Genomic DNA, 72,089 nt, shown 5'->3' with positions numbered 1-72,089 from the left:
CCATTATTGATTTTCTTGGTTATTCTTACTCTCCCATTATAATGTTTTCTTTTCACGAATCTTTCAAATTTTATGATTTTCACGAATGAATTATGTTCTTCCATTTCATCATTGTATTCCTGAACACATTGTTTGTGATGGACTTTTTTTTATTGTAGACTAGGAATATTCTCCCGCATTATGTTTTGCTTGAATCTTTCCAATTTCCCGATGAACGAGGATGCTTTGGTGTTATAACATAGCATATAAATGATACAACACTTCTTCTATATCGAACCTGGTATCAAAATACAAAAACATTAACCTAGAAATCATTGCAGTTTAGGTATGATCAAACTCTTTTCGAGGATGAACAAAAAAATTGAATGGTGGAGACAAAAAAATTTTTTGATTGGGTCTTAAAGCAGCCATGCTTGAGGTTTTCCTTATGCTATATTATGCTCTTTGTGTGTCTATAAGATAAACGATTTTGGTTATAGCTCGAATTTAACATAATGTAAAAACTTGGTTTTTTCTTATAAAAAACATCCTTCATGTTGTTCCTCAACAAATTCGACATATTTGAAAACAAGGTTCTAAAGGTAAAAGCCAGTATAATGGGTATAAAATTACAACATTTATGTGTTTGCATGAGTGTGATCTTTGACATTCGACATTCCATAGGTTCTGTTAAATGTATGAAAGTGGTTCAAAGATTACTAGCCAATTTCAACCGGAAAATAAGAGATCGAGCATGCAGATGAGTAAGCAATTCATCTCCCCTCTTTGCGAAGAAGGAATTTTTCAACCTACACTAATTTATGAACTCTCTTTCTATTCAAGTTTGTAAAGAAGAAATTCGAGGAGTTGTATTTTCAAAGCACAACCCCTGATAGAGTTGATCGAGTCTTTAAGATATATAGAACCATTTCCACTTGACCAGAAGCTTATGAAGAAAACTTTCAAGATTGTTGATGTCATGGGAAACAGGTTGACAACATGTTGGCAATGCATTCACTGAATGCAATTACCAAGTGATGTAATAGACAACAAGCTGACAACATGTTGCCAACGTGTTGACTACTTCTATTAAGATTTTGTATATAAACTAATAACTACATATTTAGTGGTAATTTTGTACTAATATGACCAGGTTATGGTAATTAAATATTTAATTAATATTGTCTCAAACTTTTCCAAACTCAACATATACAAAGTTTCTTCTATTTCGCCAAAATAGGCTCTTCAAAAGTCGGGAAAAAAGTTATAAAAAAAACATGGGACCTGAGCCAACTATGTAAGGTGTCGCGTAGACAAGGTCTATCCCAAACTTTTTAAGGTTCTCATAGGATGGTCTATCCCAAACTTTTTTGAGTCAATTTTGATTGCGTTTAGTACAACCTTAATAAAGGTCACCTATTTCCTCTTATCTGAACCTGTTTTGAAGGTAGACCATGACTAGGTATTTGCCAACCTTTTAATAAAGGTTGGCCTAGGTTGAATTATACCAACATTTTTTCCAAAGCAACACAGTGCTTATGCCAACGGTGCTAACAATGACGTCTTCAAAAGCATCAAGAGAATCATCGGGGGGCATATGACAACCTTTTTTGCGTCGTCTTAAGTAAAAAAAGTGTCGCCATCGGCCATTTTTATTGTAGTCATCTAAAATCTTCTCCAACTTAATTTAACTTCAATTAAATTACTTAAAAAATTTTAAATAATTATTATTCTTTTTTAGAAATCTACAAATTAAAAATCCAAACAACTTATAATAATGATCTAAATCTAAATTTATCTTCTAAAATTGCCCCAGTGGATTTCCATTGAAAAGGTTGCTATCAAAGGAACAACCACTAAACTAATGCAACTTTTTTGTTCTTACTCAACCAGTAATCATTGTTTTTTTGGTAGTTTTACCGGGTATCGAGATTTTGGCTTTGGAAGAACTTAAGTAGCTTGTTAAACATGTGCTGAAACTTTGGAAGAAATGAAGAAAATTTGTAAAAGGAACTGAACCTTGTTTAAGTCTAGAACTTTAAATCACAAAATTGAATTTATTGTTGTACTGTGTTAAAACTATTGACAAAATACATGAATCCAATGAGAAACATGATAAATTTAATTCTGAAGAGCAATCTGGGTGTTGTGAGAGAGTTATTAGAAGTGCTACAACCCATTGATGGTCGTTAATGAAGATATTGGTGATGGTAGTTAAAATTTTCTTCTGTTATTTTTGTCTAAATTTTTCACCACCTATGACTAAAAAAAGGGATAATGAAAGCCTCAGAACCATAAGGATTTTCAGGTACTTTCTTTCAACACTATTGAACCTCATCTGTAATGGAAATTATACCTTGGTGCATGATATTTTAGAGTTGGACACCAAAATGAAGATCTCGATCTCACAAACATTGTCTTCATCTTGAAACAAGGAAACATGAAATCTATCTTACACTTCTGACCCATAGGATGTTGCAATTTCTTGTGCAAAATTATTTCAAGATTTCTAGTTGATCGAATAAAGCCTTTTCTTCCTAGACTTATTTCCTCGACACATCGTTAGATGACAAATTCAGGACAATGTTGTTATGGTGCATGAAGCTTCCACTTTGAAAATTTAAATAGAGGCAAGAAGGGTGTTATGGCAATAAAACTTGATCTCGCCAAACCTTATGATAAAGTGTCACGATTTTTCTTGAAAAAATGCTTCTAAATATGGGAGTTTTCAGTTTCTAGGTTAAGTGAATTATGTTTTATGACACAACCACATGATTCAATTTTCTTCTTAAGAAAGACATGATTGGTGAATGTAAGCGAAAAAAAGGGCCTTAAGCAAGGGGATCCATTATCCCTTTACCATATATCTTATGTTTATTAATGATTGTACACTTTTTGCACCAACAAATCAAAGCAATATAGTTGTTTTAGCTACTCGCTTATTTCAGTTTGAACAAGTAACCAGACGTACAATCAACCAAGCAAAGTCAGCAATTACTTTCTCCCCAAACATGTGCATGGTCAACAAGCATATCAATAGATCATGGAAATGTTTTTCATGGATGATGCCAACAAATACCTTAGTCTCCCATTTGTTTGGGGCCGTGGAAAAAGAGAAGCTTTCGATTCCATCATGAAAAGAGTGAAAGCTTGGATTAAAAGTTGGAAGGGTAGGCTATTATCACAAGCAAACCGAGAAACATTTATAAAAGTCATTGCACCCACCATCCTTGTGTATTTCATGTTGATAATGCAAAGAAAATCATGAATGTTTGATTGTTGAAGATTTAGTGGGGGTAGCTACTGAGGATTTAGTGAAGATATTGTTATGGGTTTTTTTACAAAATTACCTATACCTTTTTACTATTTTTCCCTTTTGTTACTGGGATAAATAGAGGACTGATTTCCTCATTTTTCACACTAAACAGAAACACAACCCTCTCTGAAAACATTTTTCTCCTCTTTTTTCTATTCACAATTTATTTATAAAATTTTTCAATTTTCCCCAAATCACTATTAGAGAAAATTCTGTCTAGCAATTTGGCTTTTAAGCAGGACCGGCAATGACCCCTCCAAACCTTCGTAAGAATTGTTCCTATTGTTATTTCCTGAGGAAAGCAACACCAATCGAGTTACATCTTCCATATTTGAGTGTACGAATATCAAAGGATTGTGTTAACCTTGGGGGACAACATCCACTACACGATTACACCGATCAGGGAAAATTCATTTCTAAGGCAGTGGATTTACCACGACAGTAATTTTTGATTTCATATGTAATTTTTTATTTTTCCCAATCAGTAGATTATATTTTCAACTATTTAGAAATGAATTCCTACTGCTTAAACATGTCTACCTCGATCAATAAATACATCCAATATGAGGTTAGAGCTATTGTGGTTTCTGAAGTAAACCTTGTAAAAAATAACGCCGAGTGGATTATAGACAGGCACCGTTAAACATTTCTGCGCCAATAGAGAAATGTTTACCAAATTTGAAACAAAATTTGAAAAGGTAACTGAAGGTGAGCAAGTCTAGATGGGTAATTCAAGCACGTCAAAAGTACTCAATAAATTTTTTTTTTACTCAAACTCATTTATGGTAAAACGTTAGCTTTTATTAATGTTCTATATGTTCCTGCCCTTCGTAGAAATTTGATTAGTAGTGGTTTGTTAAATAAGGCATGCATTAAATTAGTCTTTGGATTTGGAAAACTTGTACTTTCTCGAAACGAGGATTATGTGGGGAAAGGTTTTTTAAGTGGGGGTTTATTCGTGATTGAGACTATGTTTAATAATAATAAAGACACCACTTTTTCTTATATTATTGAATCGTTTGACATGAGGCATTCTAGATTAGGACATGTGATCATTCATTCTTTAAAGAAACTCATAAAATTGAATCTACTTTCTAATCTAGATAATAGTAGCTTTAATAAATGTGAAATTTGTGTTGAAGCCAAACATGCTACACATCCCTTAAAATCTATCACGTATAGGAAAACTGAACTTTTGGAATTAATTCCATACTAATCTAGCAGATTTTAGAAACACAGAAGGTAAAAATGAGAAACGCTACTATATTACCTTTGTAGATGAATACTCTAAGTATACAAAGGTCTATCTTTTAAGAAAAAAAGATGAAGCTAATCAAACCTTTCTCCTTTATATAGCAGAAGTAGAAAACCAACTTGATAGGAAAATAAAACGTCTTAGATCCAATAGAGGTTTGTGAGAAAGACGAAATGATACATGAATTTTTTGCTCCCTATTTTCCACAACAAAATAGCGTAGCTGAAACGAAAAAAGGCCTAAAAAAATTATGAATGCTTTACTACTTAGTTTTGGTTTGTCTGATCATATGTGGGGGGAGGCCGTACTCTCTGTGAATCACATTATTAATAGAGTGCCTCATAAAAAAATAGATTATATCCCATTCAAATTGTGGAAAGGTTAGGCCCCTAATTTGAAATACCTGAAAGTGTGGTGTGGGGGTGCCTAGCAAATGTAGGCATACCTGTTTTTAGACAGAACACTATTAGGTATAAAATTGTTGATACTGCTTTTATTGGTTATGCTCTGAACAGTGTTGTATCTAGATTTATGTGTTTGGATGATTCTTCCATATGTGAATCTAGAGATGTAGTCTTCTTTGAAAATATTTTTCCTCTAAAGAAATCTATTGTAAATCTTGATACAGAATTAGATGAGCATGTTTCTTTTTCTAGTACACATAATATAGATATTCTTAATGATGATGTGGAACCTAAGAGAAGTAAAAGACAAATAACTGCCACTAGTTTCGAACCTAATTTTCTTACTTCTTTTATAACTAAGGTTAATGATTTAGACTTAATAAATGATTCTATTGCTCATGTTTTTTGACTGATGAGTATCTAAAAACTTATAATGAACCCATAAATTCTATAGATGCTAGTTTTTGGAGAGATGCTATTAATAATGAGCTTGAATCTATTATGTCTAATCACACTTGGGAATTAGTACATTTGCCTAAAAAATTTAAACCTATTAGTAATAAATATATATTTAGAAATAAGCTTAGACCAGATGGGTCAATACAAAATCATAATGTAAGACTAGTGGTTAAAGGGTTTACTCAGAAATTTAGAGTAGATTATTTTTATACTTACTTTCCTGTAACTAAAATCTCTATCATTCATGTGTTGTTTGCGTTAGCTTCCATTCATAATCTACTGGTACATCAAATGGATGTAAAGACAGCTTTCTTGAATGGTAACTTTGTTGGGAATTATGCCTATATTGTCGTAGTAAACATGTATTTTTTTCTATTTATTTGAATGCTGAGTAAATAAATAAAGTTAATTTTACATTTCACTATTATGTCTTTTATATTTCTGTCTTTCATATTTTGCATGCATTGTGAAATTGTAACAAGTAAATATTAGCTCGTTGATTGTCTAAGTTCAAATTGATGATAAGCAACACTATAAGAACGTTTACATTGCTAGAAAGATAACTTGCTTCAGTAGATAATCTAAACGAATTTGTAATCCAGTAAACGAATCAAAATGAAAATTTGATTCAAATACTGAGAAGGATTATTATGTCGTCTACAATTCCAATTGAGGAGACTGCTAGTCTTGGCTATCGGAGCAGTTGACTCCTTGGGTAAAGACATTGATATATTCATTGGCAGAATTATAGATTGGACTGGACCCAAGATGAATTAATTCTAAATCCGTTTGTGAATTAATTCACTTGTGACATTCATGGTGTGATTTACCTAAATCCTAAGTCAGTCACTGACCATACGTATGTAACTCATGTGCTTTGATATAAGTCGAGGCTTACGCTCTAAAGATGATCGAGTCTATATCCTGTATGTCGGGTACATGACTTGTGTATAGCATGATTTTACTAACAATAGTGGAATTCATAGCTCAATTAAAGATTTAACGATATCCTCTCATTGACATTGTGTGGATTGATAAATATGGAATATGACCATAGGTTGAACAAGCACTTTATCACAGCCATTTATTGATAGTGGTCATTTTAATAATTAAAAAGATATAATGAAGACAATGAGATAAAATAGGACTGTATTAAGTGAATAGATTTAAGTCAAAGGAATCAAGGATATCATATGAGGGTAACACACACATAACGAGGTCATTGGACAAAGTAGTTGGATGAATTGCTTTCGTAAAAAGTATACAATAAGGAGTTTACAATCATAGTACTTCTTGTGGACTGACTCCATGATTAAGTAATTGCAAATTATAGGAACAATGTTGTTGGACATAATTGCAATTGCTATAGCCTAATTGCATATATCTGATTGCTCCCTCCACTAGCTCAACAAAAGCTCAATCGGGCTATATTTGAATTAGAAGGAAATTCTATGACTTTAGAAATAATTTAATTGAGTCAATTTATTCGATGTGGAATTAAATTGGGCGGTCGTAAGAATTGTTCAACTAGAGAATTTGATTAAGGAAATTTCTTGAAAAATTAATTTAGAAAATCTAAGTGATTTTTGGAAAAATTAATTTTTATAAAGTAAAATTAAATTTATTAAATTTATTAAAACTAATATGATATTTTTGGAAATTAATTTTCAAGTCAGATAATTGGCCCAATGGGTAATTGAACTTGAAAATTGGACCTGAGATTGTAAATTGGGCCCGAGAGCCCAAAATTGAGACCAAGACCCAAAAACTGGATGAACCAAGTCTGGTATGTGAAACCGGGCCGACAGTCCAACAGATGGCTAGATTAGATCGTTCAGGCCGTCACTGGCCTGGACCGAACCAACAGAAACCAAACCAGCTTGGTGTAACACCCATAACCCGTTTCTGTCAGATAATTCATATCGGAGTAGAACCTACTCTTATTGGCCTTAAATCGAGCCTACGAGGCCTTTAAAATAGTTTAGGAACAATCGGGGACCAATTCGGGACAAAACAGAAGATTTTGGAAAAAAAGTGAAAATTTTCAAATCAGGGGTCACACGACCGTGTGACAGAGCCCAGACCTTGTGGCTCAAAGATGGTCGTGTGGCCATTCCACATGCCCGTCTGGCTACTCCACACGCTTGTGTACTTTAGGTCATAGAGCTCACTAACTTGGCTTAAAGGCCCGTATCCTAGCCCATGTGTCTGCCCATGTTAGCTACTGACTTGGGTCACACGACTGTGTTGCGGCCCGTGTGTCAGCCCTTATGAACCCTACACCTAGCACAATAGGGGAATGCTTCCGTGTGTGGCAAACGACCATGTGGTAGCTCGTGCCCCAAGTTGTGTGCATAAAAAAAATAGCCTAAATCATGTCATTTTCACTCCCGAATGCTTAGGTGGCTATAAATACTAAATGTACATGCATACCACCCTTCAAACCATGTCATAACAATCAACCTATGTGCCTAACCAATGTGTCACCATTGGCACCATAATTCAAATAGAAAACATTAAACTAATTAAGCTAGAATCTCAATTCATAAGTATAAGTCTTAGTGATTAGCAATCACTCGAGTACTATACCATAGACAATGTCAAGACTTACCATTTCCTATTCTCATTCAACCACAACCTTGCATCATGCAAACATACACCAAATGACCATTTAACACAACAACCTTACAAGCACACCAACTATATAGGATGAGTACATAAGGATTAATACAAAACATATTCCAAATTTCCTATTACATGCCATATAAGCCAATGTTTGTATTCAAAATCTACCAAAGGTTCTTGGATAGTGTGATTTCTTCAAGTTGATCTGATCTCTCGATTTCCACAAATCGTATCTACAAGAAATAAGACAAATAACACAAGTAAGCTTTCATAAAGCTTAGTAAGTTTGTCGATTAAATGATAAAGCTTACCAAACTAAAAAAATAATTCAAATAACAAGGTTACTAACAGAGTTCCTATCAATCACAACTCACAACAGGTGAGTACTGCTCAAACAATAGTACAAATCAATTTCTCACATTTCAATAACATTCAATGATCAATAAAACATTGTTCGATGAACAATATACAAATACAAGTACATGGTTAACCATCCAAAACACAACAGATGCTCATATGAGCCAATCTAACCGATAACACACTTCAAAGCTAAGTGCCTAGCCCGTAGGCTAACATCCACCCCCATAACACAATAGTTCGTAACATATGCAAGACTTCAATATATTAAATGACCAGAGGATATAGAGAAATAATCATCACATCTGATACCAATCTCGTACGCATTCAAATAACCTATTGGCATGCCAATCGTACTTTATCCTACGTTCATCAGCTTAGAATATTCCAATCAGTAATCGATACCATATTAATTCATTATTTCCATTCCAAAATACATGCATAAATATTATCCATCATTCTACAACTAGGATCATATAATATACATTTAAAATGTATTAAAATCAAACCGAACGAACTTACCAGACTAAACTGCAGTAATAAAAAAGGTAGAGGGATTATTTAGCAACTTCTCTATGCCTCAATTTTCAACCCATTCTTGATCTAGAATAACAATTTCATTCAATTAACAAATTCCGATAGTAAAATTAACTCATTTGATGCAATTAAGTTCTTTTAAACATTTTTACAAAATTACCCTCGACATTTTACTTTTATGCAATTTAGTCTCTAAGTTCAAAACTTGCAATTTAACCAATTTTAACTAAAACCAAGTTCAGCTGAATTGTATAGCAATCCACTACAGCCCATATTTTCTATTATTTCACATCAAGTCCTTGTAACTTTATCACTTGAACATTTTAGTCCTTAAACATTAAAATTACTAAAACTACTTTACAAAATACTCTTATTTAATAACCAAGCCTAATAATCTAACATAAAACTTTAAGAACAACTCAAACTCACCAATGGCATAATCCATAACATTTGAAAATTTTACAAATTAGACCTCGAGTTAGATAAATTAAGCTAATACGAGCTCAAAAACATAAAAATTACTAAAAACGGGTGAGGTTTACTCACCAAATCGAAGGACCAAAGTTGACCGAAGAGCTCTCTAGTTTCTTCTAGGTATTTCCACTCTTTGCACATGAAGAAGAGAAGAAAATGTTGATATTATCTTTTAATTTTCCTTAATTTAACTTACATTTTAACTTTTTACTAAATTTCCCTTTTAATATAACTTATAAAATTACTAAATCATGTGCATAAATGTCCATAATATAAGTATATGGTATAATTACCATCTAATTAGGGTTTAATTACACAATTGGTCCTCCAATTATTTTAAATTTTAACTAAACAAGCTTAATTTCACTTTAACCCTAAACCAATTAGGACTTAATAAGGAAATAACCCAAAATTTAGTGGATTAATCATATCCACCACAGCTTGGACTTTTTTACCATGGTTTAATCACCATTTTGGTCCCTTTACTATTTTAAATTTATAGCAATTAAATTTTACATGTTTTACAATTTAATCCTTTTACCTTAATTAAACAATCAATCGCCAAAATTACCGGACCAAACTTCAATTCACCTATAAATATTTAATAAAATATTTACATTATTAAATTACGAAAATGAGATCCCAATACCTCATTTTCAAAAATCACATGACTTTTGGAATGAACCACTTATTATTCGTTCAATTTATAAAAAAAGTATTAAACCAAAATTTAATATAATATTGTAATTGACTCATAAATATTAAATAACAATATTGACTTACTCATCTAATTTGTGGACCTAAAACCATTGTTTCTGAAACCATTGAAAAACCAGTTTTTACACTCAGTGTGCTGGCAACTGCAATGGCAGCATTCCGAGTGTCGGCAAATGGTCGGCAATGGTAGGTCTTCAGTGATTGAGCAATGGAAGAATTACACTCCTACTGGTATACTACGAGAGAATTTGATTTCAGATTAACTATTCTAAAAATAATATTAATATATTTAACATTAAATTTAATTTAATACTTATCTTAATAGTATTTTATTAATTTAATATTAAAGTGATTATCTTAATATTAAATTTAATTTAATGTTTATCTTGTAGATAAATATTCTATTAATTTAATAAGATTTAATATTAAACTTAATCTAATATTATATTAATTTAATATTAAAGTGATTAAGTTTAATCATGTTGAACTCTCTAAACTTTCTTTATATAAAGAGAGCCTTGGGTCATTTTTTTTCACACGCTTGAATTCAAGAGAAAGTTGTAGAGAGAAAATTTTCTAAAGAAATTATTTCAAAAAATTTCTAGAGATATTTTTCTTATTTACAACGTGGCCCAAAAGTTTAAAGAAATTGCAAAATTACCTCATTGGTAATTTTTGTGAAAATTTTCTGATTTGAAACGAGCCCACACTCGACAAATGTGAGCTTGAGGATTGCGGAGAAGACTACTCAGTCTAAGTGTTCATCCTAGACGAATTGAAATGGTACAATTTTGATTAAGTGTTTATTACTCTAGATATCACAACCAAGTTCTAGTTTTGGAAAATTTTTAAAACTCTGGTTTTTCCCTAAGTTTTTTTTTCACTGTGTTTTTTAAACCTGACTTTCCAAAAGACTTAGATAAGGAGTTCTACATGGAGTAACCTCCAGGATTTGTGGTAATTGGCATGGGAGATAAAGTTTGTAGACTCAAAAAATCTCTGTATGATCTCAAACAAGCTTCAAAACAATCGTACGAGAAATTTCATAAGACTTTCTCAGTTTCAATTTTATAGTTAATGGTTTAGATGGATGTGTATAGTCCACAATGTTTGGATTTGATTGTGTCATCATAAGTCTATATGTAGATGACATGTTAATTTCCAGTTCTAATATAGAAGCCATTAATAAAACCAAGAATTTCTTATCTACCAGATTTGAAATGACTGATTTAGGAGAACTAGATGTAATCTTAAGAGTTAAAGTAACAAAATTAGAAAGGGGGTTTTCATGAAACCAATCTCACTATATAGAGAAAGTGTTAAAAATGTTTAATAGTTTTGATATAATCCCTGTGAGAACTCCTTATGATTCTAGCATACAACAGCTAAAGAATAGAGGAAACAATATTTCTCAATTAAAGTATGCAAAGATTGTTAGAAGTTTTATGTTCGTGATGAACTACACTCGACCAGACATTGCTTATGCGATTAGTAGACTAAGTAGGTTAAATACCCATAATCCAAGCAATGAGCATTGTAACGCTCTAAAGCGTTTGCTTAAATACCTTAAAGGTACTTTAACTTGAGAGTTAGAATTTGTCGGTTACCTTGCAATCATTGAAGGCTATTGTGATACAAACTGGGTAACTGATAATGATGTTCTAAGCTCTACAAGTAGGTATGTCTTTACTTTGGCTGGAGTAGCCATTTCGTGGAAGTCTACTAAACAGACTTGTATTGCTTACTCCTCGATGGAGTTAAAGCTTATAGCTCTTGACTTAGCTAAGCAAGAGGTTAAGTGGCTTAAGAATCTACTTGCAAAGATTCCTATATGGGAAAAACCAGTACCTCTCGTCTCTTTATTATGTGACTCGCAAGCCGCAATTTGTGTTGCTAATAATCAATCTTACAATGGTAAGAAGAGATATATTTGAATAAGATATGAATATGTAAGACATTCAATGAATACTGAAGTACTCGCTTTAGAGTACGTGAGGTCTAAAAGGAACATAGTTGATCCATTAACCAAAGGGTTAAGTGGGAAAATGGTTCTTCATTTGTCGAAGGGGATGGTGGATGAGGAGTTCATAGTGGATACCCAACTTAGTTTCTAAGTTCAATGTGGTCAAACGAAACCATGGAAAGACTAATAGTGTACATTTATAGTAAATGATGTACATGCATAAGGATGAGTTTTTTACTCTTAAGGAGTTCATATCCCATAGTTTGAGTGGTCCTATTGAGATGGACTTGATGAATTCACCGAATTTAAATTTGAGAGGATAAGCTTAATGAAAGCTCTTAATGATTTCATAGCCCTAATACGAGTGGTCTATATTGAGATAGACCTAATGAAATCACTTACGTAAGTGTGAAGGACAAGCTACCTTCTATGAAAAACATTTTGGGTAGTTTTTCTGGAGCACTTACTAGCATCCAGAGGTACGTTGGCTAAAACTTGTTGAGTTATCGCGGAACTTTAATGGGATCCGAGATTATTTGTGTGTCATGAGTTAACTCCTATATTAACAAGTTCAAGATTCGTTCACTTGTTAGAGAGAATAATCAATTATTACACTATGTACCAGTCCAAATCCACAATATACTAGTGCTTAAGCAACTAATTTCACTGTTTCTCTTCTTACATATTTTAACTAAAATAAAACTCTATTTTTTTCTCGTGTTTTCAAAAATCTCAAAATCACTTTGCATTTGTGGGGGATTGTTGATAATGCAAAGAAAATCATGCATGTTTGATTGTTGAGAATTCAGTGGGGGATTGTTGAGGATTTGGTGGAGATATTGTTCTGGGTTTTTTACAAAATTTCCCATGCCTTTTTATTGTCTTGCCCTTCTGTTACTAATATAAACAGAGGGCTGATTTCCTCATTTTTCACACTGAATAGAAACACAACCCTCTCTGGAAAAAATTTCTTCTCTACTTTCTGTTTGCGATTTCTTTATAAACTTTGTTGATTTTCCCCAAATCACTTTTAGAGAAAATTCTATTTGGGAGTTTAGCTTTTAAGCGGGACCAACTATGACCCCTTCAAACCTTCCTAAGAATTGTTCCTACTATGATTTCCCAATGAGAGCAGCACCAATCGAGTTCCATCTTCCATATTCGAGTGTACGAATATTGAAGGACTATGTTAATCTTAGGGGACAATGTCCACTACATGGTTACATTGATTAGAGCGATTTCATTTCTAAGGCAATGGATTTACCACAACACAATAATTTCTGATTTCATATTTAATTATTTATTTTTCTCAGTTAGTGCTAACATATTTGTTTTGCAGTAGATTATATTTTCAACATTTCATGCAATGTTTCCAACTATCAAAGTTTTCTGTAATGAGCTCGATAAGCTGATGAATAGATTTTGGTGTGAAGGGGTTGATGGAATTGCTAGTAAACTTCATTTGATTTATTGGTCAAAAACTATTTAAAAGGTTAAAAGAGGGAAGAATTGGTTTTAGAGAATTCAATTCTTTCAATACCTCCATCTTGGCAAAACAAGCATGACTAGCCATCAAGAATCCTCAATAAGCTAATCAATATTACATTAGTGAGCACACTATTTTTCTACTAGACTTGGTACATATTGGTATCAATTTATTTCTATTACTTTTGTGAGTATTCTATTACTTTTAAGAACAAAATTGCAAATTATAGATTCATAAAGAGGCAATTTCTTAGCAAGATTGGGATGAACCCTAAGTTAAACTTAAATGAGATACAAAAACTTGTTAAGGAAGAGATAGAAGTCGAATTGAATAAGAATGTTTGCTGAAGAGCCAGGAGTTAGTGCTTAGAACAAATAAGAGGTAGGTTAAGTTATTTGATTATCTTTAATTTGAGGAGTGCAAATCCAAGTAGTAATTTTGATTTTATGGTTGAAAGACCCACTCCTTCTAAGTAACCTAAATCTAGGAGGCTACATGCCAGTTTTAGTGGATTGATGAAACCTTTAGAAATTTTTTTAGAATTATCTTTGTTTAAATGTTGTTAGCTCAAGGGGTCTATTAAGGGTAAATAATTATATAGTATGGATAAAGATGAAAATAATCAAATTTTCCTTATAACTTTGAGTTGTTGTAGAGGTAGAGAATAGGGATTACGGCCTTGGTTTCTAAAAATATCTACAAATTGATTTATACTTAGGAGATGGTCAGAAGTTTACTATTATCAAAGATACGTAAAAGGTTAGCGCAAAAATTTTCCTTTCTCTTACTATTTTTTTATGTTTTTTTAAATGTAATGTTTTGTACTAATCTGGTTTAGTATACTGTTGTAGGTATTGTTATAAGTGATGCCTCTCATGTTACCTAATGTTGAGCATAGATTCTGTCTTAGAAGTATGTGTGCAAACTAGAGAAAGGTGGACAAAGGTGATGATTGCAAATTTGATATTTGCAGAAGAAAAGTTAGAAAGTATGGACGTCAACTTGAAATATTGGTAAAATGCTAAATTGAAAGAGTTGGAAAAGTGCAAGAACCAATGTGTAATTTGACCAAATATAAAGAAGGTGGACTAACAATGATTATCTAGAATAAAGATGACTTGGAATATGGATTAGAATAAAGAAAGCCTTGTCTAGACTAAATTGAATAAAAGTGAAAACTATAGGGACTAAGTCATAAATTTACTAAGAAAAGTTTATAAATCCATTTTTTCCCATGAATGGATAATATTATGGAGTATAATGATGACTTATGAAGTATACATATGCTAAGTGTCAAATATGGTGTGAAAGGAAAAGTGATAAGAGAAGAGAAGAGAGACTAAAGTACAATTTGACCTCAAAAGAGTATTTTCGACCTTTCACAAGATCTTATATTTAGGACCCTTTGAATTTATTAACATGTGGAAACGCGGGATAAGATTTTGAGCACTTGGACATTAGCTTTGATTAGTGTTTTCACTTTAAAGAGAAGGATAAAGTTTCATTCTTCATTCTTTTACCATTTTTCTCAAATCAATGTTAAATTTCACCATCAATCTTTCTTTTCTCACTTAAAACAAACAAAAAACTTCCTTCCAAACTAAATTGCTCCATCAATTTCATCTTCTCCAACTTAGGGTTTTCATGGTTTTGTGAGTGAAAGCTTTAATCAAGGTAAGAAAATTTGCTTCCGCCATCTCCATTATTGTTATGCGGGATTTTGGCATTTAATAGTTGCTTGAGCATATTGTAATGATGTTTATATTAATGTTTTGGTGTTGAAAAAAGAGCTATGGTTGAAAGGAAGACTCCAAACAAAGGGAAAGAGAGAGAGAGAGAGAGAGAGGAAATTCACGTGTTGAAAAGAGAAAAAGTACTAATTGATTTTTGTTCACCGAGGTAAGTATTCATGAATTCTAAAGCTTTCCTTAAATGAATGTGGTTATGTGATATATAGTAAAAGGTTGAAATGAATATGTGTATTAAAACATGAAAACCATGGCTTAAGATGTTGGATTAATTATTAAGTTAAATATGGAAATTAATAATAAGCATTGACTTTAACTAAAAGAAAATGAGCTAAGAAAGTATTATGAGGACCTTAATGCCATGGTATAATGAGAGAAATGATGAAAAGTAATTTCCATAAATTAGAAAAATGTAGCCGAAAGATATAATGAAACAAAATAACGATAAGAGTGGAAGTTGAAGCAATGAACATGAAAAGCTTGTTTTATAATATGCTAATGTGAAAATTTAAATATGTACATTGAATATATGTTGTTAAATAATATTTGTGGAAATTTAACTATTAATTATTTTAAGTATTTGTTTTATTTGTGTGAAGTGTGGTTATAAATGTTGATTTAGTCTATGTTATAAAGTTGATAATACGTTGTTTGTATGCTTGGAATTTTAGTATCATTATGCGATATTTTTGTTGCATTTGAAAAACCTCAAAACTTGGGTTTTAAATTTTGTGCACATGTGATTCGTAGATCGAAGAGTTTGTGAGTTTGTGGTAGAGCGGTATCATTTTAGAGTCTTCATATTTGGTATGTACATAAGATTTATTAATTGGTCGATTCAATTACTTTGGTTATTTGATTGATTTTATTAAATAATTTTATTTTTATTTTACTTTACTTTTGTGACCATGTTTATAAGTTTTTAAAATTTATGTTTTAATGTGTAATTTTAAAATTTATATTTTAATGTGTAAGGATTGTATAATAAAATAAGCGGATCACTTTGGCAATCACCGTAATACTTCTGATCCAACCAAACATAGGATTAGATTTGGAGTGTTATAAAAATATTTTAATATTTAATAGTAATACGGTAGTTCTATCAAAGAAAAGTAGTGAAATGTTGTTACTAATTTACATTAAAATTTAATTATAAATATATTTTAATAATAAATATTTAATTGTGATAATTTTATTTACATGAAGTCATAACATGGAAAGAAGTCTATGGATAAAAAAGGGATTGGACAGAGATAGAAGCTCATTTTAATTGATGATGGAATAATTGATTACAATGTTATTTTTTTTTAACTTTTGTAAGTTCGGTACTCTTCTATCTATTATATATGAAGTTAAAAACTTTATCCGTTATTTGTTTGGTGTAGGTGAAAAATATTTTGTGAGTTTATTTTGAAAAGAAAATTAGATTTCAACTTTTATTTCTTTTTAAATCATTATTTATTAAATATGTTTATTAATTTAGTGTAAATATGTTTCATATTTATCCTGTTGCATGTTGTTTTATCTAATTTTTGTTATTGTTTACTTTAATATTATAATTTCGTTTCATTTTGTTCCAAATTTCTATATTATTTTTAATAGTTTAATGTATTAATTCAATGTTAAGTTGATACTTTTTTTTTAATTATAAATATTGATTTTGATTTTGATTGAATGATGCGGTGACAAAATTTAAAACTAATTTTCGACTTTTACAATTACAAGAAAAGAAAATTATTGTGTATTAATTTTCATAATAAACTTGAATTGTTGTTGACATTTTCTATTTCTATTAGAGAAACAATGTTGATGTAAGGCTTAACATATAATTCAATAATTTAGGTTTAATAGTTAAAATTACAATTTAAGTATTAAAAAATGTTCACGTAAATTAAGCTCAAATTATAATTTAATAATTAGATTCATAATTTAAGTACGATAAAAAAGATTGATTTAAAATTGAGTTTTAATTTAAATAAAATTCTAAGCATAATATAGAGAAAAAAGTTTATCCATTAATTAACAAAACAAGATCGAAGAAGAAAAAGTGTAAATATTCAATATCTCCATCTTTTAAATATTGTACAAATACACTATTTCAATATTATATAATTATCATGAAATAAAGATATTTTATTAAATAATAAAAATATAAACGTATTTATTCGTGTGCAATATTAAAATTTAAAAGTTGTGAAGTTGAAAAACCCTAGGTGCTACCACCCCACACCCAATCCATCCCTATGGCTAGGAATTTTTGGTACAACATAAACGTATAACAATTATTGGTGTAATAGATTCAGGTAATCAATAAATCTCTGCACTGTTACAAGGCTCAACATAAAGGCTGATAAATTTGGAAACCATGCTTGCAGGAGCGTGGCCAGAATCTGAAAGTTTCAATAATAGGAGAAGATGAAGCTAAACGGTGTAGTTTCAAGTTTTAGGTTTAAAATTCTTCTTTTTAATTAATTATAAAATGAAATGGAAATTATGTGAAAAAAAAATAAAGGGTTAAAAAAATACATGATATTAAATTAACTGCCAACTCAACAATCTGTTAATATTTTAACAATTTTGGACTAAAATGATAAAACGATAAGTTTAGTGATTATTTTTGTATTTTTTTTAAAAGCTGGGTGATCTAACAGAAAAACTTTATAATAGTCTGGTCACCATTTATATAATTTATCAAAATAAAATAAAATAAAAGCATGCATGGAATTGACATGGTGTAAATTAAAGAATTTATGGAACTGTAATGGATGGGGTAGATTTGTATATTTTTATAGATGTTCAATTTATTTTTTTGTATGAGGCTAAAATATTTTTGGGCAAATTACATTGTTAATCACTAAATTATGTTTAAGTTTTCATTGTGGTCACTTAACTAAAATATTATAATTTAGTTATTGAATTATTCAAAAGTTTTCATTTAAATTGTTAAGCTATCAAATTTAATGTTATATGTTTCTCTCTTTGTTTGCACCGCCTACACCAATAAAAAGCTCTTTTTCTCATTTTATTCTACAGGTCAGTTTTTTTTTATGAAACAACTTTGAAAGTCACGAATCTACGAACCAAAATTCAAACTTATTTTTTCTTTGATCTCAGACACTGACTGTCAGACCAACTTGGATCTAAGGTATGTTCTTCTACTCATTGATGGGTACTGTTCCATCATATCGATCGTCGAATCGTTGCTTGGAGCTCGATGGCGAAACTCTTTTCTTTTTTAAAAATTAACAAGTTAATGATTTAAATAAAAACTTTTATATAGTTCAATGACTTAAATAAAAACTTTCGAATAATTTATGATAGTGGCGGAGCCAGGATGTTAATATTGGAAGGCCAAGCTAAAATTAGACGTGCTACGTAACAATCAATTTAAACATATAAACAATCGGTTCAGAAGAAGTAGTATTCAAACAAAACAATTGATTTCATATTCATATTCATTTCCATTTTCATATCATTCTCATTTTCATTCTCATTCTCATTTCAATTTCATTTCATATTCAAATTATAAATCGCATAATATAAAATTTTTATTTTTAATCAAACATGCTCATGCTTGTGCTTGTTCAACCATTCGAAATCATAATATTTAAATTCAACTTAAAATAAAGAATTTACAAATTTTATAATTGAAATCATAGTTTTCAATTCCAAACATAATCTTCTAATACTAATTAAATCACTCAAAATTCATAAAAATAAAATTAATGTATCTAGATATAGTAAATCAACTACTAATGACAAGCTTGAATATACATGGTTTATCAAGTTGACAACTTAAGTTTCCTAATCCAAAATTCACATAACTTTCGACTCGGTTAACCATTTTTGTTTCGTTTTCACCAAAATACTCACTACTCCACAAACTATCATTTGACATAATTTTAAACAAATTGACCAAAGTTTTCTTCCTCCCCTTCACTTTGGCTAAAACTTACTATAACATTATCTAGCTATTTTTGTTTCATTTTTACACTTCTAACAAGTTAGAAATCGTCTCTTAAGTATTTTTCATCCAAAAACATATTCATTTCACTTAATTTTATAAGCTTCCATCAATATCATTTAATGGGAGCTTTTAATACACTTGATAAAATAAAAACTATTGATACATATATGTAAAACAAGCTTCAAAGATTCAAAATTATGAAAAATTTGAAGAAAAACATACTTTATACTTAAAATTTGGAGGAAAAATATTTTTCTTGCTAGGCACCAATATGGAGAAGAAAAATGATAAAAGTCTGTTCATCTTTTCATTTCTTTATATATATTATTATATTACTTACAAAATATTATTTTAAGTAAAATATTAAATAAATATTAAATTATTATTTAACAAAAATATAACTCAAAATTCATCAAAAGAGTAATTTAACTTCTTCAAGAAGATTTTCCCTTTGTTTTTATTAAGAATAGTTTTTTAATATTATTTTTAATACTATAAAAATATTGGAGGGTCTACTTATATTTTTAGGAGGGCTATAATATATATACAAAGAGGAAAATTGCAAAAACCTTAAACATTGGGGGGGCATACTTATATTTTTGGAAGAGCCACAGTATATTTACAAAGGACTAAATTGAAGAAAAATTAAACTTTGGGGAGTCATCGCCGTCCTGTGCCTCTACATGGCTTTGCCGTTGGTTTATGATCGAATTGTAACTTTTTGTAGTTAAGTGATCAAAATAAAATTTTACTCATAGTTTAGTGACTAATGATGTAGTTTACTCAAAATTTATTTATTTTTGTAGATTCAGATATTATGTTTATTATTTGTAATAGATTTAGAAGGAATATGGATATTAATTGTTGAATATGTATTATATGAATCTCAGTTGCTTTTGCAATAAAAGATGCAAATATCTGGCTATTTTACCCATCTAACCCCAAAAAATTTAATATTTACAAAAATGATCCTAGTTCAAAAGCATTCACTAAATGACCTGAAATGAATAGTAAATTTGGGTTATGGGAACCCAATGGTCGACACCCCCTTGTATTTTGGCCCCATGATTGCCTGATGATTGTGTCAGGTATTAAAAAAATATTTTTTTTATTTTGGGACATGAATGGTCGGTATCAAGATATTTTTCATTTAAACCGTATCATGTTGGTATACTTAAATACCAGTATTTGAAAAAAAATATGGGTTTTGGCCATCTAATGGTCGGCACCAAAGTACTAAAAAAAATTTTAGGGGGGGGTTTGGCCAATAAATGGTTGGCACCAACACCTTTTTTGGGTTTCAAAAATTTTTCTTTTTTTTTATTTTGGGACACTGATGGTCGACACCAAGTATTAAAAAAAATATTTCTCTTAATTTTGGGAATCAGATGGTCGGAAACCCCCACTTTATATATAGGGGCTGGTTTGGGTTCTGATATTGTCATTGGATAAGAATTTTTTTTTTGAGAGAGCCATCAAAATGAGAGTGTTTTGTAGTGTATCATCAAATGAGTTTTTTGTAGTGGTTTGCTGATGGAAGTTTTTTGTAGTGTACAACCAAATTTCGGGGTTGAACTATATACTGTCATGTTTTAATGGAGTTGAATTATATATTGTCATGTCAACCGTAAAGGTTATGCCATTAAGGGTTGGATGACTTTCTGCGCCATAGATGGCTAATCGAGATGTCCAACGCAAATGGACATTATCTACATTGCAAGAGCGTTTATTTCGCAACTTATAGGTGGGGTATTGATGCAACGTAGACCTAATTCAAGTAGAAAACGACTAATTGTGAAGAAACTACTGTTCAAAATTTTTGTATTATTTTTGTATCTGTAAATCAAATTTAGTTTGTATTATTTGTTGTTCGAATTTTATATTTTCGTGTATTAATTTTACCCATCTGTTTGTATTTTGTTGGGTCTGTAAATTTAATTTAGTCTGTATTATTTGTTGTTTAAATTTTATATTTTCGTGTATTAATATTATAGAATGTTTTTATTTTCTTGTATCTGTAAATTTCATTTGTTGCGTATTATTTTTTTTTCAAATTATATATTTGTTTTATTAAATATTTTGAAGTCATTTATCCAAACAAATAATTGTTTTAGAAAAATTAAATTTATATTAAAAAATAGAATAATTACAAAATAAATTAAATATTTACAGATAAAAATCAAAATTATCATGATCCCGACGACGTCCCTGGCGCTGGCGTGTAATGGTTTGGCTGCCTCCGTCGATGATGCCATTCACCTTGTTGAGGCGTTTGATAGTTGCTTGATCCAGCCTTCGGTGTCCCGTCCGGTGTACTTAGGAAAGTAGTATAATCGCATACACCATAATCGGGAGTTAAGGGGTATTGGGTGACTGGAGGTGCCAATGAAAAAATATCCTCAGTAGTAGGCGTACGTGCTTCTCGATCGAGCTTCGGGTGGTATGAGAATGACCCGGAGTGTGTCGAATGTTGAGGCTCAGGGTCGTAGCCAAATATATCCTCAAACAATAGAGGAAATTAGGGATCGGGCTATGGGTGGTATGATGACGAGCTAGATACTTTACATTGGGAGTCGAGATTGAGGTTCGAGGCAGAATCGGTATCGATGTTCTCGAATGGCAGAACTCAATTACGGTGCAGTCATGCATTCTCTTGTTGCCATCAGGAGGGTTCTGGTTGCGCGTCTTCCAGGAGCAGCATATAATGACCTTTGAATATAAAGGGCTTCCCATTTGCCATATACCATTCTACGTACCCACACGTAGGAGAGAACCCTCCCTCTAATACATGCAAGGAAGGGTGCCTTGAATGTTGATCAATCCACAAAAAGATATACGGTTCATATTTTTTCGCCTAATTTATTGCGTCCTGACTCGAACCCTTTTTGTCCATTCTGTGGACTTCTTTGATGTCGATAGGAGGGTTCGAGATAGGTTGTGTGCAACCGAACTGTATCAATACCCGACCCCCATCGTGCCACTCCACCCTATGAAAATAAATCAGCGGGACATTTGACACGAACAGATGTTGCTACTCAGTAACCCATGATGATAAGAGCACCGTGATCCCTTCCTCAACATATGACATCCTTAGAAACTGCATAATATAGATAACACGTTATTAGTTAATTTATTTTTTATTGAATTATTGTATTTAAAAAAGAAAGATTCGGAAGTGTATTTTACGCCATCCTCGAAATGAATCTCGATCATCATATGGTACACGAGTACTATGAACGATCGTCTGATTCCTAGTATAGTCGCCCATTTGAAAAAAAAATTCTGATTATTTTTCTATGCAAAAATGAGTATACTATATACTATACAAATTAAAAAAACAAAAAATAAAATCGAACTATCAATTTACCTATTCACGAATGGCCACACACATGGTTGGTGGCTCACTAATGCCAAAAATGGCATTCGGTATAATGCCCAAGACTGCAGTAGAAGGTAGCAATCGTCCATAGTCTTGGTAGGCAACTTTGTCACTCGACAAAGTTCGCGGTATAAGCTTGCCAATATTGCAGAGCCCCAACTAAATCTTTCGGCTTACTCGAGGTCCTCCAGTAAGGGGAGCTACATGATGTGAATTTTTTTTATTGACGTCTGGCAACAGTACTCCACCTATAAGTTGCAAAATAAATGCTCTTGTAGTGTAGATAATGTCCATCTACATTGGACTGCTCAGTAGATGTTGAAAGTTTGCTCTTAACCAGGTAAATTTAATATTGGTTAATCTTCCTTCCTCATCGTTGGGGGGCACTCTTCCAAGTAACCGCTCGCAAGTGCCCCACAGGTCGAGCAATTTTCCAGGCCTCATCACTGCTTCACCATTAATAGACAGCCCTAGTTGGACTACTACGTCTTGAAGTGTAATAGTGACCTCCCCACATGGGAGGTGGAACGTGTGTGTCTCCGGGCGCCATCTTTCAACTAAGCCTGATATTAAATCAGCCCGTAGCTCAGATATCTGAATGTACGCGGCTACCGCAAAACTTGCGACATTCAAATACGGTAAAACTCTTTGATCGAAAAAATAATTGGGATCATGCAACTGGGGTTTCACAATCTGGTACTGATCCTGCGGTTATAGTAAATATAAAATGTTATATTTCTCATTTAAAAAACAATTGATCATAGTAATTCAAATTAAACGGGTCATTTTTTTTCTCATTTACCTTATTCACATTTTTACTAATGTGGTTGTCATCATTTAAAAGCATATTAGGATTAGGATCCATTGAGTGATTGACGGTGAACGATGGTGATTGGAGGTGATTGGAAGTGATTGACGGTGAATGGCGATGATCGGCGCGAAACGACAGTTATTAGATCAGGTTTTGAGTTAAAATATGCCATTTATAGTTGGGCCATAGTGGTTGAGCTGGGGTAAAAAGGGGAAAAAAGACAAAAAAATCAATTTTGGCCCTGACCTGTCAGGTAATGTCAGAATAGGCCTAGTTTTCTAGTGCCAGCCATTCAAGGGCCGTCTGCCGCTTGGGCTCTGCTGTTGCCGACCAATTGATGGTCTGTTTAGACAGGCCTGACACAGGCACAAGCCTGTCATGCTTAGTCTTGTCACTTTTTTTTTTCATTTCAATTTAGTTTCTAATTTCATTTCACAATTCATTTCATTTCAATTTTTTTTCATATTCATTTTTTTTCTAATTTCATTTCAATTTTATTTCAATTTCACTTTTTTTAGTTAAAACTTTATTTTTTTTCTCATTTTATTTTTTTCATTTCATATTCTTTTTAAATCTCATTTAAATTTAGTTTTTTTTCATCATTTTATTTGAATTTCAAATTTTTTCTTCTTCAATTAAATTTCATTTTATTTAAATTTTTTTCTCATTTTAAATTTCATTTAAGTTCAATTTTTTTCTCTTTAAAATTTTTCAAATCAAAGTTTTTGACCCTGACCCGTCAGTTCACGTCGTAGCAAGCCCAGTCTGCTAGTGCCGACCATTCAAAGGTCGTCTGCCACCTAGGCTTTGCAACTGCCGGCCAATTGATGGCTTGTTTAGATAGGCCTGACGCAGGTCTGACATAGGCGCGGTCCTGTCATGCTATGTTTTGTCACTTTTTATTTTCATTTCAATTTATTTTTTATTTTCATTTCATAATCATTTCAAATTTTATTTCAAATTCATTGTTTTCTTATTTCATTTGAATTTCATTTCACTTTTTTTTATTTTTTAATTAAAACTTAATTTTAATTTTAATTTTAATTTTTTCTCATTTAATTTGAATTTAATTTAAATTATAATTTCATTTCACTTTTTCTCATGTCATGTCAATTTTATTATCATTTCAATTTCTTTTTAAATTTCATTTGAATTTTGTTTATTTCATTTTAATCTCATTTTACTTTAATTTCATTTGATTTCTTTTTAAGCTTATTAAAAATTCAATTCAGCCAAAACAGGCCTTGGTATGCTGGCCTTGACCTTGGTGCCGGCCATTCAAAGGTCTTTAGGCCTGATTTGACAACCTTGATGTCGGCCATGCAAAGGCCATTTTTGGCAGGCCTCTCATTTCAAATCAAAGTTTTTTTTCTTCTTTAATTATATTTTCATTTCAATTTCTATTCAATTTGAATTTCATTTCATTCCAATTTTAATTTCATTTCATTTCAATAAAAAAGTTCAATTTCTTTTTTAAATTTTACTCATATATCTTTTTTAAATATAATTTCATTTTAATTTCATTTCATTTCCAATTTTAATTTCATTTTCATTTCACTTTTTACTTTATTTGAATTTCTATTGAATTAATATATTTAAAGTGTTTTAAATTAAATGTGTATGTATATTGTATTATAATTTGTATATTTCTTTAAAATATGTATTAATTAATATATTTAATCAATTGTATAATTTGAATAAAGTATGTCATTTGTATAATTTGTATATATTTACAATATTTTTACAAGAACATGCGCTCAATAATATATCATTCGTCATCTTCCAGTCCGGCATACGAGACGATTGATCAGAAACATAGACACGATGTGGGCAAGTTGATAGGTTGTATCCGAATGTTCGGCACACTGTGCACAGTTTAGGTTCGCCCATCTCCTTAACTTCTATGTCATTTTGAATTCTCGTCGATTGTGGTTGACCTTTAGGATATCTATAGAGACTACGGTCAGACACCATCTTAAAAGCAGGCAGTGGAACTTCCTAATTTGAGACATCAGGGATTACAAGAAATTCGTTTCCCCAGATACGCAATGTGCGTTGCAACGTGTAGATCTCGTCTATAAATTGTTCAACATTTAAGTTTGCTCTTGTACACGCTGCACACGAATATCGGAGAGTTTGAAATATCCCGCACTCGCAACACCTATTTCGTAAATCAATTGCGTACGACCTAGGTGGAAGACCTGAGCAACGGCTGATGTACTCTTGAATCCGAAAAGTCTCCAAGTCACGCGAATACAATTCTGCGTTCATCGTTTGCGCCCTTCGACTGTTTATCGCCATGGCCTTTCAGAAGACCTTGACGTACACGTGCCCAACCTCCATCTGCTTAGCTTGTCTCAACTCCACCGTAGGCATCAATGTGGCCAACCTATAAAATGTTACCGAGAAAACAACAGAAATTGGCAAATAAGGTGTGCGCCTCAAGACGGAGTTAACCGCCTCTACGAGGTTGGTTGTCATTTAGCAATACCAAAATCTTTCATCGTAACTTTGAGTCCATTACCAGTTCTCCATGCTACCTAATCATGTCTAGAGATTTGTTGGTAAAGATGACATCTGAGATTCCAGCCTCGCGAACCTTAGCCTGAATCTTCACGGTTCTAACTCATGAGCTGCATATGCAATTTGGAATCAATAGTTTAAAAAATTACAAACTAATAAAATTTGAAAAGGAATTTTTGAAATAAATACAAACAATATTTTTTACTCATGCTCATGAGTTCTTTTTTCCATTGTTTATTCTTATAATCTCTGTGGAAGTTTGTCGTGATGTGTCAGATGCAATAAACAGAACTCCACGAAACCCCAGATCACCTTATCGCAGCAAGTAGTCTCTTTGATCTATCTAATATAAGGAAAATATTGTCTTGTCTAACAACGTACCTCCGCAAATTTTTGAGAAAAAATTCTTAGGACTCGAAACACTCAAGTTCCATGATGGCGAAAGCGATCAGTAGTACATTTTGGTTGTCGTCTTGTGCAACAACAATTAGGAGTATTTGCGTGTATTTTCGATACAACCAGATTCCGTCCACTTGCACCATCGGCTTGCAGTGAGGAAAGGCCATAACACACGGCTCGAACATATAAAACAATTGGTGAAAAACTCATTTCCCTGGTTGTATCTCGCCATCCAGGCTTTTATACAGCAGTGCTTGTAAATTAGTCACCGCCCCCGGCACATATTCCTGCATCGCGGCTACCCACCCTTGAAGCTCGTTGTATGATGCATCCCAATCACCATACAAGTCCTGCATTGCCATTTGCTTCACCTACAATGCCTTCCTGTATGACACTTTGTACTTAAATCGAGCTTCTATGTCCGCAATAAGGACCGACACCTGAATGGTGGGCGAATTTTTCCCCAAAAGGATAATGCAGTTGCATACGGTTTTTGTATCTAACTTTCGATTGAGTAAACGTGCATGTGTGTGGACATTCTATTTTCCTTATCATCCACATCTGAGTCTGTTGCATTAACGCGGCTCGAACACGCCAGTTACACCCACTTGAGACTTTCAATATTCTCCGACATACAAAGACTACGTCGAGTTTATCGCTTTATAGTCCACACCTAACTTCAAGCTGTATTATTTTGTTGCATGTAAATAGTCTTTCCTATTATCGAATTTTTGTCATATGAACAACTCTTCAACGTCGAATTCTTCATCAAGTAGGTAAATTGGCACTATGTTTATATATTCCGGGAACTCGCGTGCAAGAGTTGCATCAGGATCCACGTCAGTCATGGAGGACCCTGGATTATTATTGCTTATAACTATACTGGGGCCCTTGTTCCCAACCGAATGGGGGTTTACATTTTAACCCTCTACCGGCCCTCTCCGTCTTTGTCTTCAGGGATGTCATCTAAATCGGGGCCACTAAAATCATCGTTAGGATCACGGTGGGATTGATCTTTATTTTTGGTTCATTACCATCTTCTATGGTGGCCAACACCTTTGGAGGCATCTCTTGACGAATACACAAGTTTGGGATGTTATACGAACATCCACTAGTATTTGGATTTTCGGAAGCTGGCATTGACCTTCCATAACCCGACTGATCTTCCCAATAGATGTTAAGATCAAAATCAATTCCAGAACATTGGCTTGCTGGAATTACAACTTAAATGAGATCTGGTTCAGCTATCTCCGCGAACAACTCAACCGGGCTGGGATTATCCATCTCATGGGGGCAATAAATTGCTATCATTGTCTCTAGATCATTATCATCTTCAAGCTCTATTTTCGAGAACTTGAGCGGATCTATTGAAACCAGAAATTTGTAAAACAGTCTCAACATTTACTTCCCGCAACGGGTAGATATCTTTGTACTGATCTTTCATTTTAAATCTGCCAGCGAAACACGCTGGTTAAATCTTATTCCAATTTTTTTCTGACTTTGAAAGACACAACCTTCTTTAGTTGTATTTATCATTTCTCCATCGAAATGAACATAAACAAAAAAATCTGGAAACTCATCTTCAAAAATTTTTGCTTCTTTATCAACAAAGAAAAAACTGATATTTTTAATCTCGATTTTTAACTAATAAAGCAAACAAAAAGAAAACAAAAACTCAAATGGAAGACAAAACACCTATATATATCTGATAAAGTTGGTGCCAGCCATCAGTGTCCCAGAACCAAATAAAAAATAAAAAAATTGAATCTGATAAGGTTGGTGCCGACCATCAGTGTCCCAAAACAAAGAGAATTATCTTGGGACCCGAAAAAGGTGTTGGTGCTGGCTATCTATTGCCCATAACCCAATTTTTTTTCAAATATTGGTATTTGAGTATACAAGCATGATACGATTTAAAAAAAACCTGATTTCGGTCATTCATGTCCCAAAATAAATATTTTTTTTTTAAAGTCTGACATAATCATCAAGCAATTATGTGGCCAAAATACAATAGGGTGCCGGCTACTGGGTTCCCATAACCTAAATTTACTATTCATTTTAGGTCATTTTGGTGAATGTTTTTTATTAGGATCATTTTATTAAAATTTTTTAGGTTAGATGGATAAAATAGCCTAAATATTTCTATATGTACTCGAGTTTGTTGTATATTGTGAATAACATATTCACATTCAAATATTCGATTTTTTATTATTAAATCTAAGTATTTATCACCCAAAGTTCTGGAAAATTAGGCAACAGTTGTCGTTGAAGGTTAAGTGATGCGACATTTAACTACAAAGTTCTTGGTTCGAGAGCTGATATTAAAAAAAAGGGGAAATAGCACAATCATCTATGCAATATTCCATAAACTTTTGAATAAGCTTTCTTAAAATTTTTAGCTCTAAGGACTCAATTCTTCCAAGTATGTTTGACAATGACATGACCTCATTCGTAGTTCACAATATAATTAATCTTTTGGAAATGAAGGTGGTGCACTTTGATCAACTTCCTTGTTGATAATTGACCTTCTGGCAAAAGAAAATTAATAATAGAGGAAGTAATTTCCATGAAAAATAGACGTACAGCTCAAAAACAAGTTGACAATTTGGTTGCAAGTGCAGAAAGTTAAAGTTTGGGACCACTATACATCAATATCCAAGTTGTGTAATGGCTTCTCCTTATTGTAACTCCAAAATCAAAACGCCATATTTTGGTTATCAGTCACACTCCAATTACTTCAGTATTGTGCTTAAATCAATCATGCCTAGTACGTATCCCCATTCTTTTTCTGTATGTGATAACTTGTTGAATATCACTTAATGAACAATAGATTTTAGGTAGGTTTTGTCTTTCTTTTCTTTTCTTTTTTCCTTTTTATTGTTAGGCAAGTTTTTTTTTATTTATTAAAAAATCAAACTTGATGGTAAAAGTCATTATAATTCAAAGTTTAGTAAAAATTTCAGTTACATAAAAGTTGAACAATCAATTTACTTGTATTGTCAAAGTATAGTGGCAAATATCAATACTCACCTATAATATCATGACAAATTTTCACTTTAAACTATTATAATATCTTAGTTAGATTGATGCAGGTAAATGTTGAAGCTACTATGAGTTAGACCTGTTCATGGGCTACATTACGTACTCAAATCCAAAGGTTTATTTGAAATTTGAAGGGATTTTGATTAAAATGTTATGCTAAAAAATTGAGGTTAGGAAAAAAAGTTTAGTCTTGTTTAAAATAAAGGTCCGGCGTAATGAACATTAAAGGCCCAAAGCTAGCCTGGCCTAACCTATTTCTAAATATCTATTATATTATATTATGTTTATTTTATATATTATGTAATATATAACACATAAAAAAATTAAATTTATAGTAAATTATAATACTATAATGTAAATATTAAAAAAAATTAATACAGCTATGTATAAAATTCTAATAAATGAAAAAAATATAATTATTAAATATTAAAATTAATATAAAAAATTTTCAAAAAATTTAAAAATAATATAGACGTAATTAAAATAAACTTAAACTATTCATTTATAGATATAAATAAATTTAGACAATTTTAACCTCATATTTACCATGTTTAAACAAACTTAATATATTTTAATATCATGCTTAACCGACCTGACCTATAAACTCCTCTACTTTAAGTTTATGTCAGACTTTGCATCATATACGATGGAAACATTGAGAAATCAAAGCTAAAATAATTAAAGGAAAAGAAAAAAAGGAGTTTATGGCCTTTTATTTTTTTAAAAGGTAAAATGTTAGTAAATTATGCCTAATTTTTCAATTTGGTTATTTAATTAAAAAAATTATAATTTGGTCACTCAATTATTCAAAAATTTAATTTAAGTCATTAGGCTATTGAAACCAATGCTATATGGCTTTCTTTGTTCATACTACTTGTAGCAATCGAAAGCTCTTTTTCCCTTTCTTTTCTACAGTTCAATTTTTTTATGAAATAACTTTTTTTTTCTCAAATCTCTAACATTGACCGTCAAATCAACTTGGATCTAAGGTATATTCTTCTACTCGTCGATGGGTACTGATTCATCGTACCAATCATCGATTGTCGCTTAAAGCTCACTAGCAAAACATATAAAAAAAACTTAATAACCTAGTGACTTAAATAAAAAAATTGAATAGTTCAATGGCTTAAATGAAAATTTTTGAATAATTTAGTGATGAAATTGTAAGATTTTAATTAATTGACCAAAACGAAAAGTTACCCATAATTTAATGACTAATGGTGTAATTTACCTTATTTTTTATTTCAAAAATAAACAACAAAAAGTAATTCAAAAGGAATAAAAAAAAAAAGAAATAAATTTAAAAGAGAGATGGATGATTTGTATCGTTGAACTCTTTATTAATTTATGATTAAAATGTCAATGATTGAATTTGAATCTCTATAAAATCTTTAGAAGAAGAGCTTGATAATAAACTCCATGAAAAGACTCTCAGAAAATTTGCTTCAACCAAAGTAACAAGAAAATTTCAACTATATTCTAGTCTCTAATTTGAAAGGTCAGGGCTTCTTTATATTGACACTTAACTGATAAATTTTAAACGAAATATAATTCCTAATAAATAAATAAATATTCAAATTTACTTTTTTATATAAAAGGAACTCAAAGTAAACGAATATATAAATATTTAATCTCTTAAATTTCTACATAATATAAAACTTTAAAAACATAGGCCTAAAGTATATAGCAAGTGGTGAAAAAGAAACTTCCTAACGGTCCATGCCGCCCACTAAAATCTCTCCGTTAATTCTCTCAAATTTATCCAATGAGTTGGTTATGGGTTTTTTTCAAAACGTAAAGAAATGAACTCATAGACATATGCATTTTTTTAATAATTTTATTATAAGTTCTGATCATATTTTTTTTTTTTTGGCACAATACCTAAAACTATTTGTAGTCTCTCACCAACTCATAAATAGAACGATATTGCGATTCAATACACTCGAACCCACATCCTTCTATATTGACAACAATATCCATACCAATTAAACTAAAACTCAATTAACTTTACTCTTAATATTTTAATGAGAACTTAATAGCATATTTATCCAATTTAATTAATAAACCTATGTTGTTAAGATGATGTCGCTAATTTCAAAAAGAAATTAAAAGCTATCATCTTAGTCAAATCCTATAAAATTTATAATACTTTCTAGCTTATAATATGTCATATGTTTATATATACTTTTGAGAACTTCATTTTTATATTTTTATTTTTAAAAAATTTAAGTAATTTACTTTTTTAAAATTTAAAATTTAAGTTTAACTATTAATATTTTTTTTGTTAAATATTTTGGTGTGACATTTTAAAATAAAATATATTCACTTGATAATAATATAATTAAAAAATGACATTATAATGAATCTAAATTTAATAAAATAATTTTAATAGTGTTAACATTTGGACCTTAAATTTGAAATCTGAAAAGTAAATGGACTATATTTTTAGATTTTAAATTTGTGAAGATTATAGAAGCTTATTGCATATTATAACTTATTTTGTAAACACACAAAAATATTAGCAACATAAACCAACAAGTTATTGATATAATTTTAAGGTACACTATACTCTCAAAGAGCGTAAGTTCAAATATTAAAAATGATATTATTGGAAGGAGAAACTATGAACCCTAAACATAAACACCATAAAGCAAACATAAATGGCATAAAAAACAACACCGGCATAGTAACATGTCATGCCACACAAATTTTATCTTAGCTTAACAAATGCAAACTAACAAATAAGTTTTTATATATACTTGTCAGTCTTAACTTTTTTGATATTGGCATTATTGTCACTGTAAGAGGATGTGGTTTTAAATGTGTTTAAGCATGTTTATCTTCTTATTTAAGAGTTGGGGTAAAATTATTAATAATTTTAAGCATTATATCAAAAAAAAGTTTATTTATATTTTCCTTTTCTTCCCTCTTTTCATTATTTCCTTCCTTTCCTTTTTTTTCCTTGCTTGTTTAATTTCCTCTTCTTCTTTCCTCATAGGATGACTGAATTAACCTCCCACATCAATAAAATTTCAGTGCCGAGTTGTCTCATAAGCTATGCTTTCATTATAGATTCTCGATTAGAGACTATCAGACAATCGGGAGCGTGTAGATTTGAAGGCGATCTATATTCACTTTTATCAAACCAATTGGACCACATTGACTTCAATTTCTACCCTCACAAATGATTCAAAAAGGAAGCAAAAGTGAACTAAACACAAAATACCTCTCATTACGTATTGCCCAAGAAACCGGCTTAGGTTGTTGCCCCCGGAAAGGGATATTAGGGTTAACCTGCAGAAATTAAACATGGCATGTTGTACTTGGTGGGCTGAGAATGGCCACTCATGTCCATGGTGTTCACATCACCACACAGCAATCTAGTGGTCCTCAGTAAGAGAGCAGACCACTCTTAAACAAACACCATGATTATTATTGATCTTGGATGGATGGTTCTGACCCTTTTAACATTGACATATGATGCACGTTTAATTTTATGATTTTGATGTTTTCAGTCTTTTCCCGATAATTAGATCTACTATTCATTAAACCAAAAATCATTATTATCATTCATCCGTCTTCTTCTTCATTCATTATTGCATGTAGGGTCTGTTTTAGATTTGTCTATTTATTTGGATTGAAATTCGAGATTAAGGAAAGTTTTGAATTCTGCTTCATCTCGTATAAATTCAAATTAATTAATAAAAATATTTTTAAATTAATTTTGAATATCTATAATATATAATCTATAATCTATATAACAACACGAGTTTCAAAAAACTTTTGAATTGGTTTAAATAATAATTTTTGTTCATTATATTACTGAAATTGCCACTTTAAATATATTTTATTATTTATAAGATTTATCACATTTATAAATAAGATTTTTAATTTTACTAAAATATCTTATTAAATAAATTTACTTTATAAAATATTTATCATACTTATAAATAAGAATTTTAGTTCTATTAAAATACGAATTTATATAATAAAAATAAAAAAAAAATTTAAATTTTATATTGAACTACTCTAGGTTTAAATTGTTACATTTCCATTAACCAAAAAAGTGAATCATATTATTTTAGTTTTAAATAAAAAATTTTAATTATTTATATAGTAAGTAACTTTATATCTAAATGAGAAATTTTATAAATAATATGTTTATATAATCTAACATAATATATTATACTTATATTAATTATATATATTATCTATAAATTATTATGGTCAATTTCTTGATTATTAAGAAAAGAAAATTTGAATATTGAATATTAAAGTATTTAGTTTATGATATGTCATTTTTTTAATTTGTACAAATACTTTAATTATGATTACAAAATTTTCTATTAGCACTATATTTGAATTAGCAAAATAAGTTAATTATTTTAATTACATTTACTAGTCTTATTTTGAATGATGTTTCTTTGTATTAATTACATGATGTAAAACTATATTGTACACATTGAATATGGTACAAATACTTTAATTATAATTTTAAAATTGATTATTATATTTGAATTTTTAAATAAATTAATATATTTTAATTATGTTCAGCAATTCAAATAAAAAATTTAAAGCTAGTAATAATTAAAAATAAATGGTTAAAACATAATTAAAAAATAAATGTGTAATGCAAGTCATGTGACATTAGAAACTAGTATATATAAAGAACATGAGTTGTAAAGAAACTTTTAAACTAATTAGAATCCTTTTCCTCTCTTATTATATTACTAATTATTTTACCATTTTAAATATTTTTATTATTTATAAGATTTATTCCTTTCTTCAAGTTTGAAGTAAAAGTTTAGTTTAATTTAAAGTTGATTTGTTAGTTGCAAAATGTAATTCTTAAGAATAAACTGCTTGGCTTGCTTCGAACAGAAAAGAAAAACTCATATATAGACATAGATTATATTAATCGTATATATTATAAAAGAATGTATGGAAACAAAAATGAAAACTTTCAATTATGAATTAGTTGCTTAAGTTTTAAAAAATATTTTTAAAAATTTTTAAATTAAATTTTAAATACAATTTTCTTATCATTAACAATAAAAAAAACATCTTTTATATATGAGAAACGCAGAGAAATTATTTGCAATTTTTTAATTTATTTTCTCATTTAATTACTATAATTTAAAATATTATCTAATTTTAGAAATATGTTAATAATAGTAAATATGTTTATATTAAATTATCTTATTCAATAAATATCATATCTCTAAAATAATATTTATACTATAATCTTAATAGTTTTAAATATGGTTCCTCATATATTTACACGGCTCTCTCCATGCATGTGACGTGTAAGCGTGTATATACATATATAATCTTTTTTTTATATTATTTATCAAAATGCACAAATTAAGCTGCATATCAGTTTACAATGTTTTCATATTAATTTCGATTAAAGATTTAATTTCTCATATATATTGGAAAATTTTATTTTTCCATGAAATTAATGTCAACATTTAACTTTATATATTTGAAGCATAAAATGAGCAAACTGAAGTAATTATCAACGGATGACCATTTAAAATGGCAATATGTAATTAGGGAAATGTTGTGAGTTTAATTGCTAATATCTATTCATTATTCCCCAATTTCATTCTTTACGGGAAATTTATAACCAAAATCTGAAACTGAAGAGAGATATATAAATACTTAAAAGTTACGTTGTACGTGTTTAATTTAAAATCCTTGGTTGTATTTTTAAAAGTTTTAAACCATCATTATTGTTGTTATGGTTTACATATAATTTGATTGTTATGGTTAGGTATGTGGAATCAAATATATTTCACATTATTTATACTAATTTAATTATCCACTAAATGAATGTATTATCCCTCAAACAAATTACAACATTATTTTTTTTAATAATCTTATTATAAGTTTTGATCATATCTATTTTTTTATCGCAATGCTTAGAACTATTTATAGCCCCTCCCAACCCAAAAATAATTCAACGCTCTCAAACTCACATCATCTTGCAACTATTTTATAATCCTAACATATTAGCTATATTATTTACTACCCAACACAAGCGGTAACATATATTCCATTAATCTGAGTAATTAACCTTCCTAACTTGGCAAAAATAAAATTGTAAAAGTATACTCATTTTAAAGTTCATACAAATGTGTTCTTAATACAAATTTTGTGATATTTTTTCACTTTTCACCAAATAAACCTAGATGTTTAACTTTATGTTTCAAATTATAAAACAATTAAAATGTATTTTAAAAGTGTAATCAAATTTACATTAAAGTATTGTAACCAATAGAGGTAATTATGGGCCGGGCTCAATAGAATTTTAGGTTCGTTTTTTGTTCAACTTAAAAATAGACCTAAAATTTTACCTAAGCTCAGTCTGGATAAAAATGTTAAAACCTGAACTCAGCCCAACCTGGCCGTATTAAAATTTTTATATTATTATTTTTATATAAAAATAAATTTAAAAAAATACAATACATCAAATACACTAAAAACATTAAGGGTCCGTTTGTTTACATGTAAAAGATTTTACAGAAAATGTTTTCTGCATTTTCCTGTGTTTGTTTCACAGAAAACAACTTGGTCAACTGAAAATTACTTACAGGTCAACGGAAAATAAGCCTTTTTCCTTGTAAAATGACTTACCTTTTTGAAAAGCGTAAGTCATTTTCCGAAAAAGAACTCCTCAATAGATAATTTTACTTTTATATAAAAATTAACTTAAATCAAGTTTAATATTATTATATTAATAATAATTTTTATTTTTATTTTTAGAAATATTTAAAATATTTAAAATATTAATACAAAATATTATATTTTTCTAATATTATTAAACATACGTATTTAATTATTTATATTTAGTCATATAATAAATTATTAATATAAATTATTATTTTTAATAAATTATTTCATATTTAAATTTTATTTTAATAGTAAATTTTAAAAATAATAATTTTAAATAATATTATTCACATATTATTGAAAATATCAATATTAATATTTTAATACTAAATATTTATTACAATTATAAATATATTAATAATAAATGTTTTGTAGTATAAATGTTAAAATATGTCATAAGTCTATATATCTTCACAAATTTGCAATTTAGTTTCTGTACTTTTATTTTCAAGAATTTAGTCCCTCTACTTTCCAGATTTGAAAATCAAGTCCAACTGCTGACATTGTTGATTTTTTTGTCAATTTTGTTAATGCCACATTTTTAAATAAAAAAATACTCAGCTGGTAGTCATGTAACTAAAAAATAATCGTTGCAACACTACACCAAAACAGGCTTTTAGCGGCGTTTTTTTAGGCCTTTAGCGGCGTTTTTAGCGCTGCTAAAACTATTTGCGGCGCTTTGAGAAGCGCCGTAATGACAGCGCTACTAACTTTAGCGGCGTTTTTATAAATAAACGCCGCTAAAGACCAAGATCTTTAGCGGCGCTATTCCCACAAACGCCGCTAAAGACCAAGACCTTTAGCGGCGCTTTTCCCACAAACGCCGCTAAAGACCAAGACATTCAGCGACGATTTTCCCACAAACGCCGCTAAAGACCAATACTTTTAGCAACGCTTCACACAAATGCCGCTATAGAATAGACCTTTAGCGACGCTTTTCTGAAAACGCCGCTAAAAATATATCTTTTAAAAAAATAATATTTTTTCAAATAATATTTATTTCTATGATAAATATTATATTATGTTTTAAGGATAAATAAAAAATATTATTTAAATTAAATTTTCTACGAAAATTTTAACTTTAAAACTAAATAAAAATATAAAAAATAATGAATTTAAATTTAAAATTTAAAATAATAAATTAATAACACAATTAAAATTTAGAATTTAGAATGAAAACTAAAATAAATAATACATATGCAAGGTAATAATATACAATGCATTTTCTTAATCAAGTAAATCTTGGTAATAAAAGATATAATACATTTACTTAATCAAGGAAATCTTGTAATGAAATCAAACCAATGAGCCTTAGAGAAAAACTTTTGAGCATGGCTTCGAATTTGAACCGAAAATTTGGCTCCTACATGCTCTGCATGAAAATAAGAGTAACTTAATCTGTTCAAACCATAGTGAACATGGCAAAGATAAGTAAATCAGTTCAACTTTTTAAGATTGTTTTATAATGTTATAGTAAATTATTAAAAATACATCTAAAAATAATAATAACTCAACTTTTAAGATTGTTTGTGAACTAAAAAAATGTACACTACTGATATATCTACTCACTTAAGTCAATATAGGTAACCAAAGTTCAACCATATCTATTGTCTGGACTCGTACATGTAACCAACACTCACACTTGACTAAAAGTGTCATAGATTTGTTATGCAATGCACACAAGTAAAAGAAAAATGATATAAATTCATTTTTTATTAAATTTGGCACATATCTCAAAGGCAACTGGGCCTCCGGGAATGTCAGAAATATGAATTTCATCATTGTTTTCTTCATTATCACTTGCAACCAACTTTTGTAAGTATGCATTTTTCGACAGAAGAGGAAACTGCATATACGTTCACAAAGATATAAGTTCGGATTGCATGTAAGATACAATGGAAATATGGAAAGCATTCTAGTAAGGACATTACGCTTGAAGAGAATGCTCGACCATAGACGGAAATTCATGAGAACCGGAAGAAAATGCTTACCTTGTGCAGATAAATCAAATATATATATTGCCTTTACCGTTGAAGTCTGAAATCCTGCAATGGAAAACAACATCTTGGAATCAGTTGAAGAAACCACCAAAACGGTAGACAACAAGCATCTCTCTATCTTTTTTTTATTTTTTTTATTTTTTATTCAAAGAATGGGGAATCAATGAAAAAGGATAACAAAAAGATTATAAAAGTAATATAGTAATGAACAATCAAACATCAACTAACCAACAAATTAACAACAATATCATTCACAAATTGGAACTGAAATTTGAAGAATCTACCAGAATATATATAATCACAAAAATCTAATAAAAAATATCAATATTCCAACATTCAAGATCAGATTTTTACAGCATGGAAACCGGGAAAATGCCCACAATCAAAAAGATTTTTCAGAATGATAAAACAAATGCAGAAATTACTAAGAAATTTACACCATCATTGAGGAGAATTAAATAGAAAAACTCAAAAAAAGTAACCAAATTTACACAATAAACCCACCAATAAAAACAAACCTTCATAAGTTGTCTGCAATGAATCAAATATCCTGTTAAGTGTCGCAAGCAGAAGCCTCATTCCTTGTTTATCAAAACCATCAGTGTCATGCTGCACAAACAAAGAATTTTATTTTTTGGAAAAGTTAGAAGGATTTGCAAGGAAGTAACTGATTAAGAAGCAAAGAAAAACAAAGGCAGTACAAACATTAACAATGCATGAAAATACATAACTATATAGACATATAGAAAGGTTATAGCTAATCTAATAATGTAAGTTAAGCAAAGTTAAGCAAAGTCAAGCAAGTCCACCACAGATTAAATATAAAAATAAAAATAAATAAATTAAGTTCCGAATCTGGAAAGGGAAGACTTTACCTTGACCTGCGGATTCTAAGAGAACATTCACAGATTCCTCACCAGTCCACCACCTATCGAAATCAACCACAAGAAATTAAGTGTCGTGCGGTCCCTCAATTTTCTGGCAGTATGGGAAAGAAGGGAAGTTGGTTTTCTGCAATTAAAAAAATTTTCTTTACTGCTCATAGCAATTTAGTGTGACATTTTATCCCTAAATTTGCTGCTCATAGCAATTCGATTCATACTTTAAACTTTACTATGTATATTTGTAAAGTTGATAATCACATTCATTCATACTTTGCTGCTCATAGCAAACTCCTGCTACAAGACACTTTAATGAGGAATACATCAAGGAAAATATAAAAAAGGTATCCACTTACGATTCTTCTAAATCAATAACTTTAATAGCAACTTACTTGTTCAGTTCCTTGTCAAACCTGAAAATCAGTTCTGGAAATCTAAGAATTAAGGGAGAATCAACTTTCCTTTAAAAAAAAAACCAACCTTTCCAGCTTAAAACAATAAGTAGAAACAAAACAGAAGCAATTGAAAGGCTATCCATTTTGAATTAAGAGATCTACAAACCAGTCTATAATTTTGTTGGTTAAATTATAAAAGAGTCTACAAACCAGTCTACAATCCAATTTAAGCAAAATTTCACCTTTATTTGGAGTTGGGATCGGAACTTCAACATGCTGTAAAAAGCACAAAAATTCACAGCGTTATAAAATCAAGTCCCTGCCCATTATTTTTTCAAGTTTATGTCAAGCAGGTCCATATAAAAAATTTAAACACTTCACTGTAAAGTATCAACCTCTCCGTCTTAGCAAACAAGAAAAACGGTACAAAAAAGAAAAAGAAAAGAAAAATAAATCATGCATAAGATTTTCAGCAGCAAATTATGAAGATAAACAGTACAAAAAAAGAAAAAGAAAAGCAAAACAATAGATTTTTACCTTCAAAGCAGCAGCGCCTCCGCCATAGCTGTTATATTGTAAAGCATGCATAAGATTTTCAGCCATTTGTCTCACTAAAAGAGATCAAATCGAAGCTTTATTTTGAAGGAAAAATGAAGTTTAAAGGTGGAATTTGTATTATGTAGTTGAACCCGAGAACCTGTGACGATTCACAGGATTTGCATACAGATAAGCATCCATAGTGCAGTTCAGATTCAACTAAATTGAACAAAGTTTTAAGAAATTTCAGACCCTAAAAAGTGAAAGTAAAAAGGGGAAAAAAAAGGATACATGAGTACCGATTCTTCTTTGTTTTTTTAGTCGATATTGGAGTCATCAAAATTGTCGGAAGCGACGACGCCTTCGCCGAAGATTTTCGGTGTGTCAACATCGTTGACTTCCATGGCTGAACCTTGGTTGTCTGGGTCCGTCACGAATTCCATCGGCATCGGCCTCATCTTTCCCCCCTTTTCTTTAGGCTTCTAGGGATTTCTTTTGTTGGTTTAATATTAATTATTTTGGTTGAAATATCAAGCTGAGGTTATATAGGGTCAAACAAGTCAGTATAATTCATTATGGATTTTGTGGCGTTTTTAGCATAAATGCCACTTAAAAATTAAATCAATGTATTTTGAAAAATTTTAACACATATTTGAGGCGTTTTTGGTCAAAACGCCGCTATTGATTACCTTTTGCGGCGTTTTCTAATAAACGCCGCAAAAAATTATTTCATTTCCATTTTACTATGCAGAAAATTTTTTATTTTATTTTTTATAAATTGATTTATTTTTGCGGCGTTTTTTATAAAAAAACTCTTATGAAAACGCCGCAAAAAATTATTTCATTTTGAACAAAATGACACCGTTTTGCTATGCTAAAAAATTTTTATTTTGTTTTTTATAAATTAATTTTTTATAAAAATAAAAAACCAAGTACTCTCAAAATAAATATTGTATATTTTAATAAGAAAACAAATAATAAAATGGTTGTAATTAATTATTAAGTTAGAATTATCCAAATTAAATAATTACCTATATATCCATATCATTTTTATTTCATTTTTATTTTTGCATTTTTTTTCTTATAATTTGGTCCTCTCCAAAATAAATAATTATACCTAAATATTCATATCAATCTATTACTTTTTTTAACTTATTTATTAAGTCTATTTAAACTAATATTTAAATATATCAAATGGTTTAGATTAATTTTTTTTAAATATAAAAGATTAATTAATTGTATAAAATTTTATCATTTAACAAAGCTCAAGTAAACCTTAACCTTAAACCCTAAATTAACCATTCAATACATATAAAGTCTATCTATTATATATCTCTTAAATAATTTAAACTATATACTCATAATTTCAATATATTTGATTTATTATTATCTCTTTTTACAATTATATAAGAACATATTTAAAATATAAATTAAAAAATAATTAATCTAAACTCAAAACCTTAACCCGACCCCTGAATCCTTAAACCTTAAATCTCTAACTCTTAAACCATAACATCTAACCCCTAAACCCCTAACCCCTAAACCTTAAATCTCAACCCTTAAACCATAATCGCTAATCCATAATCCCTAAATCTATACTCCTTAAACCTTAAAATATGAACTCCTAAATCGGCCTTAAATCTTAAATTAATCATATACCATAAACTAAAAACCCTAAACAAATTTATTATTATCTCTTTTACAATTATATAAGAACATATTTAAAATATAAATTGAAAAAATAATTAATCTAAACCCAAAACCCTAACTCGACCCCCGAATCCCTAACTTTTAACCCCTAACACGTCTAACCCCTAAACCCCTAACCCTTTAACCCCGAAACCTTAAATCCCAACCCTTAAATCATAATCCCTAAACCCATACTCCCTAAACTAAAAACCCTAAACTATAGTGATAATTAATTCAATATTTTAAAATTAATACTATTTCTTTTACGATTATATAAGAAAATTTTTAATATATAAACTAGAAAACAATTAGTAATCATGTACCCAAAAAACTTTAAAATTATTTTAAATTATAGTATTTTAATTTTTCCATGTGTTTTATTTCAAATTATTTCTACGTGTCATTATTTTTTTCTGAAGATTTTAAATTTTCAATTAGAAATAAATTAAATTTCATTTAATATAAATAAACAAATTAAGATAAAATGTTTCTAGTGGTGCTTGTTCAAAAACGCCGCTAAAGACCAGAACATTAGCGGCGCTTCTTCAAAAACGCCGCTAAAGACCAGAGCTTTAGCTGCGCTTATTCAAAAACGCCGCTAAAGACCAGAGCATTAGCGGCGCTTCTTCAGAAACGCCGCTAATGCTTGGGTCTTTAGCGGCGCTTCTTAAAAAACGCCGCTAAATCCCAAAAAACTCACAAAAACGACGACGTTAGGTTTAGGTTTTTGCGACGCTTTTTGGAAAACGCCGCTAATGCTCATTTTTAGAGGCGTTTTCAGAAAAGCGTCGCTAATACTCGATTTTTAGCGGCGTTTTTTAGATAGCGCCTTAATGATTGATTTTTAGCGGCATTTTTTATCCAAACGCCACTAAAAACGCCGCTAAAAGTCTGTTTTGGTGTAGTGCAATGAACTTAAATTTAACAAAATATTTTTAATATATGTAAAAATAATGTAAAATATAAAATTATAGATATAAAATAAACTCAATTAAACAATGAAAAAATTAAAAAAAATCTCAAATGTATGTTTGTTTAATTGAAAACAACTTTTATGAAATATTTTTAAAGAACTTGTCAAACAAAAGAAAATATTTTACACAGATTCATCCAAACATCAAAAAATATTAGGTTTTCCAGAAAAGTAGGTCATTTTCCAGAAATCATTTTCCGGAAGCCATTTTCAGTGAAACAAACGGAGCCTAAAATAAATGTTTCCCAACAAATTAAAAATAAATTGAAAAAGTTATTTATACTTAAATAAGACTAAGATAGGTGCAACTTAGTAAGCAAATAACTATAAAATAGTAACAAAATTAACAATAAAATAAGAGTTATACAATATATAATCAATAACAACAAAATAATAATAATACAACAGTGAAATGACACCAAAACAGTAACAAAACAATAGCAAAAACAATGAAAACAACAACAAAAAGTAGTGGTTTTTTTTTTTACAAATTCAGGCCGGGAACAAGTCAAAAAGCTTACTCGAGGCTTGACCCATTTAGAAAATTGACCTTTTTTTTGCCCAAACCTATTTTTCAAACCTATATTTTTACTCAAACCGTCTCACTTTTCAACGAGACCTTTAGCTTGTCCCATGATCAAGTCTACTAACCAATACATAAACTAATTATTTCAATATAGACCATTTTCGTCAGAATATATCACGCATTTATGAAAATAATACTATATGTAGATAATCTTAGTAAAAATATTAATTACTATATGTAAATTAAAAAAATATAAAGAAATTAAAGAAAAAATTTACTTACCATATCACTACACCAAAACAGGTTTTTAACGACATTTTTTGTGGCTCATAGACAAAAACTACCACTAAAAATCAAGCATTAGCGGCGCTTAGCACAAAACGCTGCTAAAGATCCAGCATTAGTGGCGCTTGTTTGGAAACGCCGCAAAAACTCAGACCTGTAGTGGCGTTTTTTTAAAAAAACGCCGCAAAAGAACATCCGTAGTGGCGTTTTAAAACAAAAACGCCGTAATAATGCTAACAAAACGCATCATTTAATCTTCAGGAATAGCGGCAATAGCGGCGCATTGTAAAAACGCCACTATATAGCATAATTAGCGGCGTTTTTTATAAGCGCCGCAAAAAATGTTGAACAAAACGCAGCGTACGATATTGATGTATAGTAGAATTAGTGGCGCTTATGCAAAAACGCCGCTAAAGAACAGCATTAGTGGCATTTTATAAAAAGCGCCGCAAAATATCTTAACCAAAACGCAATGTTTGGTCTTGACGTATAAAGCCAATAGCGGCGGTTGTAGACAACGCCGCTATATCCCAGAATTCGTGGCGCTTAACTAAATAACGCCAAAAAATTTTAAACCGAAATGCAACGTTTCGTCTTGAGCTATAGCACCGACAACGACGCTTACACAAAAAAGCCGCTAGATATCAGCTTTTAGCAGAAGCGCCATAAAATTTTTGACCAAAATGCATCGTTCCGGCTTGACCTATAGAGGCGTTAGCGGCGCTTACTTGAAAACACCGCTATATCTCGCAATTAGCGACGCTCTACTAAAAAACGCCAAAAAATTTTAAACCGAAATGCAACGTTTCGTCTTGAGCTATAGTGCCGTTAGCGGCGCTTACACGAAAACGCCGCTATATATTAGCTTTTAGTGGTGCTTCTACTGAAGCGTCGCAAAAATTTTGACCAAAACGCATCGTTCCGGCTTGACCTATAGAGGCATTAGTGGCGCTTACTTGAAAATGTTGCTATATCTCGCAATTAGCGGCGCTTAACTAAAAAATGCTGAAACATTTTAAACCGAAACGCAACGTTTCATCTTTAGCTATAGCGCCGTTAGAGGCGCTTACCCGAAAACGCCGCTATATATTAGCTTTTAGTGGCGCTTCCATAGAGGCGACGCAAAAATTTTGACCAAAACGCATCGTTCCAGCTTGACCTATAGAGGCGTTAGCGACGCTTACTATAAAACGCCGCTATATCCCACAATTAGCGGCGCTTAACTAAAAAACACTGGAAAACTTTAAACCGAAAGTCAACGTTTCGTCTTGAGCTATAGCGCCGCAAAAATTTTGACCAAAACGTATTGTTTCGGCTTGACCTATAGAGGCATTAGCGACGCTTATTTGAAAACGCCGTTATAAAGCAACTTTTAGTGGTGCTTTAGGAAAGAGCCGCAAAATTGTTAACCAAAACAGCGCAGTTTTTAGTACTTCAGTGGCGTTTTAGGTAAAAACGCCGCAATAAAATTAATTTATTTTTCCATTTTAGGATTTAAAATTTAAGAATTAATGTTAATGGTATAGATTTTTAGGGTTTATGGTATACTATTTTTTATTTTGGGCTAGGGATTGAAGGTTTGATGTTCAAGGTTTAAAGATACTATTTGAAAATTAATTAAAGAATAACATTTGAATTTCACTGGGATTCATGCCACTTTGTAGCACACCTATATTATTTAATATAATTAAGAATATAAAATATATGTTTTGTACTAAACTAACATTAGCCACCCGAATTCTCAAAGATATAGTTTAGGATTATGGTTTATGATTTATGGTTTAGACTTTAGGGTTCGGCCAGTTTTAGGGTTTAGAGTTTATAATTTGGTGGTTGTTATTTGTGGTTTACGTGTTTAATGTTTATGGTTTAGGGTTTAAGATTTTCGATTAATGTTTACGATATGGTGTGGATTGGATTTTAGGGTTTGGTGGTTTGGTGTTTTATGGTTAATTGATGGGTTTAGAGTTTAAGGTTTACAGTTTGGGGTTATGGTTTATAGTTTAGGGTTTAAGATTTATGGTTACGGCTTACAGTATAGTGGGGATTGGATTTGGGGTTTGATGGTTTGGTATTTTATATGGCTGACGGTTTTAGGGTTTCCACTTTAGGGTTTGGGGCTTTATTTAATCTTGGATATTTTATAATATAAATGTAAATAATATAAATATAATATAAATTATTATTTAAAAAATATCAAAATGGGTTTGTCGAAACCACTTTTTTGAAAAACAAAAAAACGGTTCGCTACACCAAAACAGGCTTTTAGCGGCACTTTTTAGGCCTTTAGCGACGCTTTTTAGCGCCGCAGATACTTTTAGCGGCGCTTTGAAAAGCGCCGCAACAAAAGCCGCTAATGAATGCGCCTCTAACTTTAGCGGCATTTTTAGAAATAAACGCCACTAAAGGTGTTGGTCTATAGCGGCGCTTCTAGCACAAACGCCGCTGAAGACTAAGACCTTTAGCGGCGCTTTAGTGGAAGCGCCGCTAAAGACCCTGATCTTTAGCGACGTTTTTGGGAGAAGTGCCGCTAAAGATCAGGGTCTTTAGCGGCGTTTTTCTCTCAAAAGCCGCAATAGACCTTGATCTATAACGGCGCTTCGACCACAAACGCCACTATAGAACCTAATCTTTAGCGGCGCTTTCCCCTCAAACGTCGCAATAGACCCTGATCTATAGCGGCACTTTCCCCACAAACGCCGCTAAAGACCATGATCTTTAGTGGTGCTTTTTCCACAAACGCCGCTAAAGACCCTTATCTTTAGTGGCGCTTTGACCAAAAACGCCACTAAATTTGGCAGATTTGTAAAATAAAATTTTTTATATTTTCAGCCCTCTTGTAAAAACAATTCAGAAGAAATCATATCTAAACCAGCCAAAAGTAATAAATCTATATATTAAACAAATAATATAATAAATATCAATAAATAAAATAAAATTCGTATTATTCTTACAAAAATGTTAAAAGTTAAAATGATAATTAAAAGTCAAAATTGAAGTATATTTACACGATAGTCTAAGACGGCGGCTATTGCGACTGCTGAAACATCTTCATCATACTCTGAAGCTACTACTGGAGTTCATCGAACTTTTGACGCTGCTCTGCTTCCCTCGCTGCAGCCTCTACTTCCCTCATTATAGCCTTTGCTTCCCTCGCTGCAGCCTGTACTTCTCTCGCTGCCGCCTCTGCTTCTCTTGCTGCCGCATCTGCTCTAAGCTGTTGCTGGAGTTCTTCATACTTTCATTGAACCTAGCTTCTCTCGCTGCTGCATCTGCTTTAAGCTGTAGCTGGAGTTTTTCATATCTTTTTTGAACCTCAACTTCTCTCGATGTTACCTCCACTTTAAGTTGTGTAATTTGCTCAGTTGTTGTCGCTTGCATCTGAGCCATCTGGTCTCTTAACCTCTGAACTTCAGCTTCAGCTCGACTCCCCGAAGGCATATATTGTTGCGAGCTAGATCTAAAATATTAGGATGGGTTAACAAAAGATCCTTGAAATTGAACCCGACCATACCTTTCAGGACTCAAAACTTCAGTGATAATTCGGTTATCAATGTTGTCAATATGAACAGAACTATCGTTGGAAGCAACTGCTTCGTACTCCGTCTTTTTATCCTTTAATTTTTCCTAAAAAATAAATCAAATAGTTAGGAACGCAATATATATTAAAAAACCAAATGCAACATAACTTAACAATATTTGCATTACAATAAATGAAATAAATCATTAGAAAATAAACACTATAAATAATTAAAACAAGTGAAATTGTATTAATTAAGCAAGCGTACCATAATTTCTGCAGCTTCAGGAGTTATAGGGTTTCCATCTTTCTTCCTATGTGTAATGTCAAAAAGTTGAAGGCGTCCAACTTTTTGACCGGACGACAGTTCCTACAATACAATAGTAAAAATATTAATGTAAGTAAGTAATAAATATCTGCCAATATTAAAAAATTGAAAATACCTCTGCATGAGCTACACACGTAAAACTTTTCGACCCAGCTGTGTAAGTGAATTTTTGTTGCTGCCTACTTTTTTTCCAACTTCTTCACGATCCTACATTATGAAATTATTAGTACGTTAATTAGGAAATACTATACACCAAAATAATTACAAAATTTTATAAGTTACACATACCTCTCCTTTCTTCGAAGTCCAAAATCTAACGACCTCTTCCCACTGGTACCTCAGCATTCCCGGCGGGACATTTTGTAATCTTTCGTCGAGTGTTGTTTTTGTCTTAAAATAGTCTTTCCTTAAAGTGCTCTTATGGTCTCTCCATCTTGTTCCCAATGCCTTCTTTACATAAGCATCGGAGACCTCTAGAGCAAATCTCGCCTACAAAAAACACAACTTAAGAAAGTAAATGTAAACGAAACTTAAACCCAAGTATTATAAATGACATACACGTTTTGTTACCTTAATGTTATCGAGAGCTTGGTTCTTGTTACTCTCGGGCACTTTATGCCATGACTCGAAGTTAATTGGCAACATTTTTGCATTCCGTGCTAGAATGCCCATGTATCCTGCTAAAAGGCGAGCTTCTGATCCAACAGGCTGACCAAAGCTATTACTGGATACTTGGACACGCTCGACTGGATCTAGGTCGTATAAATTGCTCAGTATCGTACATCCGCGACCTCTCCGCGTCCCACCAGTTTCATCTGAAAAATAAAAGTATTGTAATATATGAAATAAAAAAAACAAACAAGAAGTCAACACACATGTAAATTAAATGTTAAATTACTTTGAACTTCTATAGGTTCCTCAGGTGTAACCGGAACATTCGAAGATCCAATAGCAATCTGTTGTTCAGTGCTGTTTGTTTCCGCCGAGTTTGGAGTACCTTGAACAATGCGGTGCGATCGCACTTTTCTTCTAGGCATTTTATCTGCAATACAAATAAATTAGTTGAAAACTTAGTATACAATTACAACAATAATATCACATATAAAATAGTTGAAATATCATCATTCGTAAAATGTAATTAGATAATCGTAAAAGCTTACTACATTATAATTCGTAAATTTCTTCATCCGTATCCTGGCGGACCCATTGAAATTGTGTACTAGTACTAGGGATGTTTTCGTTTAAGTTCTGTTCTGGAAATGGTAAAGTTTGTGTTCTGTCGTCAATGTCATCTCTACTTCCACTGCCCATGTCAAACAAGTCTCTAGGGATGTTACAGAGTACAACGTACCAACCCTCATCAGTTGGGTCTTTTGAGTAAAAAACTTGTTTGACTTGAGAAGAAAATAGATACGGCTCATCAATTAATTGTTGTCCTATGTGAATCAATCGAGCGAAGTTTACCATTGTGAAACCAAATTGATCTTGCTTGATTCCACGTGCAGTATTAACATCGGCCCAATCACCTCGAAATAAGACAACTTTTCATTTGCCGTAGTAATCCAACTCAATTATGTCAGTAAGAAGTCAAAAATATTCCACATTTCCCTCCACAGGATTATTGTCCCTAGCACTAGCATAACTTGTAATTGAGGAATTAACCACTATTCCACAATTTTGCGTTCTCCTCAATCTCTCACGATATTTTGTATGAAATCTGAATCCGTTTATGAGGAACGCACTATATCTTTTAACCACCCGATTTGGACAGTGATGTTCTTCCCACTCCAAACCTATTGAATGGAAAGTAAACTGAGTAATTAAAAATGTTTTGAGTAAATATTATTATTTGTCGGTGAAAGCTCCAATTACATACCGTTTGGCTTAACCATTCATGAAAAGATTCTGTAAACAACTTATTGATATCTCGATGTTGTGTTCTTCGGGAGCGCGAACGAGATCTCAATATTTGTTTGTACTCACTATGTTAAAAATATGTTCAGTTTGTTAGACTATAAACAATTTTTAAATGATGAATATTTATCAAATTTCTAGAACTTACTTGCGTGAAGGTTCCATTGATTCGTGGTGAAACAGAACATATCGATGTGCTTGAACCCACGATAAATCATCTAATTCTGCAATTTCAACTTTACCGATTGGTTCTCCAAAACTTTGGAACAAATAATTATCGGTAAAGTTATGATCCGTGAGTCCAGCATTTCTATTTGGTCTGTTCAACATTGTTTCAACATCTTCCAAATATCTTGAACAGAAGGTCATACATTCCTCTGCCAAGTAGCCTTCAGCAATCGATCCTTCTAGATAACTCTTGTTGCGGCAATAAGACTTTAATTTGGATAGGAACCTAAACACGGTATACAACATTATCAAAAGTTGTAACTAAAGGCATATAGGTGAATGAAGGAAAATTTTAAAAATTGTAATTAACACCTTTCTATGGGATACATCCATAGATAGAAAACGGGTCCGCCAAGAATTGCTTCATGCGGGAGATGGATTATCAAGTGAACCCTAATAGTGAAGAAGGAAGGTGGGAAGATTTTCTCCATGTTGCATAAAGTTAAAGCGGCTCGATCCTGTACCTTCTGAAGTTCTTGAACATCCAAAACTTTGCCACAAATGGTTTTCATTAAATTGGATAGTTCAATTATACAAGACGTCACCTTCTTCGAAATACAACATCGTAGAGCAATTGGCAGTAAATCTTGCATCAAGATGTGATAGTCATGTGATTTTAGCGAATATAGTGTTCGATCTATAACACTAACACATCGAGATATATTAGATGCATACGCATCTGGAACCTTTATATCCTTCAACACCATGCAGAACACTTCTTTCTCTGTCTTCGACATTGAGAAAATAGAAGGCGACAACCGATATTTACCATTCGGAAGTGGATTCGGATGAAGATCAGGTCGAATTCCCATCTGAAGTAAATCAAGTCGACTCTGAAGATTGTCTTTTGATTTTCTGTCTACATTCAAAATTGTACAGACAATGTTCTCGCAGACATTTTTCTCAATATGCATAACATCAAGATTGTGTCGTAAAAGGTGGTGCTCCCAACAAGGCAACTCAAAAAAAATACTTCTTTTTTTCCACAATTCCGCCTCATTAGGATCATCCTCTTCATCGGAGTTATCATCAACTTCATCATTTGATCTTCTATTTCTTTGCGTGTTTGCCTGTTGATTCATCTTCCCATAACTGAAATTCATATCTTCCAACATTAACAAGATTTCAGATCCACTTGTCTGTGAAGGAGCTTCTCTGAACTCTTCAGTACCGTCAAATGCCAAACTCTGATATCTAAATCTATGATTTTCCGATAACCACTGACGATGCCCCATGTAATAGAACTTCTTCCCATTGTATAACCATTGCGAACATGTTTGTGCAGCACAACAAGGGCACGCATAACGACCCTTGGTACTCCAATCGGATAAATTGGCATAAGCGGGGAAGTCATTAATGGTCCACATCAAAGCTGCACGTAAATTAAAGTTCTCCTTTCTCAGCACATCGTATGTCTCGACACCAGCCCATAATTGTTTTAACTCTTCAATAAGTGGCTGTAAATAAATGTCGATATCATTCTCGGGCCCTTTCTTTCCAGGGATAATCATAGATAAGATAAGGGAAGATTGCTTCATGCAAATCCACGGAGGCAGATTGTAAGGAACAAGCACTACTGGCCAAGTACTGTATGCAGTACTCATGATCTTGTAAGGATTAAATCCATCAGATGCTAGGCCAAGCCTCACACTCCTGGGATCGCTTGCATAGCTTGGAAATTTATTGTCAAATGATTTCCAAGCTAAAGAATCTGTCGGATGCCTTAATAGTCCATCATCGGTTCGTCCTTCATGGTGCCACGTCATTGACTCCGCTGTCTTCGACGACATGAAAAGCCTTTGAAGCCTTGGTATCAGCGGAAAATACCGCAAAATCTTGACCAGCTTCTTTCTTGGCTGTGTATCATTTTCATCGTCGTTCCCATCTTCTGTGTTTCTATTCATCCAACAGGATTCGCCGCATACATGACAGCACTGTTGGTTTCTCCGATTACCCCAGTACAACATGCAATCATTCGGGCAACTATGGATTTTGTTGTACCCAAGACCTAAGTCTTTTATCATTTTCTTCATATCTTTGCATGACTGAGGGATTTTTGCAAACGGAAACATTTCTCTCAAAAACTCTAACAGCATTGTCAATGAGTTCCCGGTCCACCCTCCCAAACATTTTAACTGGAAAAGACGAATGCAGAAAGACATTTTTGAAAATTTCGATCCCTCATATAGTTCTTCGTTCATCTCATTAAGTAGCGCGTAGAACTTTGCCGCTTCTCCATTTGGCTCTTCATGATGTACACTTCTTCCGGGTTCGGTAAAAGCATTTCCACCGAGATTACAATCATCAGATGGCACAAAGTCGGGTGGGAACGACTGTAAACCATGACTGTGAATATTAAATGCTTCCCGCAACATCCCTTCCATGTCATCCCCTCTAAGAGACTGATGGTAAGCAGTGCTATCATAAGATACATCCATCCTTGAAGAGGAAGTACTAGGCGGGCATTCTCCATGAAAAAACCATTGTTTATAACCACGAACAAACCCATCAAAAATTAGATGCTCGTATACAACTTCACGATAATGCCAGTTTATGTTGACACACTTCTTACACGGGCAAAGAATCATGTTCTCTTGGCTTTCATATTGAAATGCAAAATTTAGAAAAGTTTGTACTCCATTTCGATAACCGTCGCTTACCCTTGACAAATTCATCCAAGACCGGTCCATTTCTTATTTCTTGAAGCCTAATCTTGACAATAAATTGCACGGGTTTAGGATTTAGGAATAAGTATAGTTAAGCTATGTAAGTTATGTAAGTCATATAAGTTATGTAAGTTGTAAGTTATGTAAGTTATTTATTATGAAAATTAAGTAAGTTGTGTAATTTACGAATAATTAAAAAAATGTAAGTTATGTAAGTTGTAAGTTATGTAAGTTATGTATAATATTAATTAACTAACTTATGTAATTTAAGTATAATATTAATGTAAGTTATGTATAATATTAATTAACAAAGTTATGTAATTTATGTATAATATTAATGTAATTAGTTATGTAATTTATGTTTATTAATTAATTAAGTTATGTAATTTATGTATAATATTAATGTAAGTTATGTAATTTATGAATAATTATAAAAATGTAAGTTATGTAAGTTGTAAGTTATGTAAGTTATGTATAATATTAATTAATTAAGTTATGTAATTTATGTATAATATTAATGCAAGTTATGCATAATATTAATTAATTAAGTTATGTAATTTATGTATAATATTAATGTAACTTATGTAATTTATGTATATTAATTAATTAAATGATATGTACAAGCTTATGGAAGCTAAGAAAAAGTAGAATTATCCTTTCACTTTTGTGTCTCCTCTTCTCTCTTATTCTTACTATAGTTCTTTTAGTTTTATAATGTCTTGATATATAAAATTAGTCAAATTTTAATTTTGGTCCTTATACTATTCTTAAATTTGAGATTTTATATTTATATTTTAATTTTTGACATAATTTGGTATCTCAATGTTTATAATGCTATTAGTTAAATGAAATATCTTATTTTAATTAAAATGCTTATGAGAATTTTAAAATTTTTTAATTTCATTAAAATTCTTTATTAAATTCAGGTCCATTAAAATGTGTTAAACTCTTATAATGTCACAACAACAAATTTAACAAATGAACTCCAATTTTAAATTCTAAAAATAAAGAGACTAAATTATTAAAAATAAAAATTTGGAGATTGAACATCAAATATACAAAGAATACAAAAGCTTGAAATTTTAATTATTTAGTCTAAAACTAATTAACCCAACCCGAGACATAAATTGAAAACCATATTAATTTTAATAACTTTAATGTTGTTTTCTAGGCCCTAGCTAACCATTTTTCTAAAGATATTTAACAAACGAAAAACATAACCTCTGAAAGATGTTTTGCGTAATGTGGAAACTGGGTGAAAGATAAAAATATATTTGTTACATAATTGAAAATAAATTTATTTTTCTGCTGTACGTTAAATAAATTAATAATATATTTATAATTAAATAAAACAATAAAAGCTAATTTTAGTAAGTCATGTATTTAACATTCTGTTAAATCGGGCAGCCCATTTTTACAATGTATATACAATATCCAAATCTCCTGTGTAAGAAACAAACAGCAGAGAACTAACAAACTCATTCAACAAAGCAGAACAGACATGTAGGAACTCGGTGTAGGAACAAAGCAGAACAGACATGTAGGAACAGACATGTAAGAAATCGTGTAACATAGTTTAACTTTGTTTACCAACTACAGAGCTAATTACAGAGTGCTGCCAAATCGATTACGTTCTAAGAAAATTACTTTCAACAATTGTTACTGCAACATGGAAAGGCAGTAAGGACATTTTGATTAAAATAATATCAGGAAACTTACCTAAATATGAGCTGATCAATAAGGCAGTAACAAATGGTTAATCCACAATTTTTCCGTTCCAAATATCTTTAACAGTTGGGCAAATGCAGTGTTAATTCTGGGAAACAAAACTTGAACATAAGACAATGGGTAATTTTTAACTCTTCAACAATGAGAAGAACAAAGTATTTAACTAAATTACAATTTCCTAAAACAACTCTAAATTTCTTAAAACAAGCACAACAAAGAAAATAAGTGATACACAAGAAGCACAGTTACAGGTCAGTTATGCTCAACTTATCAAACGCATAAGAAAATAGTTGAATAAAAAATGGTGTTTTTCCAGATAAATAAGTTATACAAAAAATTGTTACAAATGAAGAAAAACTCCAGCAGCAGGGAGAAGAACTGAAAACATGTATCCACAACACTAAATAGAAATTTCAGTTGAAGCAAAATAACAGTCCAAAATATTTGTATATTTAATATAAATTGATTTTAAATGTGACAAAATTTTTATTGTTACTTTTCAAACCCAAATTTCTAGACTCTCCTAAACTAAACCAAAATTTCTTGTTAAATTGTATCATTTAACAAGTCTCAAATTATAAATTAACCTTCAACCACATATGAATCCACAAACATCATATTAACAGAAGAATTTAACAAGTCTCGAAATTTTGCTTTCTCCTCTCAAAATCTTCTAACACCACATGCAAGATTAAATTGGAAACAGAACCATCGTATTCCAACGTGCAAAAATGGTTCAACTAAAGCTCAATTTGTCAAGGAAAAGCATTTATACCAACATGGTTCTATTGCAGTAAAACTCGATAAAACCATAAACTCCAGATACGACCCAACACCTAAACAACCATAGACCAAGTTGCAGGGATGCCATAATTTTCAAAATTTATACCAACACTCATTATGGTGATAACTACAAAAAATAATTTAACAATAAATGCCTTTAGAAGTATAACCTGTACATTACTGAAGTCGAAAACCCCGAATGATTTTTAAGAAAAAGAGGAAAACCTTACCGATTTCTTCGACGGCAGAGGAGTGCGATGGTAGAGGACTGCGACGGTCGACGAATGCGACGGTAGACGATCGACGGCAGAAGGGACGGTTATTTTCAAAGCAGCAGATTTGGGGAAGGTTCGGGTCCTGGAGCGCAGCAGATTTGGGGAAGGTTTAGGGTTCTTGCCTTGGGGAAATTTTGGGGAAAATTTAGAGGGAATGAAGATTTCGGGTATGGGAAAAATGAACTGGGGAATAAAATGGGAGGGGAATAAAATGACAGCGTCTTTTTTGAACCAGAATGAAACGTTGCGGCGTTTTTAACACAGCGCCACTAATACCGTAAAGGCAAAACGGCACCGTTTTGTTTAAAAAACCCGAAACTTTACGGCGTTTTCATCATAGCGCCATTAATGTCGTTAATGTGCCAGGGAAAACGACACCGTTTGGTTTAAAAAACCCGAAAACTTTGCGGCGCTTTTACCATAGCGCCACTAATGCCCTTAATGTGCTAGTTAAAACGACACCATTTCATTAAAAAAACCCCGACAATTTGCAGCGTTTTCGGCATAATGCCACTAATGCCGTTAGTATGCCAGGCAAAACGACACCGTTTTGTTTACAAAAATGATAAAATTTTGCGGCGTTTCCATAATATCGCCGCTAATGCACATTTAGTGGCGTTTTTCCTAGCGCCGCTAAATCCATTAAATTCACAGCCAAATACTTCACTGTTTCATCTATATTATTAGCAATTTTTGCGGCGTTTTTGTCCTAAACGCCGCTAATGTTAAATAAAATTCTTTATTCAAACGGCGCCGTTATGGGATATTTGAATACATAGTTTTTTTAAGTTATATTTATAAAATTAAAAAATTTTGTTTTTTAAGTAATATCTATAAAAATAGATTAAATTAAAAATTTTAGAGTTTTTATATTTCATTTTGATTTTTATATTTTAATTTTAATTTTAATTTTATTTCTTAAGTAATATCTAAATTATCCATAGCAAGCTATTACTTTTTTTAACTTATTTATTATTTCTATTTAAGGTTATATTTAAATATATCAAATGGTTTAGATTTAATTTTTTTTAAATATAAAAGCATTAATTAATTAATTGTATAAAATTTCAAATCTCAAGTGAACCTTAACCTTAACCATTGAAATGATATAAATATTTAAGTCTATATATCTCTCTCAAGGCATAATTTAAACCCTAAATTATACATCTTTTACAATTAATGCATAAGAACATATATTTAAAATATAAATAAATAATAATAATCTAAACCCAAAACTCTAACCCGACCCTCTTAAAACCCTAAACCTCTTAAATCCCTAACTCTTAACCACTAACGTGCAACCCCTTATTAAACCCCTAACACCTAAACCATAAATCTCGACCAACCCTTAATCCCTAATCCATAATCCCTAAATCCATATATATAGTACTCCCTAAACCTTAATTTAAATATGAACTCCTAAACCGGCCTTAAATTTTAAATTTATCATATACCCTAAACTAATTAAAAACTCTAAACAAATTTATTATTATCTTTTACAACTACATAATAACGTATTTAAAATATAAATAAATAATAATCTAAACCCAAAACCCTAACCCGACCCCTGGAACCTTAAACCCTAAATCCCTAACTCTTAACCCTAACATCTACCCCCTACACCCTTAACCCCTAACCCTTAAACCTTAAATCCCAACCCTTAATTAAACCATAATATACCTAATCCATAATTCCTAACTCCACATATATATTCCCTACCTAAATTAAAACCTTAAAATATGAACTATTAAACCGACCTTAAATCTTAAATTTATCATATACCCTAAATTGAAAACCCTAAACTATATATAGTGATAATTAATTCAATATTTTAAAATTATTAATATCTCTTTTACGATTATATAAGAAATTTTTTAATATATAAATTAAAAAAATAGTAATCAAGTTTACATATAACTTTAAAATTATTTTAAATAATAGTCTTTTAATTTTTCCACGTCTTTTATTTCAAATTATTTCTATGTGTTATTTTTTTCTGAAGATTTTAAATATTCAATTAGGAATAGGTTCAATTTTAAAAAATTAATAAATAAACCAATTAAGGTAAAATGTTTTTAGCGGCGCTTAAGCAGAAACGTCGCAAAAACCCAGAACATTTGCGGCGCTTGAACAAAAACGCCGTTAAAACCTATATTATTCGCGGCGCTAATCTAAAAACGCCACTAAAGTCACCGAAGTGTCTCCAAATGACGTCGTCTAGGGTTTAGTTTTTGCGGCATTTTTATAGAAACGCCGCTAATACTCATATTATTAGCGGCGCTATTCAAAAAATGCCACTAATATCACCGAAGTGTCTCCAAACGACGTCGTCTAGGTTTTAGTTTTTGCGGCGTTTTTATACAAAACACCGCTAATACTCATATTATTAGCGGCGCTACTCGGAAAACGCCACTAATGTCACCGAAGTGTCTCCAAACGAAGTCGTTTGGGTTTTAGTTTTTCCGACGTTTTTGTAGAAACACCGCTAATACTCATATTATTAGCGGCGCTATTAGAAAAACACCACTAAAGTCATCGAAGTGTCTCCAAACGACGTCGTCTGGGGTTTAGTTTTTGCGCGCTAATACTCATATTATTAGCGGCGCTATTCAAAAAACGCCACTAATGTCACCGAAGTGTCTCCAAACGACGTCGTCTGGGTTTTAGTTTTTGCGGCATTTTTACAAAAACGCCGCTAATACTCATATTATTAGCGTCGCTATTCGAAAAACGCCACTAATGTCACCGAAGTTTCTCCAAACGACATCGTCTGGGTTTAAACGCCGCCAATACTCAACCGGTTGCGGCGTTTTCAGTAAAGCGTTGCTAATGTACGATTTGTTCTGGCGTTTTTTGTATAAACGCCACTAAAAGTGCCGCTAAAAGCCTGTTTTGGTGTAGTGGTTTAGTTTTCGACTTAAAAATGAAAATTGGGAGTCGCCACCTATATTTTATTAAAGTGTGATCGGTTCACCATTAAAAATAAATTTTAGGTCTGCGAGATTTGAGAAAATAGGTTCGGGAGTCGGTTACGCATGAGGAAGGTTTAGCACCCTCGTGACGCCCAAAATTGGTACCGAATTGATTATTTAATGTCTTAATGTCAAAATTTTGAAAAGATTTTAAAATACGATCCTTTTAACTTGAATAAATTGAATAATAAAACACTCTTATTTCAAAAAAATAAAATGTCACACCCAGTGAGTTAGGGCGTAACATTTTTAATCTTCAAAATTAAGTTTATCTTTTAACCTTAAAAACTCATGCATTTGAGAAGGATATTTGATTATTCGGGTCAAATGAGAAAATCAAAACCCAATAAGTTAGGGCTCAATTTCACAAAATTCATAAATATCAAATATTGCCTTTGTTTTCATTTGTTAGAAAAATCCTCGTCTCGAGAAAACAACATGTCATATCCAATGCGTTAGGACACAACGTGTCGAATTCCTGAAAATGAGCTTTTTACTTATGTTTTAATTAAAGAATAATCTCGATTATTTAGATTCAACGAGAAGAATTGGAACCCAATACGTTAGGGCTCAATCTTTTCGAAGATTCTAAATGCCGAGCATTGCGTTATATTTGAAAACTTTTGTATGAAATAACTTTGACATTTGTAATCTTTTGAATGAATAAAAAAATGATTGAATAATAACGTACAAAACGAAATGATAATTCATACACTAAAACGTACGCTAATGAATAACAAAGGTTCAACATACGTGAATAAACAATATTGTATACTTAAGAGCAACAATTTTATATCCTATATTATGCAAATACTAAAATCCATATTAGCAAGCAAAATAAATTAAAAATCAATAATATACATATATTAATCTAAATAAGTAATACATATGGGATGAAAACCTTAATATAAATAATTTATATATATAAAAGAGTTGAAATAAATTAAGTGTAAAATAAGATTTAAAAAATAGGCATGCAAAATGATTAAAATCGGTGATAAAACCAAGTAAACAGTATATGTAAATATGTTTTAAATAGTGAATATAAACCGATCTAAAGCAAATAGTGTAGGTTAATTTTAAAATAAGTAATATGTAAAATAACTTAAAATAAAATAATATATATAACATAAATTAAAATAAATCATTTACAATGTAAGTTAAAATAACATATAACGAGTTAAACATAACATATAAAAGAGGAATTTTAAAATAAATCCATTTAAAGATAACCAAATTTTGAAATAAAATATATATAAAAAACCATTTAAACTAAATAACATCTGTGTATATGTATATGTATTAGAATAAGTGCTATATAAAATAATTTCAAATAAAGTAATAAAAAAATAGAAAATAAAATGATTTAAAATGAAAAATATATTAAAACAATTTAAATAAAAGTTAAGGATCGAAATGAAATTACAACCAAACATGGGGTATAAATAATAAATAATGAAAAGAGGTCAGGGACCATGCTGCAACATGTGTATTACATGGGGGCCCGATTGGGGAAATATCCCGCTTCCCCAAAACGCAGCATTGCAAGCTGGACCGAAATGTAACACTATCAAAATGTGGGGGGGAAAATAATAAAAAATAAAAGGACTAATTTAAAAAACTGCAAAGGAAAAAGGACCTTTTGCGCAATATACCCAAATATTGGAAAACGTGAGGATCCTTCCCCGGATCGGGTCACCGCGCGGGTCGCTGGGGTTAATCGACCAGTACGGCACCGTTTTAGGGCCACTGAAACAGGCCCTAAACGATGCCGTTTTTCGCACTATATAATCCCCCTCACAACCCTAAATCAGTCTGTTAACAAACAGACATCAACCTTTGCCCCCTGCGCCGCTCTGTGTACCAAGAGCATTCGAACAGTTGCCGATCTTAACCTATTCTCTGATGACGACGGAGAGGGCTAAAATCTCATCCCCAGGTATGTTCTCCCTTTCCCTTTTATTATTTCTGTTCTGAACAAACAACTTATGAACACAAAATTCAAGGAAGAAAATAAAAATAAACAATAAATAAAAAAACAAAAGAAACTCAGCAATCACCTCTTAGTATTTCAATTTTTCGTGTTTTGAATTCGTAAAAAGAGGGAATCCCCTTTACATTGTAGTATTTGGTTTTTTATAGCTGAATCGAAAAAAGAAAAAAAATACTAAAAAATCCATCTATTTTCTCTGTTATTTTTGTTATTCGATTTTTGCTGTCCTTTTCTCTCTTCTGCGTGGTTGTTTTTGTTCGCTGCGCAGGTACGATCATATGAGGACCAGCTAGGGTGTACGGATGCCAACGTGGCGCGGTGGTGTGGTTCGCGGGGGCGCACGCGCGAGGGCAGAGTCTGATTGCGGCTTGATGGCTTGCTGGGGGCTTGGCTGCGGCGCCTGAATCTCCTTAGGGTTTTCTGTTTCTGATTTGTTTTGGGCTGCGTTATGATTGGGCTAGGGGTATTGGGCTTAATGTTTGTATTTTGGGTTTGGATGTAATACTAGACTGTTTAATTGTTTTTTTATTTGATTTTAATGGGCCGGGCAAAAATGGGCTCTTACAGGGTTAAATCCCAAAAGCACACATGAACAATGTTTTATTGTTCAATTGTATACATTAACTTTTAATTAGTTTGATCCAGATCTTGTAAAATAGTAACATAATTATTGATATAATTAAAATAATTTTTTATTTATATTGCATACATAAATATTTATATTTATTCAATATAAAAATATATTGATGTATTTATTTTTTAAAATGTGTAATTGTTTTTTAAAAATGCATTACTCTCCTTTTATATTAGTTAATATTTTCTCTCTAATTTAAAAGAAATTATAAACATTAGCGGCGTTTATGTTAAAAGCGCCACAAAAAATGAGGCATTAGCGGCGTTTTTATGAAAATGCCACAAATTTTATTAAACTATTAGCAAAACATCGCCGTTTTGTTCTTTGCTTTTAGTGGCGCTTTTTGTAAACGTTGCAAAAGTGTATTATGAGTTAAGAAACTGCGTCGTTTGGCATTGTCTATAGGGCGCTTTCCTAAAACGCCAGGAGTTTGATAAAACTGATGTGGAAACGACTACGTTTGACTATATATTTAGTGGCGCTTATGTATAAACACCGCAACTGGGTTAAATAGGAAAAAAGAAACGGCGTCGTTTGTTTTCCATTCTTTTGACCGAAACAAAACCAAACCCCGATTCTCCCCCCCAAAACTGTCATCTCCCCTAAATCCCTAAAATTTCCCCTAATCCTTAACAGTTCCCCAAACCCGACGTAATCCTGTACGGTGCCGTCTGCTTTGCTACATCACAGCCTCCGTGTGTCTCCGATGCCGCAACCATCGTTAAGTTTGGCAACTTCCTTTTTCTTCTTTATGCGTGAATGTTATCTGGAATACCGATTTTGAACCAAAAAAAATCCATTTCGGGTGTTTCGATAATGTCGTGAATTTGGGGCTTCCGAACATTTGGTTTTTTTTATTTTCATTTTCAAAAAACGTTATAGGTTGAGAACTTTGCATAAAAAATCAGTTTTACATATCGACATTTCATATATATCAAAAACTAGTTTCATATATCCTTTTCATTTCATATAGTAGGGCGAATTTTTTTCTTTTATTTAATTTGAATCATGGAAAAAAACTTCAAACTTTTAATTTATTTTTAAGTTTAATTTTAGATAACTTACAAAAATTTAGTTAAAACGTACATAACTTTAAAATATTTTATTTAATTTGAATGACGAAATTCAAGTTATTTAATTCAAAGTTATTTAATTTACGTAATTAAATATTTTATTTAATTCAAAGGTATTTTTTATTTGTTTTAAAGTTAAAATTAACATAACATACATAAATTAAAGTTAAAATTTCTTAACTTTTGTAAATGGTATAACTTGCTTAATACAAAACTTATATAATATTAAGATCAAATTTCATAATTTATGTATTTTATGTAGCTTACATAATATATAACTTACATATAGCTTAAGTAACAGTAATTTCAGATCTACTTTCACAACTTACATAGCTTTTAGCAGGACACTTCATATCTTATATAATATTAAGATATATAGTATTAAGATAAAATTTCTAATTACATAACTTATATAATATTAAGATAACTTATACAATATTAAGATAAAATTTCTAATTACATAACTTATATAATATTAAGATAACTTATATAATATTAAGATAAAATTTCGAATTACATAACTTATATAATATTAATTTCTAATAACATAACTTATATAATATTAATTTCTCATTACATAACTTATATAATATTAACATAAAATTTCTAATTACACATCAATTTCTAATTTTAGATAACTTATATAATATTAAGATAAAATTTCATAATACATAACTTACATAACTTACATAATACACAACTTATTACATAACTTAAATAACTTACATAATACATAACTTTCATAACTTACATTATTCACAACTTGGCCGATTAATTAATATTATACATAACTTACATATATAACTCACATAACTTACATAGCTTACATTCTACACAACTTACATAACATACATAATACGTAACTTACATAACTTACATAATTTACTTAATACAGAAATATATATCATACATAACTCATTTATACTTATAAGTGAAGAACTGAACGTTGTAATTTCTGGTGAAAATCAGACTTCAAGAATTAAGAAATGGACCGGTCTTGGATGAATTTGTCAAGGGTAAGCAACAGTTATCAAAATGGAGTATAGATGTTTTTAAATTTTGCATTTCAATACGCAAGCCAAGAGAACATGATTCTTTACCCCTGTAAGAATTGTGTGAACATAAACTGGCATTATCATGAGGTTGTATACGAGCATCTAATTGTTGATGGGTTTGTTCGGGGTTATAAACAATGGTTATTTCATGGAGAATGCCCGCCTAGTACTTCCTCTTCAAGGATGGATGTATCTTATTCTGGTACTGCTTACCATCGGTCTGATAGAGGGGATGACATGGAAGGTATGTTGCGGGATGCATTTAATATGCACAATCATGGTGTCCAGTCGTTCCCAGCAGACTTTGTGGATTCTGATGATTATAATATTGGGAGAAATGCTTTTACCGAACCGGGAAGTAGTGTACCTCATGAAGAGTCGAATGGAGAAGCGAAAAAGTTCTACGCGCTACTTAATGACATGAACGAAGAACTGTATGGGGGATCAAAATTTTCAAAAATGTTCTTCTATGTTTGTCTTTTTCAATTAAAATGTTTGGGAGGGTGGACCGGAAACTCGTTGATAATGCTGTTAGAATTTTTGAGAGAAATGTTTCCGTTTGCAAAAATCCCTCAATCCTGCAAAGATATGAAGAAAATGATAAAAGATTTATGTCTTGGGTACAACAAAATCCATATTTGCCCGAATGACTGCATGTTGTATTGGGGAGATCGGAAAAACCAACAGTGCTGTCATGTATGCGACGAATCCTATTGGATACATAGAAACACAGAAGATGGGAACGACGATGAAAATGATGCACAGTCAAGAAAGAAGCCAGTCAAGATTTTACGGTATTTTCCGTTGATACCAAGGCTTCAAAGGCTTTTCATGTTGTCGAAGATAGCGGAGTCAATGACATGGCACCATGATGGACGAACCGATGATGGATTACTAAGGCATCTGGCAGATTTTTTAGCTTGGAAATCATTTGACAATAAATTTCCAAGCTTTGCAAGCGATTCTAGGAGTGTGACGCTTGGGCTAGCATTTGATGGCTTCAATCCTTATAAGATCATGAGCACTGCATACAGTACTTGGCCAGTAGTGTTTGTTCCTTACAATTTGCCTCCGTGGATTTGTATGAAGCAATCTTCCCTTATATTATCTATGATTATCCCTGGCAAGAAAGCACCTGGGAATGATATCGACATTTATTTACAGCCACTTATTGAAGAGTTAAATCAATTATGGGCTGATGTTGAGACATACGATGTGCTGAGAAAGGAAAACTTTAATTTACGTGCAGCTTTGATGTAGACCATTAATGACTTTCCCGCTTATGCATATTTATCCGGTTGGAGTACCAAGGGTCGTTATGCGTGTCCTTGTTACGCTGCACAAACATGTTCGCAATGGTTGTACAATGGGAAGAAGTTCTCTTATATGGGGCATCATCGGTGGTTAACGAAAAATCACAGATTTAGATTTCAGAGTTCTGTATTTGACGGTACTGAAGAGTTCAGAGAAGCTCCTTCGCAGACCAGTGGCTCTGAAATCTTGTTGATGTTGGAAGATATGAATTTCACTTATGAGAAGATGAACCAACCGCCAAACACGTAAAGAAATAGAAGATCAAATGATGAAGCTGATGATGACTATGATGAAGAGGACGATCCTTATGAGGCAGACTTGTGGAAAAAAAGAAGTATTTTTTTTTGAGTTGCCTTATTGGGAGCATCACCTTTTACGACACAATCTTGATGTTGTGCACATTGAGAAAAATATGTGCGAGAACATTGTGGGTACAATTTTGAATGTCGAAGGAAAATCAAAAGACAATCTTCAAAGTCGACTTGATTTAGTCCAAATGGGAATTCAGCTTGTTCGTCATCCCAATCCACTTCTAAATGGGAAATATCGGTTGCCGCCTTCTATTTTTTCAATGTTGACGACGGGGAAAGAAGTGTTCTGCATGGTGTTGAAGGATATAAAGGTTCCAGATGCGTATGCATCAAATATATCTCGATGTGTTAGTGTAAAAGATCGAAGACTGTATTCGCTAAAATCACATGACTATCACATCTTGATGCAAGATTTACTGCTAGTTGCTCTACGATGTTGTATGTTGAAGAAGGTGACATCTTGTATAATTGAACTATCAAATATAATGAAAGTCATTTATGGAAAAGTTTTGGATGTTGAAGAACTTCAAAAGGTACAGGATTGAGCTGCTTTGACTTTATGCAACTTGGAGAAAATCTTCCCACCTTCCTTCTTCACTATTATGGTTCACTTGATAATCCATCTCCCGCATGAAGCAATTCTCAGCGGACCCGTTTTCTATCGATGGATGTATCCCATAGAAAGGTGTTAACTTATTTATGAAATTTCCCTTCATTCACCTATATGCCTTTAGATAGAACTTTTGATAATGTTGTATATTGTGTTTAGGTTCCTATCAAAATTAAAGTCTTACTGCCGAAACAAGCGTTATCCAGAAGGATCGATTGCTGAAGGCTACTTGGCAGAGAAATGTATGACCTTCTGTTCAAGATATTTGGAAGATGTTGAAACAAGGTTGAACAGACCAACTAGAAATACTGGACTCACAGATCATAACTTGGCCGATACTTATTTGTTCCAAAGTTTTGGAGAACCAATCGGCAAAGTTGAAATTGTAGAATTAGATTATTTATCGTGGGTACAAGCACATCGATATATTCTATTTCACCACGAATCAATGGAACCATTACGGAATTAAGTTCTAGGAATTTGATAAATATTCATCAATCCAAAATTGTTTATCTTCTAACAAAGTGAACATTTTTTTAACATAGAGAGTACAAACAAATATTGAGATCTCGTGCGCGCTCCCGAAGAACACAACATCGAGATATCAATAAGTTGTTCACAGAATCTTTTCATGAATGGTTAAGCCAAACGGTATGCAATTGTAGCTTTCATCGATAAATAATATTGTTTTCTAATAACATTTTTAATTACTCAGTTTACTTTCCATTCAATAGGTTTGGAATGGGAAGAACGTCAACGACGAAGTTAAATGGCTTTCTCAAGGTCCAAATAGAGTAATTAAAAGATATAGTGCATTCCTTATGAACGGATTCAGATTTCATACAAAATATCGCGAGAGATTTAGGAGAACGCAAAATTGTGAAATAGTTGTTAATTCATCAATTACAAGTTATGCTAGTGCTAGGGACAATAATCCTGTTGAGGGAAATGTGGAATATTTCGGACTTCTTACTGACATAATTGAATTGGATTACTACGAAAAATGGAAAGTTGTCTTATTTTGAGGTGATTGGGCCGATATTAATACTACTCATGGAATTAAGCAAGATCAATTTGGTTTTACAATGGTGAACTTCGCTCGATTGATTCACACAATACAACAATTGATAGATGAGCTGTATGTATTCTCTTCTCAAGTCAAACAAGTTTTTTACTCAAAAGATCCAACTGATGAGGGTTGGTACGTTGTACTTCGTAACATCCTAGAGACTTGTTTGACATTGGCAGTGGAAGTAGAGATAACATCGACGACAGATTAGAAACTTTTCCCTTTCTAGAACAAAACTTAAACGAAAATATCCCTAGTAATAGTACACAATTTCAATGGGTTCACCAGGAGACGGATGAAGATATTTACGAATTATGATTTAGTAAGATTTTACAATTGTTTAATTATATGTAATATCATAATTTAAATCTTGTTCTTATTATATATTTCAACTATTTTATGTGTTGTTATTTTTCTAATTGGTTACTAAATTTTCAACTATTTTATGTGTATTGCAGATAAAATGCCTAGAAGAATGGTGCGAGATCTAAGCATTGTTCAAAATACTCCAAACTTGGCAGAAACAAATAGTACTGAACAACAGACTGCTATTGGATCTTCGAATGTTCCAATTACACCTGACGAACTTGCAGAAATTCAAAGTAATTTAACATTTAATTTACATGCGTGTTGACTTATTGTTTATTTATTTTTAAAATTCTTATATTATAATATAACATTTTTCAGCTGAAAGTGGTGGGACGCGCAGAGTTCGAGGACGTACGCTGCTTAGGGATTTATACGAGTTAGATACAGTCGAGCGTGTCAAAGTATGTAGTAACAGTTTTGGTCAGCCTATTGGATCAGAAGCTTGACTTTTAGTAGGATACTTGGGCATTTTAGCACAAAATGCAAATTTGTTGCCTATCAACCACGAGTCATGGCATCAAATGCCCGATAGTAACAAAAACCAAGCCCTTGATAATATTAAGGTAACAATACGTTAATGTCATCTGTAATACTTGGGTTTAAGTTTCATTTATATTTACTTTCTTAACTTTTGTTTTTTTTAGACGAGGTTTGCTTTAGAGGTCTCGGATGTTTATGTAAAGAAGGCATAGGGAAAAAGGTGGAGAGACCATAAAAGTACATTAAAGAAAGATTATTATAAGACAAAAACAACCCTCGACGAAAAATTACAAAATGTACAGCCGGGTATGCTGAGGTACCAATGGGAAGATGCGGTTAGATTTTGACATTCGAAGAAAGGCGAGGTATGACGTACTTCCAAACTCTTCTAATTATTTTTCTTTATATTATTTCCTATTTATATACTAATAATCTCATAACGTAGGATCGTGAACGAGTTGGAAAAAGCAGCAGGCAGAAATAGAAATTCACTCACACGGCCAGGTCGAGAAGTTTTGCTTGTGTAGTTGAGGCCGAGGTATTTTTACATTTTTAAAACAGTTACTTATGTATTACTTTCCATTAAATTCTTTTTTACTACTATATTGTAGGAACAATTGTCCGGTCAAAAAGTTGGACGTCTTCAACTTTTTGAAATTACACATAAGAAGAAAGATGGATCCCCTATGACTCCTAAAGCTGCAGAAATTATGGTACGTTTACTTAATACGATTTGACTTGTTATAGTTATTTATAGTGTTTATTTTATAATGGTTTAATTCATTACTTGTAATGCAACTACTGTTAAGTTATGTTGCATTTGTTTTTTTAATATATATAGTGTTCCTAACTATGTCATTTGTTTTTTAGGAAAAACTAAAGGATAAAAAGGCGGAGTACGAAGCGATTGCTTCCAGTGATAGTTCTGTTCATCTTGAAGACATTGATAACTGGATTATTACTGAAGTTTTGGGTCCTGAAAGGTATGGTCGGGTTCGATTCGGGGAGTCAGGCTCAAGCTGAAGTTCAGAGTTAAAAGACCAGATGGCTCAGATGCAAGCGACCACAGTTGAGGTCCAAAGGAAATATGAAGAACTCCAGCTACAACTTAAAGCAGAGGCGGCAGCGAGAGAAGCAGAGGTTCAAAAGAAATATGAAGAACTCCAGCAACAACTTAAAGCAGATGCGACATCAAGAGAAGCAGAGGCTGCAGCGAGGGAAGCAGAGCAGAGCAGAAAGTACGACAAACTCCAACAGTAGCTTCAGAATATGATGAAGATGTTTTAGCAGTCGCAACTTCTGCCATCATAGCGTATTGTATAAATATTTTTATCATTTTAACTTTTAACATTTTTGTAAAAATAATATGAATTATATTTTATTTATTGATATTAATATTATTTTATTCGTTTAATTTAAAATATTATATAAATTTATTGCTTTTGGCTGGTTTATATTTGGTTGCTTTTGATTTGTTGCTACAGGAGGACCGAAAAAATAAAAAATTTTATTTTACAAAAATCCCAAAATTAGTGGTGTTTTTAGAAAAAGTGCCGCTAAAAGCCACCAAAACAATAGCAGCGTTTGTGGAAGAAGCAACGCTAAAAGTCATGTTCTATAGCGGCGTTTGTAGGAGAAGCGCCGCTAAAAAGTCATGTTCTTTAGCGGCGTTTGTGAAAAAAGCACCACTAAAATTCATGACCTTTAGCTGCGTTTTTGTGGAAGCGCCGCTAAAGAACATGACCTTTAGCGGCATTTTTTGTGGCGCTTCATCAAGCGCCGCAAATACCTTAAGTGGCGCTAAAAAGCGTCGCTAAAGGCCTAAAAAAACGCCACTAAAAACTTGTTTTGGTGTAATGTATGTAACTTAATATAGAGAAATAATACCAAATTTTCAACTTTATCAATATTTACCAACTATAGATAGATTAATAAAATATTGAAAAAACTTACCATTAATATTTTATTACAATAAATTAATTAATTATTTTTTTATAATCCCTAATAGATCGTAAAAATTTACTTCTTACCTTCAAAATAATATTATTTTCATTTATTTTTAAAATATCAAAAAAATATATATTTATTTTGAATAATATATTTAAGGTAAAATTAATTTTTCATAATCAGGTAATAAATAATTTTTATTCCCAATTTTTAAGATTATTTTATAACCTTTTACATTAAAATTATTTAGTTCAGTAATTTTAACATTAATGTGCAAGGAAACATGGTATGAATCTTGAATACCCTACAACAAATTTATTTATTTTAGATTTTACAAATAAAATATAAATATAAAAATAAAATAATATATATCTGATCAACCAAAACTTGAATAAACTCAATATAAAAAAATAAATTAAATTAAAAAATTAGAATAAATATAAAAAAAATCTACAAATTTTATGACTTAAACTTAAAATAATCTGAAATAGGAATCAAACATCAGCCATCAAAATCCGAAAGCCTCCCCATATATATATTTTTCCTTGTTTTTACTTATTAAAATATTGTTTTAAATTTCACCATAAATTTATATGTTGTTGTTGAAAGAAATATATATTTAATTTGCACCTAAATAAATATTTAACCTTTAATATCTCAAAAAATTTTTAAAATTAAATTTTGTTATAAAATAAAGCGATAAAGAGAGTAAAGAATAAAGAAAATATGGGAAGCAATAGAGAATGCATTTTATTGATCATGGGATGTTTACAATATTTCTCCAAAATCTCTATTTATAAGCATAAGAAGTATAAATGAAGTAAAGATCTACTTCTAATGACTATTAGAATTTAAAGTACATCAAAACTTATTTTAATGTACCTTGTTAAAACCTTAGTAGGAAAAACCCTATGGGATAAAACCTAATGAAAGAAAAAGAGTACACAATCTTATATTATAAGCTACCTTGTTATAAACTTTTACCAAGAAAACCCAATGAGACAAAATCTTGATTAAAGGAAAAGATTACAACTTATTTTTAAATTATTTATATAAACTTTAATATAAATTAATATTTCATTTAGATAAATTTAAAAATTTATATGCCATACAGATAATTAAAAAAATTAACCATACGAGAAAATAATCAAGCATTCATAATAAAGTTGGCACATCCAACTAAGTGAAGACACACGATAGTTTTACACAATAATTTAGCTGGCTCAAGATTTTCATACTACTAAATGGATTTGTACCTTATGTAAGATAAAACTTATAATTTATCTTCAATATGAAAGTCATCTAAATCATATTTAAAAGTGAAAATTGAAATTTCAAGGAAGCTATTGAAGAAATTATTATATGCTTAATTAGTTGTGAGTGAAATTTGATTCGATTAAAAAGTTGAAGAAAATTAAATTTTGAGTTAATTAAATTGAGTTATTTGAGTTAACTCTAATTCGAGTTTCGAGTTGAATTTTACAAATTGAATAATTCGAATAATTTGAATAACAAATTGGTATAAATATCCCTTTGGTCCCTGTCAATTTTGAAAATGAGCAAATTGATCTTTCTCTCAAAGAAAATTAAAAAAAATTCAAATAATTTTTAAAAATTCAAAATATTTATAAAAATTCCAAAATTATATTTTTTAAAAATTAAAATAAATTTTAAAAAATTCTAAAGAATATATAAAGTTAAAATTTTAAAAATTTTCTAAAATAATAAAATTTGGGACCTAAATAAGTTAATTAATGATTCAAGTTTATCATACTAAAGTATATTATTTCTTTTATTATTTTGTTTTGAAAAAGTTTTCAAATATTATGGTTCAAATTTATGTGTCCTAACATAGAATTAGCTATACTATAACAATATTTTAATTTGATATGTTTAATTAATTTCACTCGATTAATTTGACTCAAATTTCATTTCACTTGACTCAAATTGAAAAAAATTCAAATCGAATTAGGATAATAGAATAGAACTCATCAACTCGATTAACTCGAAATGTTTTCACTCAATTCGATCGGACGTTTACCCTTATACTCAACTCTTTCGAATATTTAAAATTACTTCATCATATTCTTGTTTTTTTATTTAATTATCACAAACTAATTTTACAGTATGACATATAAATTATTTTGTTAATTATTTAATAAATTATATTAACTACCAACCTATTTATGACACAACTTGCTATTCTCAAACATTCATTATATATCTACATTTATCATCATAGGTTTTTTTTTTAAATTATTCCAACAATTTTAATCCAAAATTTAAAATTACTAAATAATTTTTTTAACATTTAATATACGAAAGTAAAGATGAAAATTTTAAGTTTTGAATTAGTTGTTTGAGTTCTAAAATATTTTTTTATTTATATTTAAAGTTTATCTCATTTTTAAATTAAGTTTTAAATATTATTTTCTTGCCACTAATAACACCACCATCACCAACAATAATAATAAAGTTTTTAAATTAAGTAATTTTAATTTTTAATTTGTAATATTATGCTTTTATAAAATTACATAATTATTTTTTTTTAAAAATAAAAAGTTTAAAACAGTTTAACATGCATATTTTAAAATAAATTGTTTAATTTTTTAAATTTTACAAAAGTTTACATGGATGTTTAAAAAAGGATAAAATATATTAGAACACATTACAATTAGTTAATTTAACATGTATACGAATTAAATATATTTTTATTATACTTTAATTAAATAAAAATTTCATTTAAAAATTCATTTAAGTGAAAACCTGAATTTTTTAAGGAATTTTAAAAACTTCATTAAAAATTTTAAAATTATTAAATATATTTTAATTTATAAACACAAAACCAATTTGTGCATCGTAGGAGTTAAAAAAACTAGTATAATATAAATAATCATACAAACTCTAAATTGGGATAGGAAATGAGTTTACAAAAACTTTGTATCTTAAATATGGTGTTAAAACTTGGTTAAAATAGGATGAATTATTTTATGGATTCTTTCCACCACATCATTCATGGTCCATTTTCAATTATTTAATGACATTTTAGTATTTTTCCCATTTCATTGATACATAATTTTGGTAATTTTTTTACTTTGAACTTGGAACCCCGAACCCTAAATCGAGCTCTAAACCTCAAACCCTAAACTCAAATTCTAAACCCTAAATTCCAAACCCAAACCTTAAACCTTGAACCTTGAATGAGTTTAGGGTTTGGGGTAAAAAATTACCAAAATTGTGTATAAATAATATGAAAAAAATTACTGAAATATAGTTAAATAATTGGAAAGGGGACTTGAACCTTGAACGAGTTTAGGGTTGAGGGTAAAAAATTACCAAAATTATGTATCAATAACATGAAAAAATTTGCTGAAATATAATTAAATAATTGGGAAGGGACCATAGATGATGTAGTGGG

The 72,089-nt window shown here is 30.9% G+C and overlaps 1 long non-coding RNA gene across 10 annotated transcripts; it reads right to left on the bottom strand.

Moving 5' to 3' along the window:
• Positions 1-37,289: 37,289 nt before the first annotated feature.
• On the bottom strand, positions 37,290-40,456 carry LOC107913574 (uncharacterized). 10 transcript variants are annotated; one of them, XR_005920582.1, is made up of 5 exons: positions 40,221-40,456; positions 39,930-40,089; positions 38,992-39,668; positions 38,635-38,725; positions 37,290-38,161 (listed from the first exon to the last, which is right to left on the bottom strand). It is a non-coding gene; the product is annotated as an uncharacterized lncRNA (long non-coding RNA). The 10 variants fall into 10 exon arrangements; XR_005920583.1 differs by having other exon boundaries at positions 37,290-37,962; positions 38,108-38,161; positions 39,930-40,455; XR_005920584.1 differs by having other exon boundaries at positions 37,290-37,488; positions 38,108-38,161; positions 39,930-40,455.
• Positions 40,457-72,089: the final 31,633 nt, after the last annotated feature.

This window comes from Gossypium hirsutum, chromosome D11 (genome assembly GCF_007990345.1).
Source record: "Gossypium hirsutum isolate 1008001.06 chromosome D11, Gossypium_hirsutum_v2.1, whole genome shotgun sequence".
Taxonomy (NCBI): domain Eukaryota; kingdom Viridiplantae; phylum Streptophyta; class Magnoliopsida; order Malvales; family Malvaceae; genus Gossypium; species Gossypium hirsutum.
This window is presented reverse-complemented; position numbering and strand designations above follow the sequence as displayed.